General features: G+C 31.7%; 5 protein-coding genes across 6 annotated transcripts; 3 read left to right on the top strand and 2 right to left on the bottom strand.

Annotated features, from left to right (window-relative positions):
- Positions 1-8,199: 8,199 nt before the first annotated feature.
- LOC120085383 (protein gamma response 1) lies at positions 8,200-12,058 on the top strand. Its single transcript, XM_039041335.2, has 3 exons — positions 8,200-8,331; positions 9,750-11,003; positions 11,158-12,058. Exons 2-3 carry the CDS (start codon positions 9,752-9,754, stop codon positions 11,886-11,888), a joined length of 1,983 nt encoding a protein of 660 aa, XP_038897263.1. The 5' UTR covers positions 8,200-8,331; positions 9,750-9,751; the 3' UTR covers positions 11,889-12,058.
- A 1,282-nt stretch (positions 12,059-13,340) lies between these two features.
- AGL26 (tRNA (cytidine(34)-2'-O)-methyltransferase) lies at positions 13,341-16,656 on the bottom strand. Of its 2 annotated transcripts, none has more exons than XM_039042850.2 (7): positions 16,343-16,656; positions 16,126-16,229; positions 14,546-14,614; positions 14,384-14,442; positions 14,139-14,199; positions 13,941-13,994; positions 13,341-13,826 (listed from the first exon to the last, which is right to left on the bottom strand). In XM_039042850.2, the coding sequence occupies exons 1-7, from the start codon at positions 16,524-16,526 to the stop codon at positions 13,545-13,547; spliced, it is 813 nt and encodes a 270-aa protein (XP_038898778.1). In that variant the 5' UTR covers positions 16,527-16,656; the 3' UTR covers positions 13,341-13,544. The 2 variants fall into 2 exon arrangements, with proteins under 2 accessions (XP_038898778.1, XP_038898777.1); XM_039042849.2 differs by having other exon boundaries at positions 16,126-16,256; positions 16,343-16,632.
- A 3,132-nt stretch (positions 16,657-19,788) lies between these two features.
- LOC120086020 (SWAP (Suppressor-of-White-APricot)/surp domain-containing protein / D111/G-patch domain-containing protein) lies at positions 19,789-24,486 on the top strand. Its single transcript, XM_039042414.2, has 9 exons — positions 19,789-20,086; positions 20,824-21,251; positions 22,123-22,249; positions 22,410-22,513; positions 22,770-22,937; positions 23,152-23,286; positions 23,392-23,577; positions 23,856-24,034; positions 24,131-24,486. Exons 2-9 carry the CDS (start codon positions 20,846-20,848, stop codon positions 24,155-24,157), a joined length of 1,332 nt encoding a protein of 443 aa, XP_038898342.1. The 5' UTR covers positions 19,789-20,086; positions 20,824-20,845; the 3' UTR covers positions 24,158-24,486.
- Positions 24,487-51,162: 26,676 nt separating this feature from the next.
- On the top strand, positions 51,163-54,363 carry LOC120086312 (transcription factor bHLH130-like). The gene is made up of 7 exons (XM_039042887.2): positions 51,163-51,341; positions 51,468-52,146; positions 53,019-53,350; positions 53,450-53,617; positions 53,720-53,785; positions 53,889-53,957; positions 54,050-54,363. Exons 2-7 carry the CDS (start codon positions 51,570-51,572, stop codon positions 54,098-54,100), a joined length of 1,263 nt encoding a protein of 420 aa, XP_038898815.2. The 5' UTR covers positions 51,163-51,341; positions 51,468-51,569; the 3' UTR covers positions 54,101-54,363.
- LOC120086313 (pathogenesis-related thaumatin-like protein 3.5) lies at positions 54,117-55,573 on the bottom strand. The gene is made up of 2 exons (XM_039042888.2): positions 55,333-55,573; positions 54,117-54,983 (listed from the first exon to the last, which is right to left on the bottom strand). Exons 1-2 carry the CDS (start codon positions 55,376-55,378, stop codon positions 54,322-54,324), a joined length of 708 nt encoding a protein of 235 aa, XP_038898816.2. The 5' UTR covers positions 55,379-55,573; the 3' UTR covers positions 54,117-54,321.
- Positions 55,574-72,089: the final 16,516 nt, after the last annotated feature.

The following is a 72,089-nucleotide window of genomic DNA, read 5'->3' as shown; positions in this document are numbered from 1 at the left end:
CAACGCAAAGTCTTGCGGTAAAGTTGCGCTCGACCGATATTTTCCTATGATCGCAATCTTGCATTGCGTTAACGCATATTCTGCACAAAAAAATAAAAAATCAATAATTCTAAAGCGTTGAACGCATGCGATCGCAATATTATAGAATTTATGCCTAATGGAAGTAATTTAACATATTTCATCAACGCAATCCAACATTGTTTAAGAACTTAGCACTATAATAATGTGCATTTCTGCCCGTTATCACTTCAACAAACAAACGAAAGCCACAAGATGAATTCTACGATCCTACAGAGCAAAGAAAATCAACACACTTCCAAGACTACATATTCTCAACCTTAAACCTCCACAAACACACAAAACCACAAGCTAAACTCTAAAAGAAAGATAACTAATCTCAACCCATCCCACACAACATTCAAAATTCATAAACTTTCATAGACAAACAAAAAAACTCCAAGTTGAACTCTAAAACAAGTATAACTAATCTCAACCCTCCCCACCAACATTCAAATTTCATAAACATCCACAAACATACAAAACTCCAAAAAAAAATATCAAAATCCAGTTGTTTGGCTATCATAATTGTAGGATAACCAACAATTCATTATCATAAAGCTAATAGTAGGAAATAACTACTTTGCTACCATAACTGCATGATAGTATATTGACCAACTAGATAATGAAGTAATCACATCTAATTCGATGGTCATTTTCTCTGTGATCGTATCATATCTTCAATCATTTTTTTAAATTTCTCCCATTGTCTTCATGATCATCTCTCATTTGTTTTTTAACGTCTTCAAGTTTCTTAATCTTTGATTGAGACTGTTCGACATTGGCTTTCAATTCCTTCACCTCTCTACTTTCATTCCTTGAATAAATGACAAACTCGGTGAGTTGTTACCCCTTTTTTACTTAGGCTTAGGACCCCAACCTAGGCTTTTTACATGATTGGATCGTCTACCCAAAACCATTTCACAAATTTTGTCCTCTGTTAGTGGTTAGGAATCTTCTGGGGTGGGGTTGGATTATAGTTCTAACATTTGGTTCTGCACATATTAATTAAGTGTGTAAGTATGAGTGACTGAACTTACAAATGAAAACTAAAACAAAATTGATTACTCATATTTCCAAACGTCTTAAACCCATATGAAGCTAATCCCAAACGAACATTTCGGGGATCTAAAGCGGAATGAGAAAATTCATGATCAAAATGTTTCCACCCCTTTTACATCAGCTAGTTGTCGTAACACACCCTCCGTTTCAACTCGCTTTCAATGTGAACAATCGCTTTAATCTTGGTATTAATGAGAAATGATATAGTACCTTATGTGAAATTTTTTTACCTTTGTCATCATTAACTTTGTACTAAGACTCACCACAAATTGGGCATTGCTGTAAATCTACAAAATCTTTCCAATACAATATACAATCGTATTTGCATGCATGAATAGACTCATAACCTAGGCCTAAACCACACAATTTTTGCTTAGCTTCATAAAAGGAAGCAGGTAGGGTGTCGGTTGGAAATGTTGCTTTTAACCGTTCTAACAACATGTCAAACGGTTTGTTACTCTATCCGTTTAGAACTTTGATATGCATCAACTTCACTAAAAAGTTCAATGATGAAAATTCTGAACCAGGGTATAGTTCATTACGTGTTTCAACCATTAAATCCTCAATTAAGTTTATGGTATATCTTTCTCGACCATTAGAAGGCATTTCATTCTCGATCCTTTCTTCATTTGCATCTTCGTTTTCAATTGGAACTTATAGATTATTTATAGAATTCAACATTTCATTTTCTTCAACATCATTACACTCTATGTTTATTCATCATTATGTAATGAATAAGTTGTATGACTTTCAAAACCTCTAGATAAATTGACTAGCTCTCCATGATATACCCATTCACAGTATGAGGGGGATATTTCCTATGTTAGTGATATCACTCCACACACTCTAATGACTCCAACATTGAATTCATACAATTCTTGCATGGGCATCTTGCTCGTCTGGAATCATTAACATGAAACTTCGCCACATCTAAAAATTAGGATACTCCTTCTCTATACTTGACCGAAAATTTATTTCTAAGTTTTATCCATTCTTTATTCATCCTTAAAAATAAACCCTTTCTGACCAGACTTGTAATCCAAGGTAAATTATAATCTATGTTTGATCCAAAAATTAAGAATTTGATCAACAAAAAACTAAACACAAAAACATTATCAAATGAGCTTTAAATAGTTATTAAACAAAGTCTAAATTAATTATTAACTATATGAATACTATACTATTTTCATCAACAAAACTCATCTAATTGATTAAAGAGAAAATGACATTATAAAAATTTGATTATTCTTAATTAGTTTTAATAATAGTGAACAACACTCGAAGATTCAAGGACATATTCAAAATAGAGAGAAAGTAACATTCTTCAATTTCATTATCTTTTTTTCTTTTCTTTAGAGTACTACAATTCATGCCGAGAGCGCGTAGAAATTTAAAAAAGATTCTTAATATATTAATTAATTTTGATTAGTATAATAAACCCAGGAGCGAAGATTGGTTATGAACATAATTTTCCATTTGAAAAAGCTGGAAATTATCCTAAACAGAATCCATCAAACACAACCATGAAAAGAGAACAAACAAGCCATGATTTCACCATCATAATCCTTAAACAAACCTTCATTTCACCATCAAAATCCATAAACAAACCCTCATTTCACCATCAAAATACCTTAAACACGACCATGAAAGAGAGAGATTACTTGTCTCGATCGAAGAAGGTGCACATTTGATTACATTCAATGGATTACCTGTGTTGGTCAATGATGAATTCCAAGATGGCGTTCGACAACCCAAAAACTAAAAATTAGTTGACGACCCAATGCTTAAAATTAGTTGATGGTCCAACGCGTTTGACAGTCTGAAGGCAACATTCGACGACATTCAATGATTGTACACACATCGTTCGAGCGGAGGGAGGGGATCGGAGAGCGTAGAAGAGGAAAGGGTACGGAGACGTCTAGATTTCAGATATGATTCATTTCAAATTTGATATAAGGTTACTAACTCCCGACGTGTATAATGTAACTGTCAAGGGTTAGTACTAACTCTCGATGCCTAAAATTAGGGTTGTCAGGAGTTATGTATAATTCCCAATGATTGTTGTACGATGTCTGGAGATATTATATATGAAGGTGAAGGAACTCTTAAACAAGAGAACCGTTGAGTAGAAGCAGATCGTTCCAAACCCATTGTGAAAGAATAACACATTTACATTTAAACAACAACAGTTATGCATCATCAAGTAAATTGCAGCATGCTCTTTAGTTAAATACAAAAGGATTGAGTAAGACATACCTTTAAAGAACTTTTCTTCAAGTATTCCCTCGACCAATAGTCAAGCGCCCCAACAAACTCGATCAAATGCACGAATGCAACGAACAACCAGTGAATAACACAAACTGTCAGATCCTCGAACACAATCGAGTAGGACTCGATCTTCGACCCTCATACAGCAAACTCGACACCACCAAAAGGCTACCTTGGTATTCTCGGTGTAAGAATCTAGGAGGTGTAGGCTCTAAATGGATTTGGTAGAGGGAAAAAAGAACTATACAATCGAGTAAGTGGGAGAATGAGAAAGTCTATCGTATAGACTGGGTACTCGATCATTGAGTAGCGAAGAGCTATCGTCTAGCAAACTCGACGCTTGACGTTCATTCTCTCAAAGGCTATCATATAGCTATTTTCTTTTACCCGATCAAATGTGTTGCATCATCGAAAAATTGAAACGATTTTTTTTTATCCATCAGTTATTAAAACTGATTAAAACCTCCAACTCAATCGGTTAATAGAAAACAATAACCAACCACAATTATCTTATAATTGTTTTTGTCATAAATAAATATAATAACTAATTTATCATATTATATTTATAACCTATAGTTTTAATATCACATCACATGTAATATTTAAACCATAGCTCTTTTTCTCCTTTATTGCATTTAATATAAATCATATTTATATTAATTTCTCCAATCAAATAATGTATCAAATACATCAAATCAAATATATCATATATAATCAAATTCCCTCTTGTTAATTTGAACATTTCAAACTAACTCAAAAACTGATTCTCAACATGAATCCATAGAGCTACCAAGGGGACCTTATGGACCTGTAGCTTGAAGCTCAAATGGTACATGAATAACTAACTAAACTCTTTAATTACGATATCCACCATCCGTTAACTGTCGGGCACTCCACTAAAGACCGACAGCTACACTCTTCGCACAACAGATTTATTTCTATCTCCATTGGATATAACCAATCAATGGTACGATGACCTTTCACAAATCACTCGTAAGTACAATTAGGCCAATTTACCGTTTTGCCTTTGTAGTAACATTTAACTCCTTAAGTACTACATTATAGTCCTACTATGATTAAACACTTCTCGGGCTAAAAGAATGTGTGGTGTCATATTGTTCAAGCCCTGAAATCAGCCCTTAAAGGAGCAATTTATTTACTTACCCCTGTGCTCGGGGAAGGAGTGAATTTCGTCTTGTGTAGCTGAGTTCCCAGCTCCCCAATCAAACGAATCCCCAAAGTGGTAGGTTTGAGTCGGTGATCTGGCTACTCGCACCCATGCAAATCATAGGACCGCCCTCATAGGCAGGAGTTTACAACTCACTCAGGATTAAGGTCATGTTACCTATGGTCTTCTTAGTGAAATGAAAGTCTCTATCATGAACAACATTATATAACGGGACTAAATATTTCGTGGTCTGGTCTTATACAAACTCCTTTGTATAGAGTATCCCTGCTCGCATGTCTAATACACAAATGGTCAGGATCAGATCATTTGTAGCACTTTACAACACTTGTAACACCTACAAAGCGGGCCACACTTGTCGCAGCACTAGGATAAGGCATCCCTCATTTATTCATATATTACAGACCATTTTAAGTTATCACTTAAAGCACGATCCACCTGTATGTCTCCACATACATGCTTAAGTTACAAAGATAACCAGAGATCTTAGTTTATTGGTTTGTGGTTAATGCAACGAAAATAACTCATATTTCATATACAGTAGTGAATAAAATATCTCATATTATTACATCACAAAGAGTTTGTTCATACAGGTATTTACAAACAACAAGACCCTACGAGATTTAGGACATCAACCTCAACAGAAGAAACGGTGAAATTCCGCAGCAGAAGCAAGATTGTTCCCAATTTTCATTTATTCAAAGAATCCCAAATTTACAAAACAATCAAATTATGCATTATAATAAAATTACATCATGCTTTTAAGAATAATTAGGAAAAAAGTAAACACTTACCTTTGAAGCCAAAAGATCCTTCATGAAGTCCCTCGAACTGGTCACAAACACTTCGTACCAAGAACCAATAATACAAAATGGCCACCACCACTTGCGAACTCTCTGTATTCTCCTTAGGGATGATAATTTAGGAGTTGTGGACTCTAAATTTTGGGAGAGTGAGAAGATTTTTTTTTTTCCTTCTCTGTATGTTTCTAGGGAGAAAAATCAGAGAGAGTTCGCTGTGAAGCTTCTGTAAAGATGATGAATTGTAGAAAACTGAACCACCACTTCACACATTTAATTGAGAGAGAATTAAGGGAGAGAGTACTTCCTCCCTTTAAAATTAAAATTAAATTAAAAATAAAATAAATTTAGTTTAATTTAATAAATAAATAAATTTATAAATATATATATATGAAATAACTAACGTATTATATGTTGTATCGAATATAACACATAACCTATAGTTTTCATATTGTATCATAACCTAAGGTTTATTTCTCTCAATAATACATGACATTTAGTATAAATCACATTTATACTAAATTTAATTATGTGAATTTCATCCATATAATTAGTATTTGAATCATATTCAAATATTCAATTCCTCTCAAAATAAACTTTATGTTATAATGTATCAAATACATTATATTAATTATATCACATATAGTTAATTAAATTAATTATATTAAATATAATTAATTTCTTCAATTAATTTGAACAATTCAAATTAATTCAAAATTAATTCTCAATAATCTCTGGTGAGCTACAGATGGTCTTATGGACCATTAGATTGAAGTTCCAATTATACTTAGATAATTAATTATACTCTTTAATTAAATTATCCAACATCCATTAACTATCGGCCACTCAACTAAAGATCGACAGCTACACTCTTCCCAATGTAAATATAGTTCTATGTCCATTGGATATAACTAGTCAACAATGCAATGACCGTTCACAAATTGCTCGTAAGTACAGCTGAGCCAAATTATCGTTTTGTCTCTATATTTATATCTAATTCCTTAAGTATTACTGATCCCTCTAATGAACAATAGGTTATAGTCCAACTATGACTAAATCCCTCTCGGGCCAAGAGAAGATGTGACCACATTGTTCAAGCTCTGAAATCAGCCATTAAGGGAGCAATTTATCTACTTATTTCGACATTAAGGAATGAGTAAATTATGTATTGTATAGCAATGTTCCCAGCTTCCCAATAAGACGAATCCTCAAAATAGTAGGCATATTGAGTCAACAATTTAGCCACTCTCACCCATGCAATCAAATGACCGTCTTCATGGGCAGGAGTTCACAACTCACTCAAGATTCAGGTCATGTCACATATGGTCATCTTGATGAAATGTAAATCTCTATTATTAGCGACGTTATATAATGAGACTAATCATTTTGTGGTCCGATCTTATACAAATTCTTTGTATGGGATACCCCCACTCACATGTCTCCATATGAATGATCAGGATCAGATCATTTATAACACTTTAAAACACTTGTAACATCTACAAAGTAGGTCGTATTCGTAGTGTCACCAGGATAAGGTACCCAGCTTTATCCATCTACTACATACCGTTTTGGTTATCATTTAAACATGATTTACCTATATGTCTCTATATACGTGTTTAAATTACATAAAATAACATAGGATCTTTGTTTATTGGATTGAGTGTATGCTCACAGATAGCAATTATTTTATTAATAACAATTTGTTTATACAAATTTTACAAACTACAAGAGTATAAGAGAGATTTAGGACACCAATCCCAACAATATCTCCCGACGATTTTACTCTCGATGGTTGGTTTTAGTGTCGGGAGATCGTCTTTTTCTTGTAGTGCCTTGCAAACAACTAAATTATTAGTATGTTACACCTATCTATTTATTAATTCTTGAAAAGGAAATTCATTAATGGTCATGTCAAGGGGTAAAGAAAACAAACGTACGAGTAAAAGTTACATCCACAAAGAAGTCGAAAATTCAACTTCTCTCAACATCTTCCAAATTGGAAGAATAAAAAAATCAAATAAATTAACAAAACCATCAATATAGCGAGCTACATGGTGAGCAACCCTATTATATACACTGAAGAAACTGAGAAGGAGACAAACTCAACCGACTCGTTGATGTCTAGTTTTAAGTCATTTGCATCCTTAATTTCAACAAAATCAAACGAACAGTTGTTAAATTCACCACCTCCTTGGCATCAAATGCAACCACAATAGAATAAGTGAGAGGTAAATCAAAAGAAGAAAGAAAAGTTAAGCTATCAATGATTGCTTGAGGTTCAAGCAACTTGGTGGACCGCTCATGGTATATCTTCCTAAAGTCCACACATATTAGATATCTAGAGAAGTCATGAACCACCCAACCCAACTCAGCCCACCACAACACTTCTCAATATTCCAAAAAAACATCAATATTTATTTTCCACTATTTAGTATTTAGTATTTTTTTTTCATAAATATTTCAATTATGAGTTTTGATTTTGGAAAACCCTTTTTCATTTTATATTTTCAGAAAAATATTATTATTATTTCCAATATCAGATTTTTCCCCCATTTATTACCGCGATATTTTTTTTTTGTCCCTTTATCTTGTTTTAAATAAGATGTAATTTTTCTTTTTAGCTCCATTTATCCAATTAAAAATCTCTGTGTTCATTTTTCAAAATAGCTATTTAGATTTAATTTAGAGAAAAAAGTGTATAGTCAAAAATTGAAAAAAATAAAGAAAAAAAATGGGGCCCAAAATTGTAACTTCACAATCCATCAGCGAGGGTCCACTGTAAGAATTATAAACCATCCGCTTCGGATAAAACCCCAGCTTCCCCGCCAAGCTTTTTGAACGAAATTCACAATTTCCGCCATGGAACTCCGTCATAAATCTGCAAGGTTTCTCGTCGGCCGCCGTACGTATTCTCCTATAAACTCCACTCTTCTCCGATCAAACAGAAATCTATATAAGGTATGTCTTCAATTTCTCCGCGCTCTGTTCATCTCCTGAAGCTTATGGCGTTTTCGTATTATTTCCCGTGTCTTTTTATCTGCCCCGATTACTCTTTAAATCGAACGAATGCTGAAAGAAATTCTTCAACAATCTGTTACTAATCAACCATGAACTTTCAATCGTACTCCTGCATTTCAATTTGCGAGCCGTTCTATATGACTTCCTGTTTATCCACTTTTACGACTCCGAACTCTAGTATGGAATGCTAACTTTGTTCTTTCGAGTCGTCCAGTAGAGGAATTGCTCATTTGTACCTCACCCTTTCTGCTTGGAATTGCACGATTTTTATGTTATATATCGCTGTTAGTAATTACAGTTTTAATTATTTGACTCTAAGAAAATAAGCCGAATGTTGAGCTTGCTGCGATTTGTATCCTTTATATTATTTAGTTTATGAGCCCAATACCATTGTGGTAAACGTGTTTAGACAAACTGACCAATTTGAGTTTCCGCTACACATAGCTGAAATTAAAGTGGGTTTTGATCTATACTTTCGAAACCTAGGTCACTTTCCGTCATTGGAATAAGCAAATACTCGAAGGCATGTTGTATGGGATTTTTAGAGATTCATCAATTTTATGGGAAACTCTTACCTTGGTCGATATAGTTATGTATTGTGATGTGAAGATCCTAGCAACTCGAAATTAGGAACCCGTTTCAACAAACCCTGATATCAAATTCTAAAATCCCCTAATCAATTTGAAGTCAATCCAAAGAGAATGATTAGATTTTGGATTACCTTTGGATCGAAAACCAAGAAATAAGAACTAGTTCCTTACTCCAAGTTCAAACACTCAACAAGCAAGATGATTAGACTTACTTAAAAGTTCTTGACATGCAACTTGACTCAAGAATTGCAAATTGGTGATGGGCTTTGTCATCTTTCAGAAAGTTTTCATTTAGATAAACTCTAAAAACTCAAATATAAAAAACTAACGTACTGTGTTCCCTTTCCCCCTTAAAATCTATCATGCTTAACAAAAGGATTTAAAAATCCAATTTAGCCCCAACTCAAAAGACTAACATCCCAAATAAACACACATGGGTCCAAAAATGAAAATACTAAAAATAAGGTATCTTTGCAAATAAAATAACACTAATGAAATTTAAGAAAGCTCAATCAAATGAAACCAATTATAGAGCTTATGATTAGTTGTTGCTTGAATCCCGTTAATTGAGTTCATCTCTATTTGTTGCGAGAAAAGAATTTAACCCTAACTGTAGCTTCTCGGCTCTTGAACATGTTATTGGTCTCAGAGGTAATACAAGGACGTCCTAGTTCGTATCATATTGTCTTCAGGAATAATTGAAACAGTTTTCAATATTTTCACCACTCTTAACTGGATGTTCTTTTTACTTCTTTTATGTGGTTTCAGATATGGAGACTGACCAAGATCACTCTCTAAAATTTGGAGGGTCTTCTGTTGAAGGTGATGATCTAAAGTACATCTCTGGGCTTAGTACTATTCTGGTTGCAACGATCCAGGAAACTAAGGACAGGATATCCCAGATTGAATATATCTTCTGCAGCCAACTCTTTCCCAGTTTTCAATCAAAGTCTAAAAGTTTGCAGAAAATATATTCCGAGGCTAAGAAATCTGCAGAGGATACATGGAAAGAAAAGGAAACCAGTCTCCTATTCCAAATAGAAAAACTTAAGAGGGAAAATCAACATATCCTTGAAGAGAATCTGTCTTTGAAACTTGAGAAAGAAGAGCCATCAAGGGAGCAAGAAGAAAGGATGGATCTGCTGCGGTCTAAACTACTAGGTGAGCAACTCAATGCTGAGGAGCTATCACAACAACTTAAACAGAAATCGAGAGAAATTGATGAGGGGATCGAATTACAGCAGAAATTACTTGAAATGGTTCGGTCAAAAACCTCTCTGATAATGAGTAAGGAACAAAAACTGAAAGAGTATGAAGACCAATCAAATGCATTGCGCACCAAATTGACTAGCTTAGAGGTAAAGTTTGATGGGCTCCAGAAGCAGCTTAATGAGAAGACAGATGAAGTATCTAAGGTTAAAAAGTTGGAAGAGAACTTGTTCAAAAAGCTTGAATTACAAGCTTCAGAAATTATTAACATTGAACAGATGAATAATGATCAGCAGAAAGAGAAACAAATGCTTGTGGTGAAGGTAGAAAAATTGCAGGAGAATGTCAACGGTCTAGAGAAGGAGCTTTTAAAGAAGACTGAAGAAATTGAAGAAGGAAGGAAACTGCAAACCAAGTTGCTCCAGCAAATTGATTCAGCTGGCTCAGAAATTTCAAAGAATAAAGTGCAACTCGAGGAATTTCAGAAAGAGAACAAACGACTCCTAGCCAAGTTGAATGGTTCTCAAGAGAAACTTAATGAGCTTCAGCCAAATCCGAGGGTAAAGAACAAGGAAATGGAAGGAAATGAATTATATGAAAGTTTACGCGAACAGATTGAATTGAAGTCCTTCGAGTTACAGGCTGAAAAGAAGGCAAGAAGAGGCGTTGTTGATGCCTACAAAAGGCTGAAGTCACAATATAACTTCCTTTGCAAAAAAATTGGCCTTACTAGCGATAATATGCAGCCAAAGAACAGAAGAGAAAATGAAACCGATTCAATGGCTTTTAATCAAGATCTTGCACTCTCACCAGGTAAACACCCTCTTCTTCATATTATAAATACAATTCCCTCTTCTTAATGTTCATTTTTGTTTTTGCTTAACCATTGTCCTATTTTAAGCCTAATTTCCTCAAACATCGTTTATCCATATTCCATGTGTTACTAACTATCTATTGATTCGAGCAGTAGACCCTGATGCGGAAACTGAAGAATCTTCTATGGCCATTTCTGATACATCCCAATTGAAGAAAGAGATTAGCTTGCACCATAATGTAGAGGATAAAAAGGGAGTCAAGTTAAATCAGGCCTTGAACTCCCGTTCCCCTCCAAAGACTCCTAGTTTCCCAAGTGGCTCAAAACGTAGTCCCAATGTAAAATCTGCACCAATGGCATCTAAAAGACCGGCATCTTATTGGAGAGATACAAGGGCTCATTGTCAAGAGCAGGCGGGGCCTGACCCACATGATGATTTTCTCGATACTCCATTCGAGAACATCCGAGAGAATTTAAACAAGCCTGTGAAGGACAGAGTTCAAGATCTTCCTCTTCCTGAGGTGGTAGTAAAAGACATCAATATGGATATCTCTGACGACGAGACACAAGATCTGAATGCTGTTAATCCACCACAAAATCAGCAGATGCCGGTTTCGGTGACTGGCAATAGAGGAGGGGGCTTTAAGTTTGTGGAGCCAGTGAGAAAGAAAGCTGACAGGCAAAATTTAAAAGGAATCGAATGCAAGCAATGCAAGAAATTTTATGATGCTGTTCTTGCAAATGATGGCAATGAAGAAGCCAATGGTGATAAACCGTGTTTACGGTGTGAGCATCATGATGGGGTTTCAAGGCATCGGTATAGGTATGTTCCTCCCATGACTCCTGAAGGATTTTGGAACATTGGATTTGAATCTGAAATGTAATATGTTAGTGTAGGATAACAGAAATTTATTTGAGAAATTTATTTGATTAAACCCGTTGTTTGATAATTAGGGACAGTGTAGGTGATGTACAGTATATTTCAGGAAGAAAACTATGAAAAAATTAATGCATTGGGTAAATATAAATGAAAGTTTCCATTTTTTTACTTCAACATTTATTATTCCACTGTAGAAAGCATAATCTCTCATTTTATTTTATTTTTAGCAAAGGTAGTATAGGGTCTGTGGTTTGAAATTTTGAATCCTCCACTCCTACTGCACTGAAGAAATCTCATTTTCTAGGACAGTTGTTGAATGATGAAAGATAAGGTGATTTGTAACATGATGTAATTTTGTGAGTAAACATCTATTTCAATTTTTTTTTTATTTGTATTACATACTATCTTCAATATTTAATTTATATTTTATTTCAGCAAGTTCATATCGTTCTCAAGCACGGTTGCACTTTGATTGTTGTACAAATTAAATGTTTATATATATTTAATGGGCTCATTTTGATGTTTTCAATCATCCCCAAACTTTTGCCAACAAGAACGTAGTTCAATTGACATACTGTTCATACTATCAATCTCGTGGTTTGAGGTTCGATTCTCCCACCTCACACTTTAATTACAATATTTTTTTTAAAAAAAAAAAAAATCATCCCCAAACTTTTGACAATATTCTCCAGACTTTCAACCGGTTGGTTTTGATTCTTAAAGTTTTAAATGAAATCATTTTAGATTTCAACGGATTAATAACATTGTTTGGAAGATATGTTCTAACATGTCAACATGGACATATACTCGAACCACATGGGTCAAAGAGTATTGAGTAAGAAAGAAAAAAAAAAAAAAAAAACCTCCTTTTTAGGATCAAATTATTTGTTTTATTATTATTATTATTTAAGGTCACATTTACCCATGTGAAAGGTAATCCATCAACGATAATGTAAAAATTGAGCCTCAGTTGTACCGTTGTTGTTGTTTACTTGAGTTCTGCAATCGTAATGAATTGTGAGACTCATCTCAAAACTTATAATCAAATCGAGAATGCTCAATCTGATTTTGATTGAAAATTACATGAGATCTACTATCTTTACCATTATTGTTACTGAATCTACCACATTTATTGGTACCTTTATCGTTACCATTACCGTTAAGATCAAATAGTAACAGTAACAGCAAATTGAGACAGATTCATAATTCTAAGTAAATGCAATCAAAAGTAATCCAATTATATATGCAATTCAGATCTATTACGATTCATCCATCAATAAAATCTCATTCCAATTATGTCAATTTTCATTATGGTTTGATCAACGTACCCTAAGTTTAAAGAATAAAATAGACATTACAAAAATTGGGAGATAAAAATAATTATTTTTTGAAAATTTAAGAACAAATAAAACAAATAAGAAAGTTTAGAGTCCAAAATAGGATTTAAACCAAATAATAATCTACAAGAACTCTTATGGTCACATTAAAGTAAGGTGAAATACAATCATGAATTGAAAAACAGGTTAACATTACAAAATATAACAAAACAGCAATATAACAGCATCATGCAATGAATCAACTTTAAGACCATAGGGTAAACAATGTTTCTGTTATAGTTTCCAAATAAATTTAAAATGGTACAAAATTTCATATCCAAGAATCAAGCAAAAAGATCTTCTGTAATGATAGATTGTTCATTGCCAGTACAACTCTCTGATCCAACCTGCTGTAGTTGCTCGTAATTTAGTTGTCTTGAAGCTTCATATATGGCAATACCAACACTTACCGAGAGATTGAGGCATCTAACATAAGTTTCAACCATTGGAATTCTTAAAGTCCCTCCCCCAAATGGCTGGTTTTTGCAGTCCTCAAGAGCTTCGGCTGGTAAGCCACTAGTTTCCGAGCCAAACAACAAGTAATCGCCCCGCTTGTATGAAAAATCCTGCAGAAATGAAAAAAGAGAACAACCATTGTTACTCAAAATCCTTCCCTAGCCCATGAGCGATCGACATTTCATAAGACCCGTATAGAGAACATCAAAGAAATGGGCACTCACCGAGTGAAGTGTAGTTCCTCTCTTTGTAAATGCTAGCAGCCGCTTTTCTCCTTCCTGTATACATCATATCAATTGGGTCGGTAGACATAGTCTCAACAATCCAGGATGCAAAGAGGAAGAAACTCATAGAATCGCTAAGCAAATAGAATTTTGTTCACATTTTCTATGCAGACATGAGACAAAAGCAATGAAGATTACCTGTTTCATAAAGTAGTCTCGAAAGTCTGCCCACGTGTGATGAATTTTAACGACGACGTATCTAAAATACGATGTTAAAACTCGAAAACATTGAACTATATGTACAGTGGCAGCACGAAATAGAAAACTCAAACAGTTCAAGAAAACGTAAAGTACAATTTTCCAACATTCAAAGAACTCGAATTCCTGTTATTTAACTGTAAATGAGAGCACAAGAATCATGTATAGAATGCATCATGGGATACGGCCAATAATCCAAACCAGCCCGCTTTAACTTCGTGTCATCTACCTTAAATCCCAATGGCTGAGAAAGATAAGTTATTAAAGTCAACAGCAGCTCCAAAAAAAGATTTTTGAGGGGGAAATCAGAACGATTGCACTCGAAGTAGAGATGTTACAATACTAACCCCAACTAGATGTAGTCCAACAGCTGATGCCGCACATGTTCTGGCAATGCTACCAGTGTTCCCAGGAATCTGTCAAGGACAACAGAAATCTCAGAGCCATCCTTGAGGAATTTTGAGGTTGTCTGCAACCCAAAAGGAAAATGGAGAAATTACGATTCGGCATTCACCGTGTTTCACACAACTGCATACAACTCGTGCCATGATATACAAACTAATAAGTTGTACTGTATGTACACACAATGTGGATTTTGTATTTTGTTAGAAGTAGAATTCAATTTGGAAGAAATATACTAGAAGCATTTGATATCGACCAAAATAAAAGTTTACCATTAACATCACACAACCTTTTGCTCTAATATGACATCAACTGCTTGACAAGTTTACGAGCATTCTATTGAAATTTCGACAAGATGCTGTCTCAACCCTCACATCTCAACTTGAAGACGACTGTTGCGAATCAGGCATTAAGTGCCAGCAGCTCTACTAATTCCAACTTGATAATCATCCGATGATACCACCTAAGGTCTCTAGTTTACCATCAACCTTATGCACACGACAGAGATTGATGCAAATATCTAACTAAAGGCTCCCTAGTCCCTATTAATTTGTTTTCAAACAAAACACCCACTGGAATGTCAGCAAATTTCCCTGTGCCAATATCCTCTGAATTTCTTTTGTTTGTCTTATTGAAAAATTCAAAGTAAATCTGGAGTACATCCTTTCAAAGAACATCCAGAATCTAGGAAAAGCTACCCTATATGTTTTGGTAACCCGGTATCAAGGGTCTTACCCCCATTAATTGAGGGGCAACCACGCCCAGCCCGATCCCGAGAACCCAGAGATATTAAAGGTTTTTTCTTATTAAGCTGATTTTTGTACGAATGACCCAAATTTGGTCTCACTAATGTCAAATGACCTGAATTCTAAAAATAATGAATACTAACCTTTTGAAACGGCTAATTTTAAATTGCCCATTTGTGATTGCGGGTCTCACCCATCGCGAATTGATGAGACCCTAATGCGATTTCACTTTCAATAGAAGTCATAAAATCGTGAAATTTTATAATGGGCAAGAATTCTTATTCTTATAAAATCACAATGCACCTTCATATCACGTTCGGGGTCTCGTCAATTTGCGAAGGGTGCGAACCCGGGAATGCAAATGCGCTCTAAGGAGAATTTAACATTCATTGATGCTTTGTAACTTAAGAAAAATGTTAGTTTTCAGAATTAGTTATTTGACATTTGCACAGCCAAATTTGGGTCGTCCATGCCCAAAAAACTCTTGAACCTAACCTACTCTATTGACTACACGTTACAGCTGAAGTTCTTAAAAGTACTGCCACTTCACATCTGATCAAAATTTTCAATCATGTGAAATTTCGTCCTTGACAATCAAACAAAGCTTAAAGCGATATGAAACTTCTTCAAAATGTTAAGTCAAGCTGTACAAATCCCCAGATACAGATAGAAACACAAACAAACTAAAGATAGCGATGGCTTGCAAGAAAATGCAGAAAAGAAGAGCAAGAAAAAGAATAAACTAAGCAAGGGAACTTGTTCTATGTTTAAATAATTACCAAGGGAGAAACTAATACAACTTGAAGAAGCTTTGGCTGGGAAACCCCATTAACGGCCTCACCAACACCACTCGGAAGGGAACCAGAACCCTCCACTCTTTCAGCTGCGCCATTAACACAGCAAAACCAAACTAAAAAGGCGCTTTCAACTCAATTGACAGCCGAAATTACAGAGTCCATAGGATGTAAGAACATTTAATTACAGATAGATACTTACATAAGGAGCAGAAGGGGAGAAGCCGGTGGAAGGAGGAGGAAGAAGATGGATTGTGCTGTTTGTTGGTGAAATGGGAGAAGCAGTGAGGGCGAAGAAGATGATGAGGCCTCGATGAGCGTAGTTGAAAAGGGGGAAATGGGTTTAAAGTTCTGAGAGTGACTGTTGCTGTGTCCATTAATGGCATCTTAGCAGAACAATCTTCTTCTTCTTCTTCCTTCTTGCTGCCGCTCTTCTTCTATACTTTGTGCCTCTCTAAGTTCGTTTCGAAGGTAGGGAACTTACGGGTTTTGTAGTTATTTTGAGGAAATTTGTACACATGGCTATTTTTTGGGCTCAAAAGGTTAAATGACTTATTTTTTCTAAAATAATGTCAATTATCCCTCGATTGATATTATCATCATACCAGATTATGTAAATGCCCTCACCTCTTTGTTTTCTTATCTTTCTATTCGTGCCGATTGTGTCTTAAACTGATTAGTAATGGGGATAGGGTGGGTCGTTTTGGTGTTTAGAAATATTGTGAACCTATGATTTTTTGTTTGTTTTTTTTATTCTCGATGTGTTATGAGATTGAAGACGAGCAGAAAGAGAAAATATGAGTGAAATTGGCGAGAACGACACCAGAGAGAGCAAGACTAGCGAAACAATATCTAAAGAAAATCTCTCTCTTCCGAAGGGAGAGAGGGCGAAAGAGTGAAAGGGAGAGAGAGAGAAAGAGAGAGAGAGCGATAGATTCATGTAATAGGCATGTGGGACGAGAGATTCATGTTTTTGAGCTCTGTTTTAATTATTATAAAAAAAAAATTGATGTATGTTATTGTTTAGCTATTTTGCCTTTGCTTGCTGCAATTTATAATCTCCTTCCACATTGTTACATTTAGAACGTAGAAGTTTGGATTTCTAAGTGCCAATTTATTTATCGAGAAATTCACTGTATAAACTTGTTTTATTTGTTATTTCCTTTTATTCGGTGGATTTCTAAGAGAGCAAGACAAAAAAAAAAATAATAAATAGTTAACAAAATGTTTATCTCTTACTCTATCTCTTTCTCTCTCTCGCTCTCTCCCTTTCTCTCTCTCGCTCTCTCTCCCTTTCGAAAAGAAAGATTTTCTTTAAACATTGTCTCGCTGGTGTCGCTCTCATTGATTTCACTCTCACTTATTTCACTCACATTCTCTCTTTCTACTAGTTTTTAATCTCAGAACACATCGAAAGCTAAAAAGCCAAAAAAAATAATAAATAAAAAATCATAGGTTCACAATATTTTTAAGCCCCATAACGACCCACCCTATCCCCATTACCGATCAGTTTAAGACACAATCAACACAAGTAGAAGAGTAAAAAGACAAAGAGGTGAAGACATTTGCATAATCTGGTATGCCAATGATGTCAGCAAAGGGTCAATTGACATTATTTTTAAAAAATAGGTCATTTGACATTTTGGGCCCAAAAAGTGGGTCATCCGTACAAATTTTCCTGTTATTTTGTCTTAGAAATGAGAAAGGGTAATAAGTTTCTATGTATTTTTATTGTTGTGCATAATAAAACCCTAAACGGTGGTTTATTTTTGTTTGAGAATGAAGATAACCAAAATCTTATATGCCTAAAATTATAGATATCCGATATCTTTAGATCATCGTATTTGTTTTGTAAGCTGGGAAATTTTGATAAGTGTATTTGTTTTGTAGGATTTATACTCAGGATTATCTTAAATTTTTATAAAACTCCAATAATGCCCTTACAACTATTTATTACTTTATAATTAATTGAATATGACTTGAACTTATATAACATATTTGTTTTTACAATTTGAATTTCTTTTTAAATTAATAAAATTTATATTATTTTATATGTTATTTTTTTTAACAAAATAATATATCATAATTTAAGCTTTTTTATAAAATAAATATCAAGTTGAATTTGAATATATTCCTAAAAAAATAATGAGAATTATGATATAACTAAAAATAGATGATATACATAGTTGAAAGTGTTTATTTTAATTATATAATGCAAATTAAAATTAATATATATGTAAAATAAAATAAAAAAGTAAATTGGGGATGCCCTCAATTTGGGAATCTAGAAAACTCATTTTTCAATAATGCATCCCAAACTCTTCAGATGCCCTCCATTTGGGCATCATAGGATGTCTGATTGAATATTTAGATGTCAGACATCTCACAATACCACAAAACAAACACAGATGACCACTTCATGAGAATCTAGGATGCCCGCGAAATAATCGGTCCCTAAATATTATTTGATTATTTAAAGATTAAATTTACAATATAAAAAGTTTAGGAAATCTAGGATGATCATGTTGGTCAACGTTTATGAACTTATTATATACTTTCGAGACTGTAAAGACATATCAATTAAGATACAACAAACCTGTAATCAAAACAATCCTAAACCCAGAGTTGTTATTTATCTAAAGAGTCTATTTTTTTTTTTTCCTTTCTTTTTCTTGACAAAAGTTGTTGAAAAAATTTGAATTTTTAATGTCTTGAATCAAAGGTATATATCTAAACTAGTTGAGTATGTGTTAGGTTGACGTATGAGAGGTTATTAATATATGATGAATTGGATTGGTCTCGAGTTAGCATATGTCACAACAGTGAATTAAGTTATTTTAATAATTATTGGTTAACTGGTTTGGACATATATTCTCGAATCTCGATTAAGTGGTCAAAGCTATGTATCCTTAATCCCACGTGTGGTGTTGAAGTCAAACACAATTGCCAAGGTCGGATTAGATAAAATTTAGACAAATTATCAAATTTAGAGGCAAGCTTTATAATTTTATGAATAAATTATATGTTGAAAAAAAAAATCTTATTTTGGTTTGATGATGAGTACGAAAAAACACAATTTTAAACAACCAAATTAATATCATAGGTTTTCATGCATGTCATGCAATTAGTTAAACTAACCTAAATACTTACACATATATAAAATAAAATTAATTAATAAATATTAAAATAGATTTTTTTAATATAAAATTATTTTAAATGATAAAATTACTAAAAATATTTGTAAAGAATAATAAAATATCACATATAATCATAGACCTTAATAGATAGCAATAGACTATACCATAATCTATCACTATCTATTGTAGTCTATCATGTTACTATTTATAAATATTTTGATTTAATTTTTTATACTTGAAAATAACGCTTTTTTAATATAAGAATTTTGCTGGGAAGACAAATTAAGTTTTTTTTTTTTTTAAATAATAACAAAATAAGAAAGTGAACCCATATAAAAGTTATACAACAACGATTTTAGAATCTAAATTGACTTTAGAGTTTTTATTAAAAATTGAAAAAGGAAAAAGGAAAAAAAAAAAAAGAGAGAGAGAGAGAGGGGGGTGCAACTTACAAATAACCTAAAGTATAGGGTTGGTTTTATAAATAAGCCACATACCTTTTCTTTTTTATGTTATTTAATCGAATTTCGGACATCTGATACGGAACCGAAAATTTTCCTTTTATATTTATATTAATGAACCACGAACGAACGGAAAGGCCTTCTCCTCTACTTCACTTTTCTGCGCCAAACACAAATTGCCCAGCCTTCGGGTCAGTTCATGATTTTGTTCAATTCGATTGTTTTTCAAATTCATCTTCCGATCCTTAATCGGCGCTAGCGGAAACCAACCGCCATCCAGTTTTGCAGTCGAACCGGAAGGTTTGGATTTCTATTCTCAGATTCAAGATTGTTCCGCAGAGCGTTTGGGTTAGTTCTCCATTCATTTTGATCCGTTAAATAATTTTAGTTACTCTTTCGGTTGTTTTGGATTCTGTATTTGCTTGTCTTTTCACTTTTGGTTGTGATTGTTCTTCGCGGGCTTTTAGGTTCTGGAGCTAGGGTTTTTTTTCCCCTTTGATATGGTTTCACTTTTATTACGCGGATGTTTTTGTGCTGTTTCTGCACTACGCTCGCAAATTTTGATGTGGGTTCTCGTGATTTTTACCTGCATCGTCGGAAATATTGGTGTGGTATTTGTTAATCGTTCTCTGCAGTTTGATTGTTTTAAATTTTTATTTAATATTCCCTGTTTTTGATTTGGTCGGTTAACTTCCATGAGTTTTTGATCGGTGTTCGATTACGAAAAAGACCCATGCTTAAGCAGATTGTGTCAAGAGAATTTCTTGACGATTGTTAATATCAATTCGTCCGTGTGAGCCTTATTTTTCTAATAGATTGGACATTTTTTGTGTATATTTTGTTTTCTCTTTACCCAGAGGTGTGGGATTAACAATATTATGTTTAATTAGTGAAGAAGTCGGGGGCTGTTTGAAGGGAGAAGTTTTTCATTTATCCTTTGGGATATCTTTTTTCCCTGTGTGATTTGAATGTTATGTTTTGTTTTTGTTTCAAGGGTTGTCCTGCTAAGTTTGGTTCTCTTGTTTTACTTCATCATTTAAAATGTCTGGTTGCTTGTCTTTCTAATGATGATTCATTGTAAGCAGCCCGTGTACTCATTGTGCTTCCATGGACAAAGGAATGCCCCCTACTCTTTTTGTCAACGATGGTTCCTTTATGGAAAGGTTTAAACAACTCCAACAGAAAAATGGTGAGAAGGATAAGGATAAAGGTGCTACCTCTGAGGAGCCAAAACCAATCAAGATTATAGCTGGGACTTCTATTCCACACAATGCCAGTAGTAAAACTAGTATGCAGTTTAAGGGTGGTGAGATTCGTAAGACTGCTCCAACTGGAAAACTTTCTTTCAGCTTGAAGCAGAAGTCTAAGCTTGTGGCACCTTCTGTAAAGTTAGGAGAAGATGAGGATGAAGATGAATCTGATCTGGTAGATGCATCTGATCATCTACCAGAGAAGCGTCAAAAGTTAGGTCCACAAGATGTTACTGAGCAGCCAGTAATTCAATCTGGTGATGGTAATTACTACTTTATACTGACACTCCTTTCTTGTTGGGATCAATGGCGAGTATCTGCCAGAGTTTGTAAACCAATAAACCTGGTCTGTTTAAGGGCTTTTCTGGTTGCTGCGGTGAATTAGTTACTTAATTTCAGCTGTCCTGTTATATGCATGTTCAATCATGATCCATCTTCTGTCATCCTGGAGCATGGCTAGCATCTATCTGTTGGCTTGTTTTTATATCTTTTATTGACAAGTTCACTCAAGTTATTGTCCTGAATAACTGTTATCTACCGTTGTTGGAAAATTATTTGGCATAGGGAGGTGAGTAAATAACTTATATATAGTTTTCAATTTTAAGTCCCTAAGAATGTCAGACCTCAATTGTTTCAAGTTGAAAAGAACTATGGTTCAGCGTGCTTCTTTCCTGTCTGTATTCTGCCTTTCTGTTTTCTAATTTAAATTGGTCTATGGAAGATTTCTTCCCGATTGCATCTTCACCCTTCATCTTTTTACCGACAGTTTTTGCACAGAGAGTTGTACGTTGTTCTTGAATCTACCGAAAACCATTTTGTTCTATTGGGGGCTTGGGGCATTATAGAATTAACATGTAGGTCATAATCCATTTTCCTTCAGTTAACTGCATTGGCTTTTGTTGGGACCGTGAGTTTAGATCTCTTGTAAAACTTGGACTTCTTCAGATGTAGAGTACAAAGCACTCTTGAAAATTTCTTGTCTCATGAATGCAGTGTATACCTTTAATACCTTTCAACATTGGTGGAAGAGATGTTCAATGAAAGAATTGGAATATGTAGCAGCCTGCTGCAAGAGTAATTTGCATTCACTTGTTCATGCTCTTGGTATTAATCAGTTTTATAAGTGATATGCAGCACCACCTTCACCAAGTGATCCTACAGTGAAGAAAGTTGCCGACAAGCTAGCAAGTTTTGTGGCTAAACATGGAAGGCAATTTGAGCATGTTACTCGCCAAAAAAATCCTGGAGATACACCTTTTAAGTACGTTCTTGTTGTGCTTTAAAAGTTTCCATGCATTGTTTTTTCTTAACAATTCCGTTTCTGCTACTGCTTTCTTGTATCTATGGCTTCATTGGTTATTCGATGCTTAGCTTTCCAAAAATGAATTTTTAACAAAATATCTATTAATTAATCTTTGCAGATTTCTGTTTGATGAGAGTTCTGCAGATTACAAATACTATGAATATCAGCTAGCTCAAGAAGAAAAAGCTCTTTCACAGACTATCGAACTCAAATCATCCAATGGTTTGGGCTTCTCTCTTGATTCTCATATTATCCTTTGAAAACAAGAATTGGTGTCATTAATGAAATTTGTGTCGCATTCTGGTGTTAGTTTTTGTTGCGTACTCTTAAACTGGACGAATTTTAAATGTTCAAATTGGGGAATTTTATTCTTGGATAAGACTTCTCATCTTATTTTTCTTGTGGGGTTTTTCCTGAATAACTTGATCTCATTGGGAGTAATTGTTTTTCACATACATTTTGCTCTTTCTATCTGTAGATGGTGGGAGCGTGCTAACTTCTAAGCCAAGGACTGGTTTCCAGAAATCTCTCCAGCAGTCTTCCTCATCAAATTATCAAACCCCTGCCTCTGCTTTGTATGAACCATCTGAGGATTCAAGGACTTCTGTAGGTTCATCTAATGCTACGCCATGGCCTGAAAGAACAGGTAACTATTTGACACCGTGACTTTCTTTCGTCTTGTAATATTCAAAGTAAGGTGCTGCTCTTCCCCTTCCTTTTGTTGTGGGGGATGAGAGAGAGTAGGTAAAATGGGCATCTTATGTCCGAAATTGTCTGAGAAATTCATCGGGAGGCTGTTTAGTGCTCACTATGTTCAATGAATTGACATTGTACTTGATGTGTGGTTTTCACGTTTTAAGGTGAAGTTAGGCCACCACCAAGTGGAGATCCAATTGCAATGATGGAATTCTACATGAAGAAAGCTGCTCGCGAAGAGAGGATGAGACAACCTAAACAGTCGAAAGATGAAATGCCACCTCCTGCGTCTCTTCAAGGTATGACCTGCTGTGGTGTACCTGGTTGACCATTATTTATGTAGCTTTTGGCATTAGTAGTGTTATTGCTTTAACTTCCTTTTCTATTTTGGGGGTGCTATGCAGCTTCAGCTTTAGGGAAAAGGGGGCATCACATGGGTGACTTCATTCCCCACGAGGAGCTTGAAAAGTTCTTAGCTACATGCAATGATGCATCTGCCCGGAAATATTCTAGAGAAGCCGCTGATAAGGCTAAAATTCAGGCTGATAATGTTGGGCACAGACTCCTATCTAAAATGGGATGGAAAGAAGGTTCTCTCTCCCTCTCTCTCTCTCCCCCCATCTTTTTGCTGACACACCACAGGTCACATTTCACATGGGTCAGTAGATGGACCATTGGACTTAACAATGCCAGGCTCTAGAATTCTTAATTAGATCTATCTTTAAGTTCATCTTGCGAAAGGTTTTGACAAGTCACTACTTTTCCTGGAGCTTACATTGAACCAAAAGTTCAGATTATGATTCCCGTTCCTTTGAAAATTCATTTGGTAATTGGAGGAAACCTTCTAATACCCGCAAGAGAATCGCAGGTGAGGGTCTGGGAAGCTCCAAGAGTGGTATTGCCGATCCTATAATGGCAGGTGATGTAAAGACGAATAACTTGGGTGTTGGAGCCCATCAACCTGGTGAGGTGACTCCCGAAGACGATATATACGAGCAGTACAAGAAGCGCATGATGCTTGGTTATCGTTACAGACCAAATCCACTGGTATTTGTTTATCACACCCATTTTAGTTTGAAGTTGCTTACTTGAATGCCTATGTTAATCAAGTAGTTTTGATGCCATATTTTTTGGTTTTCGTAGAATAACCCTCGGAAAGCATACTATTGACTGATGATGGTTCTGCAAGGCACTATGATCGTTCTGGCTACGTTTGAAAATTATGAGAAAAGGCAAACTACATGGTGGGAATGGAAATTATCTTGATCTATTGTGGCATAATTAATGTCTTAACTCAATAAATAGATAATAGACGTAGTTCTTTTTGTCTTGTCATTGTTTCCTTTTTTATTTTTAAAATTTTTATTTTTAAAAAAAACCCTTGCGGTGTGGGTGTGGGAGACGGGGTTGGGTTCGGGGTTTGTTTTAAAACCTCTTGTGCTTAATGAGTATACTGGACTCGATCTGTTTTTGTTGATAAATATGCATAACTTCAAGCATTTATCGCGTTTTTCTCTCACTTTCCTTGGCTTACTGGAGTATCATTCTGTGGTTCTTAAGAGTGATAAGCGCATGCAATATTAGTTAGATGTCAACTTAGAGTTTATGATGGTACTCTTAGATCCTAAAACAATTCACTCCATAATTAGCTTGATCAAAATTAATCCAATGAATTGATTTAGACATCAAATGTAAAGCAAGGTTTGAAAGAAAAGACAATACCAAATGAGTTGATTAAGCATAAGCTTTTTAAGATTCATAATATGAGTTTTGAAGAGAATTATTAGTCATTTTATAGGTCAAAAGATTGTGCGTGGACCAATTAGAACATAATTGCATACCAATTAATTAGTCAAAATGGAAAACTAAAAATGTAGAAAGTCTTCAAATTGTCTTAAATAACTCTTCTAAAAGGTGGCAAGCTTAATTTTTACGTTCAATAAAGTTTGATATCATATATTCTCATGCAGTACATACTTGACGGTATTCTCTTTACAAAATACGCATACTTTTTATTGGCTTCATGTCACATATTTGATAGCATTCTCTTTACAAAATCTGTACACTTTTTTTTGGCTTCATGTCATCTTTCAAACTATAGGATTTTTTTCGTGTCATTTTCATATCATTCTCTTCTTAATTATTGAATTCACTTTATGGGTTCAAAATTATATTTTTAGTTTTGGTGAATTTGCTAGTTTTTTAACCACGCATTTCCTACCTCCACTAATGTCGTCAATATTGCTTCTCCCTTGTTCTGTTTGAGCAAAAGTTCTACAGAGATGAAATAAGACAATTTACTAAGCATTAGAAGAATCTCACTTGAGAAGTGGTTTGTCTCGGCCAGGAATTGGCGTATCGTGGTTAGGAAGTTGATTAGCCATGAGCAGAAGTTTTTGGGTCGTTTTTCGAAACGATTAGAAATAGCCTTCAAAGTTTTTTACCTTTTATAAGTATCATCTTTTTTTGACCAATTGTTTTAATGGCTTATTTTGATGAGGATCATTACTGAGACAAAACAAAAAATTAACTTCTTTTAATAGCATATCTAAACCATTAAGATGAGGACTGATGGCAAATCCCCTATTCTTAGTCCAAATTTGCAATTCAATCTCTGATTCTATTCAATTTTGATGGAGATGGTCGTATACATCAGTAGACCACTCTCAATCATTCTATTGAAGGTTAATATTTGATTGAAAAGCGTAAGATCTGAGGAAGATTAGGTATAAAATAATAGAAAAGAAGTTTCTTAATCATGACTAAGATTCCTTTGTGGCTAATTTTTACCCTATTTTCGAACTATGATCCTGGTTGGGGAAGGGAGAGGAAACAAAAGCATTATTAGGAAATGGACTAACTTCTAAAAACAGAAATTTCTTGGATAAATTACATTTAATGAAATTTTATTTTCTATCTTTCGTTGGTTTCACGGTTTTTTTAGTAGATTTATTGTTATTTAAAATATACTTCAAAACATTTTTGTTAGGTGTTTGAAAATATTCTAACCAACATACGAAATATAGTACAATATATAAATTAGAGTTCGATTCAATGCTTGACATAAATTACCGTATAATCTAATATATGAAATATACTACGATATATAAATAATATTGGCTTAATGTTCAACATAGATCGCAGTATATATCATAAATTTCATTTACAGTATATATATCTATTTAAGTAAGTAGAAATCTAACACATCAAAATTTGTATATATAACAATAAGGGTTGGCAACAAGACCAGGGCGAGGCAGGATGTCCCCCGTTTTCGGCCCCGTGGGGAAAATTCACTCCATCCTCGCCCCCGTCCCCGCCATTTGAAGGCAGGGACAACGACGGTGATTCCCCTACTAGTTCCCCGTAGGGAATCTCCTATCATATTTAATTTAGGGTCTTTTTTTTTAGTTTTTTAAGTTTGGGCTTGATTATTGGGCTTAGAGCTGGAAATTGGATATTTAATATTGGGCTCCAATCCAACACTATACATTATAAACATATATATAAATAAATTATTTTATATATTATAAATATATATTTATAAAAATAAAAATATATCAAATCGGGGTCGGGGTCGGGGACAGGGACGGGGCCGGGGCGGGATACCATCCCTGACCCCAAATGAGGCCCCGAAAATTTTCTCCGGTCAAACCGGGGATTCTTCACGGGGAATTTTGCCAATCCTTTCACAATACATAAAATTTTGCCAACCCTTTCACAATACATAAAATTTAAGAACTCAACTAATTTTTATATTCTTATAAATACCTTGAAATATACCTTGGAACATATACAAAATTAAGATTAGTAGATATTACAATATACAAAATTAAGAGTATATATTGTTTAATTGAATTTCTTTATCAGTTATCCCACCGTATATAAATCACATATTAACTTAATATTCAACATAAATCACAGTATATATCAAATAAACAACGGTATATACTTGTTGAATGAGAAATTTTGGGCCGATCGCAAATTGCCACGTCATTTACTAAATTAATGACAAAATTCCAAATAATTGAATTTGAGACTAATTAGAAGTTGACATTTGTCCCAAATTGAAGTTGTAGATATAAATTGGCGAAGTCCAATGATGCCACATGTTTCCTTCGTAACCGTTGGATTGAATAAAATTACTTCGGTCCAATTTGATATTATTATTTGGGCTAAAAGTCCAATTTAACCCATAAATAGGCTTAATTTGACCAAAATGTCAAATAAGGTCCAAATCCAATTAGTTAGGCCCATGGCCGATCAAGTCCAAGCCCATGAATTCCAGCAGAGAACTCTATAAATAGAGAAGTTCTTCTCATTTGTGATGTCAGCAATTCTATACTCCAGAGAGCTTATAGAGAATTCTTTACAATTTCGAAGATACAAGTATCTTGAAGACTGAAGTCCTTTGAAGATGCAAGCATTATGAAGACTGAAATCCTTTGAAGATACAAGTTTTCCTTTGAAGATACAAATATTTTCTACATTCATAGAGCCTAGAGAGAATTCATCAACAAGCAGAAGACTCTCAAGACTCATGAAGCTGCACTCCTAGAAGATAGAAGATCCTTGAAGACCCAAAGACTCTTCCAAAACTTCTACTTCAAGAATGTTCAGTGTTTTTCTTCTTCAAGTCAAGCACATTCACCCAACTAAGAGAGAATCAGAGAACCAAGTACTAGAGATCGAACTACATCACATTAAATCAACCTTAACATCAACACCAACTCAAGTTCAACTCCACGAAACAAGTTTCTCCAGAAGCCTCGTGCGAACACTAATCCTCCAAGAAGATCAACAAGCCCAAAGGGCGATCATCCAATAAGATCAATAAGCCCAAAGGCCGATCATCCAAGAAAATCAACAAGTCCAAAGACCAATCCTCCAAGAAGATCAACAAGCCTAAAGGTCGATCATCCAAGAAGATCATCAAGCCCAAAGACCGATCATCCAAGAAGATCAACAAGCCCAAAAGCTGATCATCCAAGAAGATCAACAAGCCTAAAGGCCGATCACCCAAGAAGATCAACAAGCCACAGACTGATCACCAAAAAGATCAACAAACCCAAAGGTCGGTCATTTAAGAAGATCAACTAGCTTAAAGTTTATAGTTTATTTTGAAAGTATCAAAATACTGTGTATTAGAGATTGTACTCACTTTTCACAAAATTAATACAAATACAAAGTTCAAGTTCCATGAAATAAATTTCTCTTGAAATCTCGTGTGAACAATACCACAATATATAATTCATATATATCAAATAAAGGAATGCATATTCCCTTGAGGTTAATAACATATGTATTTAGGGTTAAAAAAAAGTTCTCCTTAATCTTGGTGCGGCAGATCTATATAGGCGGCACGAACAAAGTCTATCTTTATCTCTCTATCTTCATATGGGGGTTTATAACACATAACTCCCAATCTTCATCTCTTATTCTTCTTCAGCCATGGTCACTACAAATATGTATAGACGACTATTGGATCTTGGTGCACGATAATGAAGGGAGCAAACTGTGAATGGGAGAGAGAATCAACGAGAAGACGACTAGCGGCTTACCTTGGCGGCCGGTGGTTAGTGGTGTGCAGAAGTCGACGATCGAATCCAACAGGAAAATGGCGGCGGCGACGAACGACGGACTAGTGAACGATAGCGGCGGTGGTCGGCCAAATCCAATGGGTAAACGACAGCAATGGAGGGGTATGAAATTGCCATAAGGAGAAAAAAGATGGAGGAGGAAAGCGAAAAGAGATGGAGGAGTCAATAATTGTTTTTTTAAAAAAAGAAACATTGATGGGCATGAAGGCTTACATAGAGGATAGACATATATTTGTGTGTGGGACCAATGCCTAGGTTGTAAATAGCCACTGACATTAATGAAAAAAATAAAATCCAATAGTGTTCTAAAAAAAATGTTAAAGATAATGTTATATAGTTCCTATTTTAAGTCTTTTATGTCGAAACCCTTAATATTTTATGGGAATCAATTTTTCTAAAATTGAACTAAAAATAGACATTGGGATGATTTGAAGTGGACCTCTTTTTTATAGTTGTTAATATTCATCATAGGTTGATCAAATTAATAGCCTTAGTAGTTTGATTTCCAAGTTAGGAATAAGTAGCATAACAATTAGAAAATTGATGACCTCGGAAAAATGAAACATAAATTTAAAGAAAAAACTTGAGTTTTATGTAGTCCAAGCTGCACACAATAAAAATATGAGGTATTTTATGTTAAAAGAAATGAAGTATTCGAGTTGCACATAATCATTATCTATCTAAGTTGGTTTTATCTTCTTATGTCGCAATATGATTGTCATTGCATTTTTAGAGAGGTAAAAAAAAAAAAAAAACAAAAAAAGAGGAAACATTATCTTTTTAGTCCTCGAATTTTAAAGAATATGTGCGTTTGGTTTCTAAGTTTTCAAAATATACCTTTTAGCCCCTGAATTTTTAAAAATAGGTTTTGAAAAGTCCATGCATTGATTTTTTTTTTAATTATTATTTTAAATTTAAAATCAATTTTTTAAAGATCACCTCTATTTTTAAACATATTTTTATAATTTAAAATTTCATATAATTATATAAATTGAAAATAAAAAATAATTCAAGAATTTTTTTAACATATTCTTAAAAATTTAGAGATTAAAAAGGTATATTTTGAAAATTAGACTAAATGCACCAAATTTAAAAATTTAAGGAATAAAAATATATATTTTGAAAACTGAGAGACCAAAACACATTTATTCTTCAAAATTCGAAGGTAAGCAATTTTTTTTTTTTTTTAAAGAAAAAATAACTGTTTAAGTTTGCGTGAAATTGAAAATTGTAAAAGGGAATAATAATGTGTTGTGTGTAGATAAATAATTAAAAGTTATTTTAGAAAAATATTCTAACATAATGATACATATTCAAGTTTCAATTATTTTCTTTTTCCTCATATAAAAGTCCGAACATTCTTAAAATCGGTTAATAAAATTATTCGAGAACTCGTTCGGAATCTAAAATGGGAATGGATGGAAAAATGTGAACATTTACATTGGGGGAGTCCTTATCAGCGCTAAGGTGTAACTTATTCGCGCATCCAAACAGTAGTACTCAGATCCCAATCCAGACGACAATTGAAGCGTTGTCGGCGGCCAATGTCGCAAAGTTCAGACCAATATTAAAGAAAAACGACAAGTCGTTGACCATTTTTTGTAAGGCTGCGATTGGAAAGTGGACTTTAAAATTTTTAAAAATTATAATAAACATTAAAAAAACAAAAAAATTGAAGCAAGTTGAATGAATGGGATCGGAACCTCCCTTTTCCGGCGGCTCCGCTAAGGGCATTATTGTAATTTGGCCATGTTTCCCGCCACCAATACTAACAATTTTTTTTAATTAAAATTTTAAATTTTAAAATTAGAATCTCAATTATTTTAGCTTCTCTTTAGCATATGTGCTAAATTCCTTTAAGAAAAAAGAAAAGAGAGAATATTCTATAATAATACCCATTTTCCATTTTCAACTTGGCTTATGTAATATAAATATCTAATTATATATATATATATATTTATTTATATATATGATCTCATGAGTCATGGGGCTCTAATTTTCCTTTTTAGGTGATGGATTGCGATGTGTGAGTTATTTTTTTCTTTTTTCTTTTCAAGTGCATGAGCTTTTGTGGATTAATTTACATTATCAAACATAATTAGATAATGGAGATATTAGGAGCTTGTTTATGAGTGTGCTTAAAAATACTCACTACTTTTTTTCCCCTTTATTCTATTTTTAAAATGTTGGTAAAGTTAAAGTTGTTAATATGTGTTTTAAATCTTTTTTTAAAGTATCGACACGTGTGGTTTTAATTGCATGCTCTACGTATCTTTGTAGATTAACATTTAAATTAAACAAGATCAAGTACCTATTTGTTCAAGTGCGACCAAAGTCTCATATTTATAACAAAAATATTTATGATATATAAGTAAAGATAACTATCTCCAATAGTATGCAATTATATGAGTGAAACTAAAAATAATTAAGGTCACGAGAGTTTATGTCTAACGTAGATAACATCATAAAATCGTGGAGATATCTAGCTGTCTATTATCCTTGATGCTATCAACTTGATCATGGTGAGAATCATAAGAATTTTCTAGTATAGGTGAATTAAATTGTCTAACTTAATTAACATATAGTATTCAACAAATTATTATTATTGTAATAATATTACACTATAATATATCAACTATATAGTGTTTTCACAAGTCACATTTGTTGTTGCGATTAATTAGTGGTCACTCCGATACCTTAGCAAGTCATGTCATCCTATTTGACTAAAATCACACTTCTTTTAGGAACACAACATCTTTTAAGCAAAAACATTTAGTTTAGAAAATTATATTATGGTTTTATAAGACTTGTTTTTGGATATTCTTTTAGAAAATGCAATGCTTGACTAGGAATAGTACATAAATAATCTAGACCACGTGAGAGAACTTGAAACTATGCTAGTATGATCATAATGATTTAAATAGATTTGATATAGTTATTGTATATTAATAATGTATACCTTCTTTTTCAATGATTCAACTATAGAAACTCAACTTCTAAAGTTGATTGTGTGCATATGAGTGGAGACAATTAAAACATGTTGAAAGAGTCTATGTGTTGATTTGTGAGAATAATTTTCACATTTAAAAACATTTCAAAATAATGCATGAATATGTCATAGTCTCATAGCCAAGTGAAGAAATAAAATTCTTTTGCAAAATCCGAAATTATAGGTCTCATTTAGTTATAACCATTTCATTTTTCGTTTTTGGTTTATGAAAATTAAACCTATTTTGTTTCTCCTTTTCTTACCCTGAGTTACATCTTTCTTAAATATAAAAGTTGAATTTTTAGCTAAATTTCAAAAACGAAAACAAGTTTTTTAAAACTACTTTGTTTTTTTAATTTTCAAAATTTAGCTTGGTTTTTTAAAACATGGGTAAAAAGTAAATAAAAAAAACAAGAAATTTGAAGACAGTAGGAGTGTTTGTAGGCTTAATTTTAAAAGATTATACATAAAAAGATAAAATAGTTACCAAACGAAAGGATAGTAATCTCGATCAAATTTCAAATTTTTATTTTCTTTTTTTCAAAAGAAGACGTTGAAAAGGGAAAACATCAACTCCCTCTTAAAAGCTAATGTGAATAAAATACTTGAAATAGTCTTTTTTATAGGAAAAACGTAGAGAACACCCCAAAGAAGAAACAGCGATTGAGGAAGAACCCCATTTTTCAAAGAAATATAATAATAATAATAATAATAATAAAGTTAAAATACCATATTGGTTTATATACTTTCATTTTTCTTTATTTTCTTCTTTATACTTTCAAATGTTTAATTTTAGTCTATACACTTTCAATTAGCCGTCGTAATTGATTTGTTGGTGATTTTTTTCTAAAATAATCCATGTAATATTTCTTTTAAAAATGATGAAAATATATTTACATAATATTTTGTCTTGCATAAAAATTATTAATATTATTTAACCAATGTTAATACAAAATAAATCAATATATATATATATATATATATATATATATATATAGGATTGAGTTTAAGAGTTAATAAAAATACATTAACTAAATTTAAGATTTATTAAAAGTATATAAATTAAAAAAAAAAAAACTTTTGGTTCCTAAACTATAAATGAAGTAACAATTTAGTCATTCTACTTTACAATTTGTAACAATCTAGCCCCTATTGTGAAAAATATTATTATAATTTAATTAAATTTCTTACACACATGGATCGATAAACTAATCAAGAATCAAATTTATATTCAAACTATAAAGACCGAGTCGTTATGTAATAGAATTTGATACTTAATTTTAATGAAATTTTTCGTTATGGGGACTAAAATTGCTACAAATTTTAAAATATAAAAATTAAATTACTACTTTTTAAAGTCTAGAGACTAGGTTGTTACAAATTTGAAAGTAACTTAAATTGTCACAAACTAAATCTTTTGTATTAAATTTTTATTTTCACAAAATTTCATAATAAAAGTATTTTATATTGAAACTAAAATTTAAAATTTAAAAATATAAATATTAAAATAGAACAAAATATAAAATATAAGGACTAAAATCACATTTTAATTAAAAAGAAAAAAACTAAAATAATATAGAGAATCACTTTAAAATGGTCCCAATATAATTTAGAATTAGATATAGGAAAATAAGGTTATCCTTTACGAAGGGAGTTAATTGTGGCCATTAATAGAAAGAATATGAATAATAATAATAATAATAATGATTTGAAGGAAGACGAAGACTATGATGATAAGGCCACGTTTGGCAGTGGCTACCGACTTTTTATATAATCACTTTTGGCTGCATTTCCCTAATCTTAGTTGTAATTACTTTTGTCTTTTTATGACTTAGCAAATGTATTTGATTTTCCCAAAAATTATTTTTTTTAAAAAAAAAAAACCATTTTTCCCAAATCTATGGTCCAAAATTCCCTTTTTCATTAATCCACTTTCCTTTTATTCTCTGGTTTTATCACTTATAAAGCCATCTTTTGGAATTATTTTGGTTCAATTTACTATTTAGTCCCTAAAGTTTTAATAAGTTTTTCCCAATTTAAAATTTGGTGTCTAATAAATTTTGAAGTTTAAAAGATTTAATAATCTAAAATTCTTTTTTTTTTTTCTTTTTGTCATATTTGTTATGTTTTTAAATTCAAAGTTTTCTCAGGTTTAAATTCTATTTTCGTTTTTAAATAATTAAATTTATTTCATTATAGTCGCTTTTAAAATGTCATCTATAGATTTTCATGTTTACGTATCTATTTTAGTCATTAAATATTTTTAAAACAATAATTTGTCTTTATTATATTATTTTTTCAGCTAAGTTTCATATGTATAGCTTAAAATGACGTTCATATTATTATTAACAATAAAAAAGTGACTAAAATAAAGTTCAAAAGACTAATTAGGAACCAAATTGTTTCGGAGAGATTTATTAGACACATTTAAATTTTATAAATCTACTAAAAAAGAGTCACGAAATTGAAAGCTAAAAATCTATTAAATTTAAATTGAAAGTCCAAAGACAAACTCTTGAAAAATGTGTGGACTAAATTTGTAATTTAAAAAATTATTTTCATTAGAATTATAATATTTAGTTTGAACTTTGATGCTTTTGTCTATTTAGTTCTCTAAAATTTTACGAGTTTTCTTTATCTCTATGAGATTTCAATGGTAATATCTACCCTTTAAATAGTTATAAATTAATAATTGAAACAAACCAACAATTATTTCATACAACGTGACATAAGAGAGTAAGTTAGCCAAATATATTATGAGGCAAGTTGGTAGATTACATTTTAAACCAATCTTTTTTTTTTCTTGCTCTCTCACTTTTATTTTATCTAGTTAATGTTATGTAATCCAATCATCATTTAAGTTATATCGATATGAAGTTATTAAAATCAAAATTGAAAGTTAAAAGTGGCAACTTAAAATTTTGAAAATGTATAGATTTGAGAAAATAGATTCATAGAAAATTAAGAAACTATGCAATTTAATTTAATAGGTTATTTCTTTTAATTATTTTTTGAATAGCTTTTATTAATATGTGGACTTGAATATCACCACGACATTCTCTTTCTTGAAATATTACATTACAAATAATTGAGAGATTATTTAGATCTACATCTCATAATATCGATGCCTAGGTCCACAGTCCAAAGTTTTAAATGTAAACTTTCAATGAAAGAAGTAATATTATAATTCAATACTTCTTAAAAAATGCAAGTTGTCGTGTTAGGGTAAATTTGTGGTTTGGATATAAACATAGAATACACATGAACTACAAATATGAAATTAATAGACAATATGACATTATATTTGGTTTTCAAATATAATAAAATGAACTAAAATATTTACACAAATTGTAAAATATCATTGTCTATCTATGATAGACACTGATAGACTACTATTATCTATCATTGATAGACACGTTTAAATGTCTATCAATATCTAATGATAGATATTAATAGACTACTATCATCTATCATTGATAAATACGTTTAGATGTCTATCAATATCTATCGTTAATAGAATGTGATATTTTGTTATATCTAGTTTATCACTTAAAATAATTTTTCAAAATAATAATAATAACACTAATACGAAGGAGAAGGGCAGTTTTAGTAACTACGCCTTAGTGCTTAATTTTTCTCTTCTTTGTTTGATGTTCAGTCTTTTACTTTATTTTTTTTAGAAAAATAAAACCCTTTTATGCTTTCTTGTGTTATAAAAAATAATCGTTTGATAATTATTTTGTGTTTTAATTAAAGAGAGATAAGAGACAACGTATTAATTAGAGAAAAAGAAGAAAAATTGAGAGAGAAAAAATTTGAGAGACAATTTTAAGTTCCGTTTGATAACCATTTCGTTTTTTGTTTTGGTTTTTGAAAATTAAACATATTTCCTTTTTGTTGGCTTTGTTTTTTAAACCATTAGTAAAAAAAGATAACAAATGAATAAATTTGGAGGTGAAAGTAGTGTCTATAGACTTAATTTTAAAAAATAAAAACAAAAAACAAGATGATTACAAAAGGGAGCTTAATATTTAGTTTTTGAATATTGATGGTTGAGTCTTTTTGGTCTTGAAATTTTTTAGGGTTTAATTTTACGCCTCCTAACTTTTGATTTTAATTTTAATATTATTTTTGTAAATAATAATGATCTTTTAAATATTGACGTGTGACATACTAATTAAACGAAGCAAATGATAATTTGACACAATATGACATAAGAGAGTATGTTAAATCGAGAATTAATAAAGGTAGATGGATAAAAAAAAAAATTGATGAGACCAACATGAAGATTACATTTATGTTATCTTATTAGACTAATTTCTTTACCGATTAGTGATTTAATTCATGTCAAAATATCATTTAAGTTATAATGTTAACATTGGAATCGAAATGATTGAAAGTTGAAAGTCCTATTAGTAAAAAAAGTTGAAAGTTTATTGAATATAATAATTATAATAATTAAATTTTAAAATCGTACAACTTGATTAAATATTATTCTTTTATATTTCAAATAAACTTCTTTTTTAATATGTGAGCTCATAAATATCAATATAAGATTACATTTTTTAGAATATTACGTGACACATAAGTGAGAAATTATTTAGATCTGCATCTCACAGTGTCTATGCTTAGGTCCAAAGCACGAGATACTTTAGGTAAACTTTTGATATGAAAGGAAAAGAAATAATACTATATTCAAATACTTTATTTAAAAAAAACTCAAGTTGTTGTGTTAAGTTAAATTTGTGGTTTAGGTTAAAGCATGAAATTTATGTAAATCAACTACTAATATGAAATAGAGAGAAAATAATATTATATTGGATAGGTTGATTTGTAGTATCATATTTAAATCGACACTTAATCCAAAATCTTAAAGTATATGATAAAAATTTTATATTTTGTAACCGTCTTTTTACCGTATTAATTGGTATTTTAACCATTTATCTTTTCTAAATTATATGTTTTTAACCTAATAAATTAAAAGATTAATGGTTGGATCATCCATTTTAAATGTTTTAAAAAATAAATTTAAGAGAACTTTGAAACTAATTGGTGAAGTACCTTTTTACTAAATTTGTGTTCTTGAAAACATATAAGAAAAAGACTTTTTTTATTATATATAACTCCCAAACTACCCTTAAATTAGTTTATGAAAATATCATCACCATTTTTTTTAATCTCTCTTTCTTATTCAGGCAATAATTTTTGGGAACTGGAAAAAAAAAGACATTAAATTTCAAATGTCTGTTACTTATTTAGGTGCTTGATATTGAAAAGTTTCACTAATTTAATTAGTTATTATTTTTTTTTAAAAAAAAAAATTAATAGCTTCAAATGATTGCTTGTGATAAAAGATGGGTGACGTAAGCTTCTCAATCTCCATTTTTGCACTTTTAGCCTTGTATAACATTGTACGGACAACCATACAAGATGACGTCATTCAAATAATTTAAAATAGGTTTAAAAAATACTTTTGGTTCATTATAACAATTTAATCCATAAACTTTGGTTTGTAATGATTTAATCACTATATTTTCAATATCGTAATAATTTAGTCCTTGAATTTTAGTATGTAACAATTTGGTTCTTGTACTTTCAAATTTGTAACAATTTAATCCCTAATGTGAAAAAATCCATCAAAATTAGATGTCAAACTTTATTATTTTTTTTATGTAGACTTTATATTATATAAAAATACTGAGTCTCTAATTTTTCTATCGGCCAATTTATGCAAAAAAATTCATTAAATCTCAACATTAATCTCTATGATAGGGACTAAATCGTTACAAATTTTAAAGTACAAGGACTAAATTGTTATATACTAAAGTTTAAGGACTAAATTGTTACAAAACTGAAAGTACATTGACTAACTCATTGTAAACCAAAATTTAGGGATTAAATTGTTACTTTTATAAAAATTCAGAAACAAAAAGTGATTTTTAACCTTTAAAATACCACTTCCATATATCTTAATTATTTCAAAATTTTTAATAATAGCATTTTAATTGCTTTTAAGTTAAAATATCACTGTTTTTTTCTTTTTTTCTTTTTTTCTTTTTTTTGTTATTGTTAAATTCTATTTGACTTTGACTATAATTTAATTTTGATTTATTAACTAATTACCTTGTGGTTCTCTATACTTAAAAATTTCATTAGACAAATTAAAATTTTCATTTCCTCAAAAAAAAAAAAAAAGAAAAAAAAAAAAAGAAAGAAGAAGAAGAAGAATATTTTCTGTGTATAGAAAGCATTAGTAAAATTGATATAAGTAGTCAATTGTAAGAACTAACTAAAATTGAAAAAAAATGTTAAATTATAAATTTGATCCATATAATTTGAAGAAACTTAACTAAATTTTAGTCCCTATAATTTTAAAAGTTGAATTTTAATTTTTAGGGTTTGAAAAAAAAAATCTTAAGAATAGTCTTTATAATTTGATAAAACTATTTGAAATAATTTAATAGTCTTTATAATTTGATAAAACTATCTGGAATAATTTCTAACTTTTAAACCATAAATATTAAATTCTAATTTTCTTTTTAAATTATAGATATCAAATTTATAATTTAACAAAAAAATATATATATATGGGAAGTTTTTCTTTATGGAATGGTTTATATTTATAAATTAAAACAAAGCATTCTTTTTTGAGATAATAAAATAAAACATTCAAATATTAAGAAAAAAATTTAATAACCGTAAAAGTTAGGTATATGGATGATAATTCAGATATATAAAAAGAATGGATAATAGTGAATCGTTTGAAAACTAATACAAATATTTTAAAGGAAAAAAAATCAAACTAAGAAAAAAGAATTTAGAATTTGACTTGAAAATATTTCTCATAGCCTAATTTTGTGGAGAATGAACAATAGGTAAACGAAGAAGAAGATGGTAAAAAGAAAAAGAAAATATATATTGCGGGTTTGGTGAGTTTTTTATTTTATTTATTATTTTTTTGTAATATATATTTAATTGGGCTAATTTCTAATTTAAATAAACCCTCTTACTAAGGTTAAATAAATATTTTTTCAGTAGAATAAATTAGAGTGATTATTTTAAATGGTATAGTTGCTGAAAACCTTTTTAAATAGTAAAATGTCACTATCTATAAGTGGTAGATCACGATAGACCGTGATAGACATTAGATAGTGAAATTTTACTATATTTGTAAATAAATTTACTTATTTTTCTCTATTTAAAAATAATCATAAATTTATAGGTGATAGGATTCGAACCTCTAATCTTATATATTGATTTTTTTTTTTAAAAAAAAATCCTTTGATATTTTAATATCGACAGTATCATATTAAACAGAAATTTGGTTAAAAGGTACAAAACATCATTAATAAAATTAAAATATATATATACACACACATAAGCAAAGTAAACGAAATACAATTATATTTTTTAAGAAAATACGTTATTTTATTAGACAAGCCGTAAAAAACGTGATAATTTTGTAAACAAAAAATAATATGGGTTTGACCATATAAAAATAATAGTTAAATACATGGTAATTCTAATTAAATTAGAAGTAAGAAAAATTCCAAACATAATGGTCGCATTAAGTTGGCTAAACTCTCCTCTCTGACTTTTTTTAATATTTCATTTTCATCTTTGATTATTTTTGCCCCTTTCTATTTTGATGTCTTTTTCTTTTTATAGTTTAATAAAAACAATAAATAAAATATATTTCTTCTTCCCTAGGTTGAAATTCGAAACCTTGAAACCGCTTTTGGATTAGCGGTATTCTTGACTTCAATTGTCAAAGTCCTTTTAAGATCAAGGAGGTTATTTTATTTTATTTTTAAAATTTTAAATTTCAACTATTAAACTGCATTAAAATCTATAAATAAACAAATATATATGTTAAATGACCAAATTGGCCTTGACCATTCGGCTTCAATTTAACTTTTCAAAAAAGAAAAAAAACTGAAATATCTTCCCATGGACATCTTTAAACGATAAAGACCTATCTTAATCATGGATTGTATTCACCATTCACATGATACATCAGTAGAACGAATAGGATATGAGAAGTTGAACATTCAACCTCTAAAAAAGAAGTTGATACTGATTATGATGCTAATAAAATATTACAAATGATCTACATTATTACTATCAATATGTGATATGCCTTTTTGATTTGTTGATAAATTAACCAGTGATTGTTTTTCTATTTGATTGGTTATTAATTGACTCCATTAAAATTTATGACATTAAACTAGAATGAAATTAAAATTATATGGACTAAATTGAAACTATCACCAAACCATAAATTATTAATTCAACCCTAAAAGTTTTAATTAAAATCCATGCAATGGGATTAGTCTCAATCTTCTTCCCCAACTTCAAAATCTTCAATTTTTTGTGGTGGGTATCTAGCCCACTTGTTGCACAAGCAAAATTTTATTTTATTTTAAACTTGTGTTTTGTGAGCCCAAGTGAGGCTAATTTTTTGGGTTGGCTGATCTTAAAAACCCTAGGTTTTCTTTTATGTGATATTAGGATGACTTAATGGAAAAGAGAGTGAAAAAGAGGCAGAGAATCAGAGAAAAAAATGTAGCAGTTCGATTTTTCAGCAAAAACTTTTACAAAATTGTCGATTGTTAGAGTTTGAACCGTTGGATCGTCGTGATATTTGGTCAGCCTGTTTGGGACACATAGGGTCTCATTCTAAACGGTTGATGGTTGTTTGAAGCTCTTGTTTGTCCGTAATCGCTGCCAAATAGAATCTAGAAAACTAAGTGATTTTCATTCTTTTTATCTCTCAAGTGTTCATCTTTTATGTATGAAAGTATTGGTGGATAGTGAACCTTTTTTTTTTTTTTTTATGACTTTTTGAGTTCTTTTCCCCCCAATTTTATCATAATAAGAAGAGAAGTTGACAAGGGTTGACTCCTCACAAGTCCCGTGGTTTTTACTCTTCACATCGAAGGGATTTTCCATGCTTTTAGTCTTCTAGAATTTTATGGTTTATTGTTGTCCATTGTTGGTTGATTGCTTCGTAATTATTTGGTGATTTATTTGTGGTATTTTGGAGAACTATTATTTGGTTGACCCTCTTAGAGGAGATCTTAGTGGGTTGTTGTTATATTGTTTGGGTTCTATCAGGGTTTTAATTTAATCATTGTAATGGAGTCTACTAGTAATGGTGGAGGTAGTTAAATGGTAAAATTGACATCAACCAATTATTCCATCTGAAAATCGATGATGGAGGATTTGGTATATTGCAAAAATTTATTTAATCCAATTGAAACGACCACAAAAGCAGATGACACAATTTCTAGTGATAGTTAGAGTGCTATGAATTTGAGCAAGAACCCAATGTAACATGCTCGTACTAAATACATTGACATTAGATATCATTGGCTATGAGATGTAATTGAAGAGAAGAGATTGAATCTAAAGAAAGTCTACACCGACAATAATAGTGCATATATATTAACTAAGGTAGTTTCAAAAGAAAGATTGAGCTTTGTAGTAATCCTATTGGGATGAGAGGTTCAAGTTATCATGGATGTAATTGAGCTTCCTCGTGTTGGGCCAGATAGGGAGATTGTTGTGGGTGTCAACCTACTTATTGCACAAGCAAGACTTTATTTTAAACTTGTATTTTGTGAGCCCAGTTGGGGCTAATTTTTTTGGTTGGCTCACCTAGGTTTTCTTTTATGTGATATGGAGAAGACTTAAGGGGAAAGAGAGTGAAAAAGAGGTAGAAAATCGGAGAAAAATGTAGCAGTTCGGTTTTTCAGCGACAACTTTCATAAAATTATTGTTTGTTGGAGGTTGAACCATTGGATCGTGCTCAAATGTGGTCAGCCTGTTCGGGACACATAGGGTCTCGTTTTGAACGGTTGGAACATTGTTCGAAGCTCTAGTTTGTCCATAATCGTTGTCGAACAAAATCTAGAAAACTAGGTGGCTTTCATTCTTTTTATCTTTCAAGTGTTCATCCAATGAGTAGTGAACCTTTGTGTGACTGATTTGAGTTCTTTTTCCCCCAATTTCATCATAATAAGAAGAGAAGGTGGTTCCGTGGTTTTTACTTTTCCATGTGTTAATTGATTGCTTGGTAACTATTTGATGAATTATTTGTGGTGTTTTGGAGAACAATTATTTGATTGATCGTCTTGGAGGAGATTCTGGTGGATTGTTGTTATATTGTTTGGGTTCTATAGTATTTTTTCGTCATGGCAAATTTTTATAAATCATATTCATTGTCGTAAAACGTATCATATTGAATATGTGATATATTTAGCCAAGATTTAAGTTTAGGTCGTTAGGTAAACAAAATGAAAATCAGTAAATTTTTATATGGTTAAATTTGTGTTTAAGATGGTTAATCAGATTTAACTAAATCAAAAGAATAAAATTCAAACTAGTCTGACGTAGGCTAAATATGTAATTTCATAATAAATAAATAATTATAATTTCCACTGAAGCAACGTTGATAGAGAAAATAATTATATCTTTCCCCTCATTGATTCGATCGTTGTGGATATAAATGTTCACCAGGATATAAAATTATACCGAGAGAAAATAAATAATAATATAATTTTTGGAGAGAGTTTTATTTTGTTTTTTCTGTTATGACTTTAATATTTCTGGACAATCCAGTTTGGAAAGGTTCGAAAATTAAAAATGAGATTAAACTTAATTATTGTACCTTCTCCATTTTATTATTTTTAATTTAGGTAAGATGTGATGTAACGTATTGATATTTGTGAAAAATATTAAAATAAGTAGAAGAAATAATAATAATATTTCTTTGGTTGCTCCAATAGTATTAAAGTGATTTGTTCCATAAATATTTTATTTTAATTTTAAACAAGACAAGATATGTAGGCATGAAATTTACATTTTTGTCCTAATTGATCTCAACCAACAGAATAAATTTAATAAATCGATTCTTTTGTACGAATCCAAAATTTCTATTGAAGGAGTATCTAGATCATCATATTTGTTTTACAGTAATGTAAGATATCTATATTTGTAGATTTTCGTATATCTCGAAAGATTTGGATGTCCTCTAAAAATATGGAATTTTTAGATTCATCTTCTTCAACCCTAGTTTTTTGTTTTATAATTAAGATAAATATTGTCAACTATGTATTATATGGCAGTTGCTTTTTAGAAAGATATTCAAATTAAATTTTAAATTAATCTTTATTTTATTAAAAAAATCTTATATTGATATATACTATTTTGTTGAGAAAAATAACAATGATAAAACTATATTAATTGACAAAGAAATTCACATTTATAAAAGTAAATATATTATATAAGTTCAAACTATATTTAATTAATTATAAATTAATGAATAGTCCTAAGAGCATTCTTAGAACATTACTTAAATTTAAGACATTAATGAGTAGAAATCCTATAAAACAAACACAATTATCCAAGTATTCCTAACTAGGTAAAATTAAAAGGATATTGTCCTTTTAGAAACTATTTAGGAAAATATTGTTGTTTTCAAACTATTTGTAAAAATATTGTTGTTTTCAAATTATTTGTAAAAATATTGTTTTTTTTTTTTAAATATAGGTCGAATTTTCAACCATCGACCTTGCCCTAACATTATTATTGAGTTTGTTTAATTATCATTCTGGAGACTTTCCTCATAATTATTTGATGTGGAGAGAATGAAAGACATTCCTCATTCCGGAGACCTTCCTCATAACACTCATAATTATTTGATGTGTTAAAAACAATTTTGTATTGGGAGAGAACGAAAGAGAGAAAAGTAAGGAAGAGAGCGAGATATTGAGAAAGAGCTGAGAGAGCGAGAGTTTCCAGTTTTTTTTCTTTTTAACTAGGGAGTTTCCAGCTTGATTTGTTATTCTTTCTAACCTATTCATTGGTGCATATCTTGCACGAAACTTCTTAACTTGGGAGTTTTCAGTTTTTTTTCTTTTTTGGTCTGATTTTTTTTTTTGGAAACTTTATGAAGGGTAGTTTTTTCATCTCAAGTGATTTGATGTGGAGAGAACGAAAGACCTTCCTCATAACACTCATAATTATTTAATGTGTTAAATAATTTTATATTGGGAGAGAACGAAAGAGGGAAGAGTAAGAGAGAGCGAGATTTGAGAGAGAGCGAGATCCTGAGAACGAGAGCGAGATGTTAGCGAGAGTGAGATATCCGTACAAATTTCCTTTTTTTCTTTATTTAATTCCCCATTCCACTTTCTTCTTTCTTTCTTTTTTTTTTTTTTTTTTTTTTAATTTTATAAAAATAATTTCTAAATATATTTTATTATTATTTATAATTAAAAAAAAAAGAAAAAAAACTCCATCAAAATCTTGGTACCAAATGTACAAAAGGAATCCAAGATCATTATTATAAAATCTTTTAAACTATTGACCTCACTACTGTGATTAAAATTTCTGTTCTTTATATCAATTAATCTTATTTATAGACTTGCATGTGAAGGTTTTGAGTGTTGATTTGATATATTATGTCCCCAAGTTATTATCTAAAATATGTAAATTTGAATATTGAAGTTTTTTTTTACCTAACTTTTTAGATTTAGACTATCTGATGTTATTATTTATGTAAGTGACATTTAAAAGCTTATATATCAAAATAATTACTATTCATAATATATAAAAAGAATAAATTAAAAAAAATAATATCTCATAAAAATAAAAAAATGTAAATTAAATATCTCATTTATATAAAAATAATTACAAAAATCAATGTGTCCCACAAGGCAGACGTCGTCGATTTCGAGTTGATTGTTGTCGTCGACTTCAAACTTGAGGCTGTTCGGGTTCTTCTTGATGTTGCTCTAGTACCTCTACAGGCGCTTCATAATATAAATATTCATTATGCTCTCCACGACCCCGGCCATGTCCATGCACGTATGAAGACGAAGGACCAGCCTCTGAGTCATAATGTACTGAACCAAATTCTAGCATTATCATCATCGGACTAACATAATCAGTTTGATTCTGCGTCTGCATCATAGGGGGCAACTCTTTCACATTATGTGCAACCTCATCAAACTCATCCTCTTCCCGAACAAGTCCTCTATGTCTAGGAGCTGGTGGAGGAACAATAGGTATATCGTACATATAATGAATTTCCTCCATATAGCTTTGGTTGTCACTACATATAACAAGAACCTGGTTCGGATCATTCGCAACCTCACGGAGTTTACGGTTGTTCGATCTCTATGAATTATAAAACAATTAGAAAATATTTAAAATAAATTTAAATTAAAAATAATTAGATAATATTCATTTACCAGATGACCCACAACTACTTCCGGACGAGTGATTTAGCGCCTTGTGATATTATTATACCAATGAATATATTCTGGAGTGACATCTGTGTCAAACTGTTCAAGAGAAACCCCCACTGCAATAAACCTTGCATGATAGTGCCATCGCATTATCAAATGTGCAACTTTTTCGGACCAATCTCCAGTCCTTAGGTCAATATCATGCAGTACGCTGAAAACCGAATTGTCTCATCACCCTGTCAGGAAGATGTCATTCACCAATGTGAAAACATATGAGAAGACTCATCGTCCACCATATGTTTTGACCATTCGTACAAAAATTAGACAAAGTATGCATAATAATTTTGTACGGCTCCCAAATAACCTGAAACACAAAATATTATATTAGAGAATATTAAAGACAAATAAAATAATCAATTAGGTTTAGTATAATGTACCTGTTCAGGTTGAAGCAAATCAAACATGTATCTATACTGGCTGATTACATGTGTGGCTGTCCTAGTCACACAAAATTTGTCTCTCCACCTAAATTTTTAAATTGATAATTTAGAATTTAAATTAATTAGATCAGTGATATAAAAATTAAATTGAATTAAAACAACATACCGTAGGCTCGTCCAACTAACTGAGCGTCATTAACATATAGCTGTGGAGCCATTGTTGGAAATCGCTCCCAAGCCTATAGTTACAAAAGTATGAGAGACCTAGCTATCTCTCGAACCTCAGGTCTTGTTGCTTTGCATAGTTGTCTGTACAACCATGTCAAGTATGCTCCACCCCACGAATACCGCCCCGTATCATGAAGGTTAGCTAACAATGGCAGGAACATCAAGTGAACAAAATGGCTTGATTTATCTGAAAACAGACTTTCACCCATCATTTGTAGTATATATACTCGCGCATATCTTATGACGGTTTCCTCGTCTGCATCATCTGTGAGCTGACGAAATTGTGTTCCTAACAATATTAAACTTAACCTCGATCCTTTAATCTTGTTGGCAGGTGGGGTCGCACCGAGATACAGTTGACAAATTCTAACCAGTCATCGTACATCACTCCGGTGATTGGCTCACCGTCAACAGGTAACCCCACAACACTTCTATGTCTTGTAGAGTGATAGTGCACTCTCCAACAGACATATGGAATGTATGCATCTCGGGCCTCCATCTCTCGACCAAAGTTGTGATCAGATGCTAGTCCAACTGAATAAATATTAATCTAGCAACCCCATAAAATCTAGATGTGCGTAGTAGCGGTAGTATTCGAGGGTGGAGCGGGATAGTGCGCTGGAGAACTGCCTTTCAACGCCTGCAAGATATTTCTCCAATAGTACGATCTCGCCACACAACAGATGATCGATGAATGGACTGGTCGCACAAAACATCGGGATCAAGAGGTCTTGGGTTTAAAGCCATGATCTGAAAAAAAATGAATATTTATTTCTCAATTAAAAAAATATTTGTTTCTCAATTAGAAGAATAATGTACAACTTAATTAAAAGAATAATGTACAACTTAAATAGAAGAATAATGTACAACTTAATTAAAAAAATAATGTACAACTTAATTAGAAGAATAATGTACAATTTAATTAGAAGAATAATGTACAACTTAATTAGAAGAATAATGTACAAGACAAGTTAATTAAAAGAATAATGTACAAGTTAATTAAAAGAATAATGTACAAGTTAATTAAAAGAATAATGTGCAATTTAATTAAAAGAATAATGTACAACTTTATAATATAAAAAAATTGAATATACAATAGGAGAGAGCGAGATTGAGAGAACGAAATGTTCAGCGAGATTGTAGGAGAGAGCGAGATTGAGAAAGCGAGATGTTCAGAAAGAGCGAGATGTTCAGCGAGATACTCTCAATCTCGCTCTCTTCTTCAATCTCGCTCTCTTAATCTCGCTCTTTTCTACAATATTTGAGAATGGAAGCTCCAATGGAAGTAATATACAAACCCATCTCTGAGAATCAACTTTCGCCATTTTATTCGATCATTGAATTTATCTCAGTCGTTGCCTACTGAGAGAATTTATCATTATTTTTTTTCAGAATTTTGGTTATTTTGTTTGTATGTAAATCATGTTAGATGAAAGTCCATTCTCGAGTGTGGTAACTTGCATAACTAAATCTTTGTTTTTAGTTTAATTATATAAAAGATGGAAGTTTGAACATTTTACCTTACAGATATGTAACATCTTGAGTTAATTCAAAGTGTACTAATTAATGATAACATAGCATCCATTAATGATAGTTCTTATGATAGTTCTTATGGTTAAATTAATTAAAACCTTTTAACAACATATGTATGAGAAATGTTAAGGATATGGGATGATTGCATAGGATTAATTAGACTAAGCTTATCCTGATTGTGTAAAGAGCATTTGAGTCATGGCCGCTCTCTCCTACAATCTCGCTTTCAATCTCGCTCTCTCCTACAATCTCACTCTCTCTTACAATCTGCTTCACCCATCTTCTTTGTCGATGGTTGAAGTTTCGACTTATGTATGTCAAGACTATACAAAATTAGCGAGATTCCCTTCTAGAGCGAGATCCTCATCACAAAATTAGCTAGATTTCCATGTATGTCGAAACTTCAACCCTCAACAACCCTAAAGTGTTTCTTTGTTTGTCGAAACTTCAACCCTCGACAACCCTAATTTACGTATTGTTTCCAAGTTTTTGTTTTTTTGTCGAGTTCTCAACGTTCGACCTCTACATTAGTCGAATCCTCAACCCTCGACTTCTAGTCTCGAACTCCTAAAACAACAATATTTCTCTAATAAGTTTCAAAACAACAATATTTCTCTAATAAGTTTTGAAAACAACAATATTAATATTAAAGGTCCTTCCCAATTATCTTAAAAAAATATTCCTATAAAACAAACATGATTATCTAAGGATGTCGAACATCAACAATTTCAAACATCTATAATTTTGGACATTTAAAATTTGTTGTTATCTACATCCAAAAAAAAACAAATGCCCCAAAGAGGATTTTTTCCCCTTTCTTTCTATTTACTTTCAATTTCATAGATTGAACTAAAATTAAGATCTTAATTAATTAGGTCTACATTTTATTTTATTTCTTTATTAGCTATGAGCAATCTCAATATTTTTTATTGTATTATTTTTTTCTGATCTGGACATTTTCTAATTAAAGTTAAGAGACCTCAAGTTCCATTTTTTTTTTCAATTTTCTTTTTAAAGTATAGTTCCTAATTTATTAATTTTTATTTATGTTTAGAATTAGATAAACTTCAAAGTTTGAGGTTAAAAAAATTGACACATAAAAGGACAAAGTATGAGAGAAGTGAATTTTCCCCCCTCAAAATTAATCTTTTAGATACAGATTGTTTTGTAGACTTTTATATACATACATAGTTTTGTTAACTCATTAATTATTCATCCATGTTTAGAAAAAAGTATTTTGGTATTAAAACTAATTTAATAAAAAAAACTTTCATGTGGGTACTATATAAGATTTTTAATTTCACATTTATATATGTTACTTCATCATAAAGCGACGTTGTTGTATCGTTATTATTAATTTTATAAACGAGAGGGAGTTCCTAGTTTTGCCCATTTCAAAACATTGATGGTAATGAGTGATGACTTGTTTATTTTTAGCTGACTTTTGATTGAAGTCCACCCCTAATTGTATAGTAAGTATTCTAACAAACATTATAGCATTCATTTAATTAATCTCACTTCAATAGTGGTTAAAAATTAGTTGGTGACACGATAACATCTATAATATTTTGAATTTGAATTAATACTCAACACGTCAATATAATATGAGGTGTTGTGTGAAATGAATATATAAATATACTTTTCATAGTTTCTCGATCAAATGAATATTATTTTTTTAAAATTTTTTTTGGCAAATTACAGGTTATTTTTTAAAACTTTTTTTTTAAATGTTAAAACGATGTATATAAATTAATTTGTTATAAACTAATAGACAACTTCCAAAAGTCATGGAAAATAAAGACCCCAAATGAAATTAGGAGAGTTAATATATATTTATAGTTGTCTTAATATTTAAGTGGTGCAATTAAAGTTTTCAACTAACTAATTTTACATTTTTATAAAGAATTATAGCAAACTTTAATGACTTAAACAAGACTTTTATCATTATTATTATTATTATTTTATGAAGAACTATTTTTTTAAAAAAAGAAATAGTGCTTCTATGTTTAATTAATTCTTTTTTTAGCTTTATTTATATATTTTAATGTTATTCAAACCCTTTTTTATCTACTTCACGGACATTTTCATTGGTTGGTTTGACTATTTCTTAATTTGATCTCAATGTATTTTGTTGGTTGAATTTTGTTTGATTCATTGATTGGTTTATATCTAAAATCTTCTAAGGACAATAATTTTCTACCAACTAGACAACAAAAGTAAACGTTGTCCGTCATCTAATTTTTGACGAGAAATACAATGAGCAAGAGAAAAATAAATAAATTACATTCCTATATACAAAATTTAATAAAAGGCAAAATAAATTTAATAAGTAGAGAAATTAATTTTGAGAATTAGGCATTAACTATACTACTTTAAAGCTTAACATTTAATTAAATGATTTTGAATGTTTAAGGTCTTAAATTTGACAAACTAAAGTGGAAAAAGCCAAAAAAAAAAAAAAAAAAAGGAAATAGTAAAAATAGAGAAAAAGGAAATAAGTGATATTATTATTGTAGCATTGATTCTTCTTTAGGTAATCTTCTTGGGCATCATTAATGGAACAATTGAGTTGATTTGACTTGAAGGAAGCTTACTCGGAGGCTGACTCACCGAGTTAAGGACCGAGTTAGATAATTTGGATCTATACAAAGCATCAATATCCTTATCCATTTGAAATGTAATCATTTTCAAACTTTATGAGAAAGTAAAGACATTTTTTTCATAGAAGAAAATTTCTAAGCATATTGTTGTACAAGCCAAGTTGGTTAGGACAATTTATGAGTATCATTTAAATCAAAATATCTATTTTTACTTTTTTCATTCTTATCCTCATAATTTCATTTTTTTTTTTTTGTCTTTTACAACCATTTTAGGTTATGTTCATGTATGGTTATTCGTTTTTTGGATTACATCTTGAGTATATTATTTGATTATAAATTTAATCTAGTAGTCCAGTATTTATGAGACATAATAAATATCTAGTGTGACGAGCTATTTATTGTCATATTCAATTTTCGTCAATATATATTTTTTTAATCTATTTTCACATATCTATGAATTTAATATCGACATTTACATTATATTTAAAAAAAACATGAACCATGAAGAATAACTAACCAAATTTCACTAATGAAAATATTAATATAAATTAGAGACATTTCTAACCTATTTAAAAAGTGTGAACTATTTATTTTATTAAGTTATTAATTTTATGTTTTATAATTTTTCAAAAAATTTCAAAATTGAGATCTAACTTTTTAAACATTGATTAGATCACAAAAAGAATTAAAAAATTGAATAAAAGTTATTAATTGGGTCCTAAAAGAGAATTGACCATAGTTTTCTTTTTACTTTACAATCGAAATAATATCTTACAATTCAATGATTCAAATTTATGGAGAGGAAATAATATTGCTTTAACATTATGTTAAATTATCGATTGACCAAAAAATTTAAGTTGATAAATTTAGATTGTGTTTAGATTGATTTTCTAAGTGCATAAAAAAATGTTTATAAATATTTAGAAAATCAATTCAAACAAGTCTTAAAAAAAATGACAATTTAAAGTTTAAAGAATAAGACAATATTGAAATCTTTTTTTTATTTTTATGTTTGAATTATTTATTTATTTATTTTGAGCTCCTTTTTTAGTTTATCTGAACGGAATTTATACAAAAATATTTTATTTTTTTTTTAAAAATTATACCTAAAGACCAAACCCTAATTTAATACGTAATTATAAGAATAAAATAAATATATTAATATCAAACTTCATAGTTCCATATATTGTTTATGAGTTGAACTATGAAATTTAATATATAAGCCACTCCAATTCATGAGAATGTCTGGCTAAGAATTCAATAATAAATTTTCGTTGTTTTAAATATTTATATTAATAAATGACATTTAAAAAAAAATAAAAATAAAACGCGTTATTTTAATAAAAATAATAAATAAGTAAAAACTATGTCAAAAAGCACGAGGGGCGGAGGATGACCATTTTGGTCAACGAAAATGTGATGTCACGGAGCAGATTCCCTCTTAACGAATGGCATTTTACGTAATAAATTTGAAAACCAAGGGCATTCATGAAATGTTAACCCGTTAAATATATGCACAGGTGGCTCAATGGGATATCGCTATTTTCTTCTTCTTCTTCGTTTCTTCAAACCTTGAACTGATAGTGGAGCTTCTTCAGTATAAGAATCATCAATCAAATTGCTTCAAAAATCTGTTCTGTATTCTCTGATTCAATCAACTTCTTCAGCCATAGAAGCGGCTTTTCTTTGAATTTTGCAAGTTTGTGAGGTGAGAAGATTGGAAATGGGTTGAAAATGATTATTATAGAATTGAAGTTTTTTATTATAGAATTGAAGTTTTTTCTTTCTGTTCTTGGATTATGCTCACTGGTGTTTTTTAATGCTCTATTTGCAGATTTTGGAGTTTGATTTGTTGAATTCATCTTATATCTCATCTGGGTTTCATCTGAAAACGGTTTTTGGGGATTGGAATTTTGTCGAACGTTTTAGGAGCATTATGAGTCTTCTTTACAGTACGAATTTCAAATTCTCTAACGGCGAAATGAAGAAATACCCTGATTTTATGGATTGCGATTCGACGAACAACCATCATTCTCAACAACAACACAATAATTCTGCTGGTCTTATGCGTTATTCCTCTGCTCCGACGTCTCTGTTTGCGAGTATTGTCGATGGAACAGATGGTTTTCATTCGAGCAACAATGGCGGTGGAAACCGTGAGGATTATCGCTTCATTAGATCTTCGAGTCCTGAGGTAGAGGTTATTTTGTCGAGGTTTATGGCGTCGTGTAATGGAAACTTTGATTCGGGATCTGGAGAGAGGACGGTGAAGCAAGAATCGGGGGAATCAGTTCAACAACAAAATGAGTTCTGTAATCAATCCTCTTCAATGGTTAATACGAGTTCGGTTAATTCTGCTGGTGGAGCTCAGATTGGGAACTCTTATGGTGTTATGAATTCGTCTGATTTTGATAATTCGATGCAATTGCAATTGGGTGCGAGGAATTGTTCTAATCTTTTCAGGCAAAGTAGCTCCCCTGCCGGGGTTTTCTCCCATTTTACTGCTGAAAATGGTAATATATCTTTACTTGAAATCCCTTTTTGTTTTTTGTTTTCTTCTTTCAAATTATAAGGGTGTTGCCTATATGGTTTTGTTAATCTGATTGATTAAAAATTTTCAGCTGCAATATTTGTGCAGTCCTTTGCTCCAAATCTGATTGATCCATCAAATGACAGTTAGTCGGTTGCTAGGTTTCATGTTTTTCTCTAGGCTTCGTTTTGATTGGAGACGCCTCAGTTTTCTGTAGGCTTTCCTTTTCTTTTGTATGTATTCTTTCATATTTATTGAATGAAAGTTGTGTTACTCATAAAAAAAAAAAAAAAAAAAGAAAAAAAGAAAAAAAGAAATGTTGGAATATGGTTTTTGAGATTCTTTTGGTTTCCCTTTTGTGAGAAAAAAATGGATTGCTTCATCTTCTGGAAATACAGATGGTTGATTGTTGGAGGTTTGGAATGGAAAAGTGATCTTTTGTCTATGCCTCTTTTTTTGGGTAATAACGTGAAGAAATCCCATGTGCTTGGGTAAAGGGGTCGCTAAGAGGTCTAGGGGCTTTTCACTTAACTTGTACTCTTTAAGAATATGTTCTTGTGGTCAAAACGAGCATAGCTCAATTGGCGTATAATATATGTTAGTGACCAAGAAGTCTGTCGTTCGAATTCTCCCACCCTCTTTATACTAAAGCGGGAAAGAATCTGCCTATGTGAGAAATCGAGAAAAAGGCTGCTGAATGGGCTTGTGTCATCTGCTTTCTTGGCTTCTAGCAAGAGGGTTAAAGCTGAAATTGATAGTTTAGATCGGATTCTTTCAAGAATTAGATAGTTTAGATTGAATGGCTTGTTAGTTGAGTCACATTTTAACGGGACTCTTCCTCTTGTTGACTGCCAGGCAATACAACAAGCGAGGTCAAAAAGTTTGGGACTTGCAATAGAAAAGATGTAGATGCTGCTTATCCATCTACCCGGATTGGTAATCAGATGAACATATCTGGCCATTCTTTTGGCTCAAGCCATATGCCTCCAATTGCAGAAGAGGAGAATAAAAGCATAGACATTGTAAGTAGCTCTCGTCATCGTCCACAGAAAGTGAACAGCGGCGATCAACTTCACACTGACGATTTCCTCAATAGTTCTTGGGATAACTCTGCAATGAGGGACATAAAACGAGGGAGAGATAACAATGGGCGTGTGCTTTCGACATCAATCGTGCTTGAAACTCAGGTACAAATTAGTGAATTCTTGTACCTCCCAAGTTTTTTCTGCTTTATAATGTGCTTTGAGATTTAGTTTGGCTTAACTTAACAATTCTTTGTTCTGCAGAATTCTGATTCTGGAAATAACATTCGTGGATTGGCTCATCATTTGAGTTTACCTATAAGTTTCAATAAGGATCCGGTGGAGAAGTTTTTGAGATTTCAAGATCCTGTTCCTCATCAAATTCGAGCGAAAAGAGGATGCGCCACACACCCACGAAGCATTGCAGAGCGGGTAGATCCTCTCTTCTTTCAATCAAACTCATTGTCCTTAACTGATTGATTAACTGTAATGTAACTCATCAAATTCTTGATCTCCGAATATTCGAATTATCAGATGAGAAGAACACGAATTAGTGAGAGAATGAAGAAACTGCAAGAGCTGTTTCCTGACTTGGACAAGGTAATTACCCTGAACCCTAGATAATAAATCTTGCTTACGTCACAGAGTTTTCAATGTTTAAAGACTAAAAGAGTTCGATCGGTCGATTGATCTTTTCTTGCAGACGACAAGCACAGCTGACATGCTAGAGTTGGCCATTGAATACATTAAAGGCCTGCAGAGACAGGTCAAGGTAACCTCCAAAGGCAACCTAAAGTTAATAAAATCACATGAAGATCCAACCAACACCTTTTACTCACAAGAAACTCTTTTCTTTTCGTGCAGACCCTCACAGATACGAAAGCGAAATGCACGTGCTTGTGCTCAAGTCAATAACAAGAAGCCAGAAAAAAAAAAAAAAAAGGCTACCCTATCTTTTAGCTTGATTTTGATCTGTACAGACCACAGCAATGTAAGGAACATGAAGATACAAGAAAGAACAACACAACATTGTCTACTTTGTTTAAAAGTTATAGGATTTTAGGAGATTGTATGTGTAATAGAAACTGTTTTAAGTTAAAAAGTTCAATGTAAGATCCAAATCATGGATCATTCATTCAACAAAATCCAATTGAATAGTTTGCTTTCTGGCATGTAAATGTGCTTGTTGCATCATCATATGCATAACTATAAGCCATTGGACAAGCTAACTTGAATGCTTTTGAATAAACCGTCGGCTTGCATGTCTGCGAGCTGCCGTATTCCCCAGTGCAGCAGTACTCCGGTTTGTCGAAAGCCAAGCATGCACTCTTACAAGCAACGACCGTACCATTCTTCTTCATCTCCAAACCACCAGGGCATTGTTGATTCAAATCCGACAGGCATTTCACCGTTTGACAAGTACTGGCCCCCCCGTACGGGGTAATCGAAATCGGCATGTTATAGCCATCAACAAGGCTAACATCATAAAAATCTAAAGGACTGTCTAAGGTGAACTCTGCAAGTGTAGCAGGTGGGACACCTCCTGCCCCTGCGCATTTGAGTATGCCACCACAGTCGCCCGTTTCACAAGTCCCTTTCCCGGAGACATCGAAGGAACATCCACGTCTACCCCAGAATCGGCCTGACCATCCTGGAGGCGCATTGATCGTTACAGTCTCACCAGGCTTAAGCTGAAATCCACCATTCATCAGCTGAGGCTTCCCAGCTCCTGGTTGGATTCCTGGCCATATTATGTCGCTACATTTGTTCTCCAAAGTGAAAAGTGCAGCATTAGTGCCTGAAAAAGAAAACCATCAACACAGAGAAAGAAAGGAATAGTTAAGAATCGACCATCAAAAGATGAATAGAAAACATAAGGCAAAAGAGATTTATGTGGTTTCTCAACAGTATGTTAACTACATCCACGAACAAAGGGAGAACAATTTATTATTAGATAAAATAATTCAGAATATAGAGCAGAAACGTCTCTAGAGTGAGAGAGTTTATATAGTGCAACTCTCTAAAATAGGGTAAAAACATGAAAATATAAATATGCCAAATACAAATTCAACTTAGATTGTTCGAAGTGCCAAAAAATAAATTCAAAGCATTCCAACAAGAAAGTGAGAGAGATCTGTGTTTGTTACCCAAGAAAAAGCATAAAGGCAGAACGAAAAACAAGTAGAACTCCATGAGAGCAGAAAAATGGGAACTTTGAAGAGTTGTTTGAAGTAGCAGAAGATTATGAATATTGGGTTTTAAAGAAGGGAAAACAGACACAATTTTGTGACCCAGAAAATATGAGAATGGGGAAACAACAAATTCAACAACTTGTCACATGAGGATGAATTTCTTGGGCCTTAAGAAGTTACCAAAAAATATATGTTTGGCAAGTGACTGATAAAAAAAACAACTGGTCTTAAACTCACTTGTATTTGACTATGAAGCCAGAAAACAAAAAATATGGTAATTTCAGCATTTATGGGTATGGTTGAGCTTTTGACAAATCAGCAAAATAGAAATATTTCAATGGTTTAAAGCTCACTTACTACAATAAGAATCATGTGATAATGTGGGAAAATTTCCATCTTTTCACATGGTTGGGTGGCCAATTTTTATTTTAATTAGGGGAATAGGAATGTTATTAGTAAATAATTAGAGTATTAACGACATATCTCGACAATTAGTTAAGAATTTCTTAGGGAAGTTTGATAATAAATACAGCGAACTGGAAAGGAGGAAGATTAAACAATACTTTGGAAAGTGAATTTGAGCTTAAGAATATCGCAAGATTGGGAGGTTCTAAGAATTTTGAAGACTTAGTTTACCTCGTAATTCTATTGTAGTCTATCTTTCTATATATTCAGATTCTATCATAGTGGTAAAGTTAATGTCAATTAGTTCATTTTTCTAAGAATATAGGATTACAAAAGTGAGGATTAAAGATTTGATAGAAATTATCATATAAGTGAAATTATATACATTTTACCCTAATGTATTATACCAATAAATCATGATTCGTTTTATCCATTTATGTATTTAAGATATATATATATATATAAACAATTAACAAGATGAAAAAAAAAAAACTCCCAAAATCCTGGTAGCACGGGCTATATATTCTCGTTTAATTCTAGTTATGGAATAAATGAAATTTCAATGCATGATTGATTAACTTTATGATACAAAAGCAAAACGTAGGACAAATAGAAACCGTTAAACTTTAAATAATCTTTGGATTCATCTTAAAGATCTTTATATTTATATTATAATTATTGAACTTAAACCTCCAACTTGAATACATGTCAATTACCACTAAATTATATCGATAAAATCCGATAAAATTTTATATTTATTTATTTTTCCAACTTCTTGAATATTTATAAGCTTGGTGTTCTTTTTGAAGAAAAATGGAGTGTTAATGTGTATCTATTTGTTTATTTCAAATGTTGGTGTTCTTTTTCTTTTTCCTTGTTTGTTTTTCCATGTTAGCCTTTCCTGATTCCATTTTTTCCTTTTCACTTTTGTTTTATCAAGTGAATTTCATTTTTTAAGATTCTTTTTCCTTAATTTTTCAATACAATTTCTTCTTTCCTTTAATTACATAATATATAACTATATACACTTCATTATACGTACATTTACAAATTACATTTTTTTTCAAAAATATACATCCATTTACATTATCACTCATAATCCTTTCGTATTCTTTTATAATGTTCAATTTTAACTTGTTTTGACTTTTATAATTTGATAAAGAATTTAAATGTATAAACAAATGTGAAAAGAAAAACAAACATAAAACTAAAAACAAAAAAGTTATTCAAATAGAGATTTAGCTATTTGGTTCTTCAGTTTAGGTTGAGTAAAGCTACGTAAATAAAAATACTAATTATTTTTTAAAGGTTACTATATCAAGATTATCTACTACAATTGTTAGAACTTTCAAGAAAAAAAAAATCGAAGAAAAAATATGGTAATGTTCAGCAATAATAATGATTAAGGTTAAGCTTTCCAAAATCACCCTATATACAAAATTTCATAATGTAAAACATCCCTAATAAAAGAAGATGGCAGATTTTCTCTCTCTTTTTTATGAGTTTAATAAGGGAAAAATTAAAGTAATATTGTTGTTTTAAAAATTATTTATAAAAATATTGTTGTTTTCAAATTATTTATAAAAATATTGTTGTTTTTTTTTAAGGTGTCGAGTCTTCAAAAATCGATCTTCATTGTGTTTTTTTTTTTTTTAATTTTCCATTAATTCGATTTCATTTTTTCTATTTTTTTTTAATTTTCTGTTCGTTATTATTTGGTATATTCAACATTTTATTATTTTATTATTTTATTTAACTTAACTCTAAAAAGAACAAATTAAAAAAAAAAAACAATCTCATAAAAATAAAAAAAGTATAAATTAAAATATCTCATTTATATAAAAATAATTACAAAAATCAATGTGTCCCACAAGATGGACGTCGTCGATTTCGAGCTGGTTGTCGTCGTCGACTTCGAACTTGAGGTTGCTCTGGTCTCTCTGTAGGTGCTTCATAATATAAATATTCATTACGCTCTCTACGACCTCGACCATGTCCATGCACGTATGAAGGCGAAGATCCGCTTCTAAGTCATAATGTCCTAAACCAAATACTAACATCATAACTAACATAATCAATTTGACTCTGTGTCTGCATTACAGGGGCAACTCTTCCACATTGTGGGCAACCTTCCAAATGCACTAAATTCGATAGTGATATTGCGATCGAGAACATCAAGTTCGTAGCTTGTGCATTCGGAATAGGGAATGACATAAACCTTATTTTATTTCTAACTGATTTGTTCTCATATCTACACTAAGTGAAATCCCAACCATTTTAATGTATTTGAACAATTCATTTATGCTAAAATCCCACTTGGTGGTTGATCATAGTCAACTACATCAGTACCATCAATCATATTACCATTTGTAAACAACATAAATGCCAAACATTTGTCCGTCATTTTCTAAAAAAAAAACAAACAAACAATACATTACTAATTGTTCTACTAATTATAAAACTTAAGCAAAAACAAATCACAATAAGAAATATATATAAGAAATATATTTAAGAAATCACAAGATAAACTTTTTAAAACTATTTTCAAACATAACAATAAATTAAACTTTTTATAACTATTTTTAAACATAACAACAAATTAAACTTTCAAATATCATAAGAAATATATACAAAAAATCACAATAATTTTATATTAAACTAAAAATATTAAAGTTTTTAAACTATAAACATCAACTTTTTAAACATAACAATGAGGTAAACTTTTTAAAACCATTTTTCCAAATTTAATAATAAAAAATATATTAAAAAAATCACAATAATTTTGTATTAAACTTTTTAAATTATAAACATCAAATTTTTAAACATAACAATAATATAAACTTTATAAACCTATTTTTTCAAATTTAATATTAAAAAAAATATCATGAGAAATATACTAAAAAAATCACAATAATTTTGTATTAAACTAAAAACATTAATGTTTATGAACATCAACTTTTTAAACATACAAATAAATTAAACTTTTTAAAACTATTTAAAGTTATATTTTCAAAGTTAATACTAAAATAATATATCATATGAAATATATTTTTAAAAATCATAATTTTGTATTAAACTAGAAATATTAAAGCTTAAACATCAACTTTTTAAACATAACAATAAACTATACTTAAATATAAAGAAAAAAAAACAAAATATAAATAAGATTAACATGTTGCTATAACATAATATAAATAAGATAACACTAATAATAACTACTAAGATTAACACTAATAGAGAAAGAACTACTAACATCAATATGCAAATATTATTGAATTCAACAACTACTAAAAAATTAACATGATAGATCTACTAAATATATAAAAAAAAACTAGTAATAAATAAACAGTAAACTCACATATTTAATAGTGGTTTTATTTTTTTCTTCAAAATGACAATGGTCTCTTTTTCTCTGTTATCCGACAACAAAAACTATGAAAAAAAATATTATGAGAATATGGATCTACAACAAAAACTATGACAAAAACAAAATATTATGAGAATATAAGAATTTTGTTAACGTTACCTATTTTTTGTTCTTTGTTTCTCAAATAGCAACAAAAACTATAAAAAGAATATAATAGTATGAGAATAGGAACAAAATTTACAGTTATTTAAAAAAAAATGAAATTTTGTATAGTAAAGGTACAAACCTCAGAATTTAATGGACGAATGTGGGAGAAGAAGAAGATTTGCCGATAAAGAAATGAAGAAGGCAGAAGCAAATTTGTAAAAGTTTTAATTAGGTTCGAAGAAGAAGGCGAAATGAAGAAATGAAGAAACGAAGAAATGAAGAAGGCAGAAGCTATGATGTGGGAAATGAGAGAAGAGAATGAGGGGGTTAAAAGCTTAAGGGTCGAGTTTTGAAAACTCGACCCACGAGATTAAATTCGACACAGGGGGCGTTGGAAAATTCAAGACCGATGGGATGAGACTGGGACGAGGACTTGACGACCCTGATGACGGATGACTGACGATTCCGGAATCTCTGCAGCGTGCAACTTTGGAGGTCGATGGTTGAATGCTCGACATGCATTTTATTTGGTATTTTTGTTGGTCGAGGGTTCAACCCTCGACCTCTTCTTTAATTTGTATTGTTGGTCGAGGGTTAATTTTTGTTAGTTGAGGGTAACCCTCGACCTCTTTTTTATTTTTTGTACATCGAACGTTCAACCTTCGACATCTTCTTTAAGTCGAAGGTTGAACCATTGACACAATATTTTCTAAAACCTCCCGCCCTCGAAAACTCCAAAACAACCCTAAATCTCTAAATACTTTCAAAACAACAATATTTTCCTAAATTTTTTTCCTAACCACAATACTAAAAAAAAAAAAAAAAACTCCTTTAATAGGACCAAGGAATTTGAACCTTTTATTATTTATTTATTTTTTAAGGAGAAATTTGAAACTTTTATATGGAAAGAATTAATTGATGTCTAATCAATTAAGTCATACTCTAGCAAAATTCATCTCTATACAAAATAATTTCATATCAATAATTGGTTTTACATACTAAAAAAATTATAACTCCCAAGTGAGAGCGGTTAGATTTAGCTATTTTTTATGGTTGAAAAAATAGATTCAAATAATTATACTATCATTTGAAAAAATAGTAAGATATTCATTTTTGTATTACACATTAATTAAATTTTAATTTTTCTATATTATAGCCTACCAAATCCTCCCTATTTGTTTTTATACATTTATAGATATCGTATCACATGTTGAACTTATCGATTATGCGAGATTTAGATGAAGCAACAAACCTTTCTAGACGAGCTTATTGACGGTCCCTTATTTTGAAGAACTATCAACTCTCCAATAAGTAGTCATTATTTACTTCTTTCTTTTGTTGTTCACCAATCTTTCTTCAACAACATATTAAAATTACAATGTAATTAACTAATGAATAATGATTTTAAAAAAACCATTATTTGCTTCATTCTTTTGTTGCTCTTTTGTTATTTGCTTCTTTCTTTTCCTTTCACAACGTGTAATACCGTTTTAATAAACCTCTATTAAGGGAGAATGAAATTAAGTTGTATAGAATCATACCATTTTTACAAGGTATAATATCATTATTTGCTTCTTTCTTTTCTTTTTACGATTTTTAATTAGCATAAAAAATCTTTCTTTTGAAATTTCACTCTACTCAAATTTTCCATTTATCCTTTTCTTCTTCTTATTTTGTTTATTTTAATGTTAATATTATTTTCAAATACGACTTTATCTAAAATTTTTGTTTTTCCTATTTAATTATTTTTTTTTTATTTTTCTATTTAAACTTTTGTTAAGCTAGTATTGTGTTTATTATTTATAATTTTAAATTAAGTATGGTCCGTCTACTTTTTTTTTTTTTTTTTAAGCATTTATATAGAACTTCAGTTCTAGATTATAAATACACAATAATTATGTTCACATATGTCGTTGTCATATAGTAGTTAGTATTATTTAATGATCACAATACCTATTCGTAGTATGTTCCAATTAGTATACTACGAGAAAACAATCACAATCGGGAGAGGTTTGATCCATTTTATATATTAAATTTTTATCTTTTAATGGATTTCTTTTTTCCAATTTATGTTATCTAACTTTACCATTTAATTAAGATTTGGTGAGTTAATTACAACCCTATTTAGAGGATTTTTTTTTTGTTAGCGTCAACAAATTTGAGTATTTTTTTTTAAAAAAAGAGAATGTAATCTATTGAAGATGAGGATATTTATGGATTCACAAATTATTAGTTAATTATTTATTTAATCATTTTGCTATTTTAAAATCTATAATCAATTTGCCATATCTTTAAATGAAATTTAAAAATTTGTCACCCAACAAAAAGTTGGAAGAGCTATTAACATTTGAGTTTAGCCCTTGAAATGTGCAATGGCATGGTTGACCCAATTGGACATGTTATCCAATTAGAAACAGAAGACTTTGGGCCATACTTTTAGGTATTAATATTGGGCCACCTCTCGAAGTGGCCCACTAGAACTTAAATTTTTGTTTTATCAGTCATTATACTCTTAAAAAAATTAATAAAGTCTTAGTTTGTGTCATGAAACTAGAATATGATAATAACAATACAAAAGAAATGGAGAGAGTAAAAGAGAGAGCACTTTATTCTCAATTGTGAATAGTGTGTTTCTAAAGGTTTACACAAATAGAAGAGATGCAGAGTCTAATGGCTATTTAAGAGAGAGAATAAGAATAAGTTAGTCGGAATAATATATAAATATGAAAATTTAATTAAATACTTCAATATTTATAACAGTTTGACAATTATTTGGGTTTTTAGAAAAAAAAAATTACTTGTTTTTTCTCATAACGAATTTTATCTTTCGTAAAAGAAGCTTTTTGAAATTTTCAGTCAAATTTAAAAGACTACCATTTTTTTGTAATGACCATTTTGTCCTTATATATACCCTTTGTATCAAACCGTTTTTTAATTTCACAAGACACCTCATCAATAAATAGACATATCTTTGGAATCATTATAATATAAGGAGGAGCCTATTGGAAGAGAAATGAGATCCTCTTCAAATATCTTCTATCTTAAGCCTCAAATTTTCTAAAAAGAAATATGAAAACTTAAGTACCATCTTTCTTTTATTGGGTGTGGTGGCAATCTCAAATGAGTAATCGTCTCTACCTTAAGTATTTTCTACGAGGCGCATCATGCCATTGGATCGGCAAACCCAATCACCTTACATTTTTGTGATAAACGGTTAGTTTTTGTTTTTTTTTAATGTTGAATTAGTATTTGCCTTTTGGGTTTTTGGACTTTGGAGGGATTCTATTTAGTTTTTTTTTTTAAATGTTTTACACTTATTGAAGATTTAAGGGACAATCACCATTTTTACAAAATATTTTGATCAATACTACTACTTTTAAATATTTTGATCATATGTTGCACTTTTTTTTAAAATTGGTTTCCGCAAGGAACATCATGTCATTTTGTGGATTCCAATCACATTTTCTTTGTTAAATAGTTAGTTTTCCCCCCTTTATCTAGGTTGATTGATTTTTTTTGGAAGAAATGTTGAATTGATTTTTGTCTTTAGATTTTGATTTTTTTTTTAATTTTAATTTTTTGACTTTGGAAAAATTTGATCTAGTGATTATTTATTTATTTATTTTGATCACATATAAGAGATTTAAGGGGCAATCTACACTTCTACAAACCTTCACAACAACCTTTTTCTTATAAATTTTGATATAGAAATTTATGATGTTTCTAATTCATTTGGAGGGATTTTATTTATTTATTTTGTTCACATATTAGAGATTTAAGGGGCAATCTATACTTCTGCGAATCACCTACTGCAACAACCCAACATTTTTTTCGGAATTTGGATATACAATTTTATGATTCTTTTGTAATTTAAGTCTTATTAGGATTCAAATTTTGCCCCATAACCATTTATTCATCATATTTGGTACTTTTTTGTGTATTCATCCGAATTTTTTTTTGGTTATTGAGCATTTTATTTTTGCCAAATCAATAAATCCCTTCATTATTGAATAAGTTTAGGAGTTTATTATTATTTTATTTGCATTTTCTATTGTGATGAGAAAGCATAAAACGAGAAAGATGGAGATGAGAATGTGGGTAACAAGCATTTTTTCTCTCTCCATGGTTTTATAAATAAGATGATGTACATGTTTATTTTACCTTATTTTTGTTCTTTAAATTTTTATCTAAATGCAATGAATTTATATGTTTTATTTTTTTAAATTTAATTTCAATTTCTTTATATGCTTTTTAAAATAAAAATCCAAGTTTTTTTCAAGCATGAAAATTGACATCAATAATTATTAGATTTGCAAAAATATTAATGATAATAATAAATAACCATTCAATATTGAGAATGACAATAAAAGAAAAGTAAATGATGTATTAAAAGTAGTTTAAAGATCATCATAATATAAATAGAGAATCATTCATTCTATTCTCGTTTTTATGTTGGCAAAAGAGTGTTACTCTGCATTATACAATTTTATGCACTTCAAAATATGAAATAGTAAGAGAATAAAAATGGGGAAGATGGAGATTCAAGAACTATTTTTGCCTAAAAAAAGCATCCACAATTGGCTAGATATTACTTTAAACTAATTATTACATCTAACAACATCAAATTAAGAGAATGACAATAAAAGAAAAGTAAATAATGTATTTAAAAGTAGTTTAAATAATATAAGTATTCATCATGGTCCATTTAATCGGTTATCATTAAACAAAACAGAATAAGAGTTCAGATAAAAGATTGTGAAAAGAAAGGGTCACAGGAGAAAACATTCATTCAGATTTTACTTTCATCTAGAAACAAAAAGATGATAGCCATTTGTTTCACAATTCTAACATGTCACACCCCGCACTCCTGCGCCCGAGGAGAGGCATGAGGGACCGCAGATACCATCCTTTTGTGATACCTACTGCCCATCTGAACCTCTGTACTACACTCCTTAAACTTTAACAAGAAGATAACAATAACTGATTAAGTAGGCCCATTTTATTACTACAATGTACTGTTTATACAACTCCAAGATTTAACAATAAGGTTTACAACAACCACTCTTTAAAACCCTTCGGAACTTCATGACCGATGCATGATCTTCTCCTAACGCATGGTCTCCTTCAAATCCACCTTCTAACACTCTTCCTTACATTTTTTGAAGAGGATTTAACAGACATCTTGTGGTGGTATTTATAGGCCAAAGGAAACGATCCTTATCATCTTTACCAAGCCTCCAACGCATGACACCTCCTACTTTAGGGTGTTTGCACCATATTTTGCCACCACCTACTCCCTTAACATTCACCTACTCTCATGCCACATACCTACTTGTGTTGTCCTCCTCATGCTTAAGACTTCCTTTGCATGAAACTTAATTCATCCAACTCCTACTAACTCAAGCTTCAACCTTCTCTCGCCATAGCCATTTGTCCAAATGAGTTCATCAATCTTGCGTAACGCAAGCCTCAGCATCGCCCCATCATTTAGTTCTAGCATCTATCGCTTAACTCCAGCGGCTCATCGTGTAGCTTAATTGTTTAGTAAATGATCTCGCGCATAGCCTATTATTTAGCTACCACGCCCATCGTTTACCTCCATCGTTTAGCGCTAACGCCTTATCGTCTAACGCATCTGCCTATTGCTTAACGTCATCGCCCAACGCCTACATCTATCGCCCAACGCCCATCGCTTAGTATTCTGCTTATCGTGTAACGCGTATGCTCATCGTTTAGTGCAGCACAGCTATCGTCTAGTGCCCATGCCCATCGCGTAATGCCATCGTGTAGTCTATCGTAAGCCCGCGCATCGCTTAACGCTATCATATAGTGCTATCATCCATCTTCTACGCTTATCGTCTAGTGCTTTTGTCAAAAATAAAAGAGTAGGGAAGATAATAACAACACAACTATGTGGAAACCCTAGTACAGGGAGAAAAATCACGATAGACACTAATTTTTATCATTAATTCTGATACATAAAGTACAAGAGAATAGGCCAAATAAATAGACTAGTGAGAAGCCCTAGGGTACACATAATTACTAAAATGCCCCTAGGGTTACAAGCTGCTTTTTCGACACTCCCTCTCAAGTTGGGGCGTAAATATCAATAAGACCCAACTTGCTGACACAGTAATCAAAGCTTTGTCTCAGTAATCCTTTTGTGAGCACATCTGCAATTTGCTGATTTGAGGGAACATAAGGAATGCATATACTTCCGTTGTCAAGTCTTTCCTTAATGAAGTGCCGGTCGATCTCAACGTGTTTTGTTCTGTCATGCTGAACAGGATTATTTACAATACTTATTGCTGCCTTATTGTCACAAAACAGTTTCATTGGGAGCTCATTGTCTTGATGAAGATCTGACAACACTTTCATCAACCAAATCTCTTTACATATCCCTAAACTCATGGCCAATACTCAACTTCTGCACTATTCCTGGTCACAACTCCCTGTTTCTTGCTCCTTCAGGTCACAAGATTACCCCAAATAAATGTGCAATACCCTGATGTTGATTTTCTATCAACAACAGACCCTGCCTAATCAGAATCAGTGTAGGCTTCAATGCAGCGTTTATCAGACTTCTTGAACATTAACCCCTTACCTGGTGTACCTTTTAAATATCAAAGGATGCGTTCAACTGCTATCATGTGTTCTTCACAAAGAGCCTGCATAACTGACTGACGACACTCACTGCATATGAAATATCAGGTCTCGTATGAGATAATTATATCAATTTCCCAACTAACCGCTGATACCTTTCTTTATTGACCGGAACACTGTTACTAGTATTGCTGAGCTTTGAATTATATTCAATTGGGGTGTCAGCAGGTTTGCACCCAATCATTCCCGTTTCTGTTAGAAGATCAATCGTGTATTTCCGTTGGGACACTGAGATTCCGTCCCTAGACCAGGCTACTTCCATTCCGAGAAAGTATCTTAACTTCCCAAGGTCTTTAATTTCAAACTCTTTGGCCATCTTTGCTTTGAGTTTCACAATTTCAACATCATCATCACCGAAGAGCACAATATCGTCAACGTACACAATGAGAACTACTACCTTCCCTAAAGTTGACTTTTTTGTAAAAAGTGTATGATTTGAATACCCTTGGGTATACCCTTGTCCTTTGACAAATGTGGCAAATCTGTCAAACCAGGCTCTCGGAGACTGTTTCAACCCATATAGCGAATTTCTCCCGCAGACTCGCTGTTTAAACTGATCTTCAAATCCAGGAGGAGGATTCATGTAGACTTCCTCCTCAAGTTCTCCATTGAGAAAGACATTCTTTATATCCAGTTGATGCAAGGGTCAATCTTTGTTAACTGCAACTGATAGCAATACTCGGATAGTATTGAGTTTAGCTACGGGAGAAAATGTCCCGGAGTAATCTACCCCAAAGATTTGAGTAAACCCTTTGACAACTAATCTGGCTTTGTACCGATCAACAATCCCATCTGACTTGTACTTTATAGTGAAAACCCATTTGCACCCAACCATCTTGTGCCCTTTAGGTAGGATCACCTGGTCCCACGTTCCATTTTTCTCCAGAGCTCTCATCTCCTCTATAACAACAACTTTCCAAACTTCAGTTCCCATTGCTTCCTGTATGTTACTCAGTATCACCCCTGCATCTAAACTAGTGGTAAAGGCCCTAAATTCTGATGACAGGTTACTATATGTCATGTAACTATGTATGGGTACCTTGTACATGACCGAATACCTTTCCTCAGGGCTATTGGAAGATCAAGAGAAGCATCATATTCCTTCAAACTGTCAGAATTTCCATTGTGATTACTAGTCTCTTCTTCTTATTTCTCATCTTCAGAAATCACACATTTTTCACCACTATCTTTAGTATCACTCACATTTTTTAGAGCTGTGTCTGTCTTCCCATTTGCTATAGTGGTTCTATCAACACCTTTCCTTCATTTTTCCTCTCTGCACTCATTAGTACAAGTATCAATCTCATTAATTTCAGGAATACATGTACCTGATATCGGGTTTGACTCATGGACCGAAGCCGGAGATGCAACAGGTGACGCTGTTTCCTTCCTGAGATTTTTCTTATAGTATGTTATCCATGGGACTTGATTGGTAGGAAGGATAGGACCAAATGTTTGGAAATAGGGGCAGACCCCAAGGGAATTATATATGTGGACCAGTTAGTCTCTTCACTAGAGGTCTCCCCTTGAAGATGGCTAACAGGGAAGACGGGCTGATCCTCAAGGAAAGTGATATCCATGGAAACAAAATATTTGCGAGAGGGTGGGTGGTAACATTTATACCCACGCTGATGGAGTGGATACCCAACAAAGACGCACTTTTGAGCACGGGGGTAAATTTCGTGCAGTTTGGACCATGGGAGTGAACAAAGGCAACACAGCCAAAAACTCGAAGTGGTACATCGGAGACTAAACAAGTCGTAAGGTATGACTCTTTTAAATAGTCTAAGGGGTTTTGAAAATTGAGGACCCGGGAAGGTATTCGGTTGATTAAGTGAGCAGTAGTAAGGATGGCATCACCCCATAAGTAAGACGAGAGTGATGTGGATAGCATTAAAGACCTAGCAACTTCCACCAAATGATGATTTTTCCTCTCTGCTACCCCATTTTGTTAGAGAGTGTAGGCACACGAACTCTGGTGGATAATCCCTTTGGAAGTAAGAAACTCCTGGAAGGAAGCGTTAAAGAATTTCCGCCCATTGTCACTTCTCAACATACCAATCCTGGCATTAAACTGGGTTTCCATAGTGGCATAAAATTTCTGGAATACAGATAACACCTCGGACTTATCAGTGAGAAGAAAGACCTAAGTAAGCCGAGTGTGGTCGTCTATAAAAGTGACAAACCAATGTTTCCCTATGGAGGTTGTGGTTAGTGAGGGACCCCAAACATCACTGTGGACTAAGATGAAAGGTTTGGATGGTTTATAGGGCTGAGAGTGAAAGGAGACACGACTCTGTTTGGCACGAATACACACTTCACACTTTAAAGACGACACATTAATATTGCGAAATAAATGTTGAAGAAGACGAGTGGGTTCGCCGGATCTGACACAAAAACCTTAGGGTACGCTGGTGCAGTTGAGTTTTTGCAGGTCGAAGCCAAAGCCCTAGGCTCGATCGGAAGCTGTCGAAGGTCTAAAGCCCTAGGCACGATCGGAAGCCCACCCTATTCGTCGATTGGAAGCTGCAGGTCGAAGGCGCGATCGGAAGAAACTCTGTCTGTCGAAGGGTTACTGCGGATGCGGACGTCCCCGATTGGAGCCAGATCTGGTCTGCCTCACGATGGGTCTGAGGGGTTGCTGCGGCCATACTTGATTGGAGCCGTACCTGAGGGATCAGTCGACGGCGGCGTGAGACGAGGCAGATCGACTCTGTTTGTGTATTCTTCAGATATGTCCATGTGCGGCTTCTATTGACGACGACTTTCTGTTGACTGCAACTGGACGGTAGAAATTAATTTCGGTAAGGCAGCTTGAAAACACTCCTTTACCGCGGCTTGAATAGCAGTTTTCATATCAAAATTCGAAGATCCACCAGCTGAAGGCGACTATCGATGGTTCTTTTCCATAATGGCTAGGGTTTCGTCCCCTTGCTCTGATACCATGTCAAAAATAAAAGAGTAGGGAAGAGAATAACAATGCAATTACATCATAGTACAGGGAAAAAAACCACGATAGACACTGATTTTTATTATTAATTCTGATACACAAAGTACAAAAGAATAAGCCAAATAAATAGACAAGTGGGAAGCTCTAGGGTATACATAATTACTAAAATGCCCTTAGGGTTACAAGCTGCTTTTTCGATAACTTTCACTGATCGTTTAGTACTTTACCTATCGTATAGCCCGATCTCTAGTGCATCACTCTTCATCGTTTAACGTTGCGTGCATTTGCATGATCGTCTAGCGTGGAGCTATATACGATCGCCTACCTCATCGTTTAGCTCCCTGCATTGCTATACGATCGTCCAGCGCCCGCCTACACGATCGCCTACCTCATCGTGTAGCGCCGCTCACTTACTAGACGATCGTCTACCTCATCGTGTAGCGTTGCTCACTTACTAGACAATCGTCTATCTCATCGTGTAGCTCTGCTCATTTGTTACACGATCGTCTGCCTAGCGCCTGCACGATCATCTACCTTACAAACGCATGGTTGCCTTCTCATCTTATGCGTTAATATCTTTAAAACATGGAGCAACGACTTGTTGTAAGATGATGATCATACCATTATTATATAAAAAATGTTGGTCTATACAAATGGAAGCTACAAAAAAAAAAAAAAAAAAAAACTTCTAAACAAACATAACCAAGCTAAACAAAGATGAATAACGTAAATGAAACTCACAAGGACACAAGAGATTTCAATTTCCCCAAAGAAAGGGAATTCTTGCAGTGATGATCTTATTATACAGGTCCAAATTGACGAGGCTCTTCAAGTTTCCAAGCTCATCTAGAATAGTTCCATGGATGTTATTTTTGTAAAGTTCCCTACATATTTAGTCGCAGCGGAGTAAAAAAATCAACAATTTGAAGATGCACACATGTATATCTAATACACCCAATGAGCTTATTAAAAACATATTTGATAATGTAAGAGATGCAAAAATACCAAAACTTCATCAGCATCACCACGCTAAAATATCAACACGTGCAACTTGATATCAACACATGCAACTTGATAGTTTGTTAAAAACCACGGTAAAATTTAAAAAACAATCACAAATCTAAAATGGCTTTATTGATTGGTTAAGATAATCAAACCTTGAAAACCATCATTTGAGTAATAAGATCAAGCGAAGGAGATCAAGAAGTCGTCCAAGATCAATTCGTTGGTCCAATTCTCTGGTGGCTAACCAACTTTTAATTTCACTCGACCTCGATTAGCTGTTCCTCCCTATATAATCCCAACCGGAGGTAATATAGCTTATGTTTTCTTCAAACCAAAACTGTATTCGTAAACCAAAACATGTGAAATCCAACTTACCAAAATAGAATGTCCAATCAAGCTACTTAAAACGGCAAATTTACCAACTCCCTGTAAAAAGAAAAAATAAATCATGACCTTTACATAAAATTTAGATTCACATATATTCTAAAATTAACACAATTACTACAAGAAACTATTGAAATGTAAACAAACTGTGGATTAATTAGACATGGATAATAAATGAAGCAAATCGAGCTTGTACGATTGATACTTGTAAACAAAAATATTAATAAGTTTCCGATTACTTTCTTCAACATTCTGATCCATACAATCATAAAAGCATACGTCTACTGAAATAAAAATCTTTATTACAGTTCACAGAGAAAATATCACAAAAGAACATTCTGGTAAGCATTTGTATTTGAGAATATAAACCTTTCATAAACTAGATGCGATTTAGACAGATTTTATGTGACATGAATAAAATTAAGAATGGTTGATTCGGCTGGCACTGTTGATCTTAAATGAGAGTGTCCACCATCATCTTCTAGCTCAAGAATCATATCCCATACAACCTTCAGATAGATAAATATATAACAATCAAGCCAACTCCTAGTTTTTTTTTATCAAATAAGTCCTAACATTAAAAAATCTCAATGTGTAAAATAAGCTACTATCTCTAGGAAACATGTAAGCTGGAGGTCTATGGGAAATGGCTCCAAAAGCATGGAGATACCCGGCCCAGACATAGCATAATATGAAATCCCTTGCCTTGAAATCGAAATTCCAACTAATCCTTCTTCCACTATGGAAATACTTTATCTAATAATAATAAAAAAAACATCATCAATAAAACCATAACATCATCACTACAGAAATCCTTTATCTTATAAAACCAGAAAATTACACATATATTATAAAATTGCATAAATTTGAAATTTCATAGAAAACGATGAAGACGGAGATATTAAGTTTTCTACTTCATTTCAAAAGCTTAAGTAGACGAAGCTATTTGCGAACCTAAGAGTGGAGATCGGAGCTTGAGCCTGAAAGTGATGGAATGGCTTGGCAGAGCTGGAACAGAGAAAACTAAACGATGCTTAGCAGCGGAATGAATAGCGCGAAGATTCGAGGAAAAGGCGAAACAAACAGAGCGGAGGAGATGACGAAGGAGATGATGGAGGAGATGATGAGGAGTAAGAAATATGTTCACAAACCCACAAAAATGAACCCTACAGGTTTTTTTCTTTTCTAAATTATTACAAATGCACATGTTTCTTTAAAAATAAATAAATAGATATTTCCTCAAAGGTTTTTTTAAAACCTTCGATTAAGAATAAAACATATTTCAAAGGTTTTCAAAATCCTTTGATAAATGTATATCTTTCAAAGTAACTTTTGATAAAAGTATATATATTTTTCAAAGGTTTTTTTAAAGACATTCGATAAAGGATAATACATTTTTCAAAGGATTTTAATATCCTTTGATAAATATATATCTCTTTTAAAGGTATCTAATATAACCTTCAATAAACCTATATTTTTCAAAGGTTTTTTAAAGACCTTCGATAAAGGGTATTACATTTTTCAAAAGATTTCGATATCTTTTGATAAATATATATCTTTCTCAAAGGTTTTCCTAACACTTTGATAAATATATTTTTTTGTCAAAGGTTTCTATTAACCTGTACATATTTCTCAAAGGTTTTTTAAAGATCTTCGATAAAAGGTAATACACATTTTTCAAAGAATTTCGATAGCCTTTTGGTGCACTTTTATGACATATAAGTTTACTCCCATCCATGTCATTGTCTATTTTTTCTATTCTATTCTTATACTTTGTAATTCAGGGTACTA

Source organism: Benincasa hispida, chromosome 9, assembly GCF_027475165.1.
Source record: "Benincasa hispida cultivar pf3 chromosome 9, pf3_genome.v1.1, whole genome shotgun sequence".
Lineage (NCBI taxonomy): Eukaryota > Viridiplantae > Streptophyta > Magnoliopsida > Cucurbitales > Cucurbitaceae > Benincasa > Benincasa hispida.
This window is presented reverse-complemented; position numbering and strand designations above follow the sequence as displayed.

Excerpts from the sequence above, each read along its gene's own strand:
- LOC120085383 (XM_039041335.2), top strand. The coding sequence starts at position 9,752 with ATGGAGACTGACCAAGATCACTCTCTAAAATTTGGAGGGTCTTCTGTT. Across the intron at positions 11,004-11,157 it reads AGATCTTGCACTCTCACCAG|TAGACCCTGATGCGGAAACT; the intron begins GTAAACACCCTC and ends TGATTCGAGCAG.
- LOC120086020 (XM_039042414.2), top strand. The coding sequence starts at position 20,846 with ATGGACAAAGGAATGCCCCCTACTCTTTTTGTCAACGATGGTTCCTTT. Across the intron at positions 21,252-22,122 it reads AGTAATTCAATCTGGTGATG|CACCACCTTCACCAAGTGAT; the intron begins GTAATTACTACT and ends AGTGATATGCAG. Across the intron at positions 24,035-24,130 it reads GTTACAGACCAAATCCACTG|AATAACCCTCGGAAAGCATA; the intron begins GTATTTGTTTAT and ends TGGTTTTCGTAG.
- LOC120086312 (XM_039042887.2), top strand. The coding sequence starts at position 51,570 with ATGAGTCTTCTTTACAGTACGAATTTCAAATTCTCTAACGGCGAAATG. Across the intron at positions 52,147-53,018 it reads CCATTTTACTGCTGAAAATG|GCAATACAACAAGCGAGGTC; the intron begins GTAATATATCTT and ends GTTGACTGCCAG. Across the intron at positions 53,618-53,719 it reads CACGAAGCATTGCAGAGCGG|ATGAGAAGAACACGAATTAG; the intron begins GTAGATCCTCTC and ends TCGAATTATCAG.
- LOC120086313 (XM_039042888.2), bottom strand. The coding sequence starts at position 55,378 with ATGGAGTTCTACTTGTTTTTCGTTCTGCCTTTATGCTTTTTCTTGG. Across the intron at positions 54,984-55,332 it reads GCCTTTATGCTTTTTCTTGG|GCACTAATGCTGCACTTTTC; the intron begins GTAACAAACACA and ends TTTCTTTTTCAG.
- AGL26 (XM_039042849.2), bottom strand. The coding sequence starts at position 16,526 with ATGCCATTAATGGACACAGCAACAGTCACTCTCAGAACTTTAAACCCA. Across the intron at positions 16,257-16,342 it reads TCTCCCCTTCTGCTCCTTAT|TTTGGTTTTGCTGTGTTAAT; the intron begins GTAAGTATCTAT and ends GCGCCTTTTTAG. Across the intron at positions 14,443-14,545 it reads TTGGACTACATCTAGTTGGG|CCATTGGGATTTAAGGTAGA; the intron begins GTTAGTATTGTA and ends TATCTTTCTCAG.